Raw genomic sequence first — 72089 nt, 5'->3', positions numbered from 1 at the left:
TCCTAAGGAGACACAATGTGCTCTTTTACCCTAGGTTTCCTAGCCAAGAACGAGGACCCATCCAAGCTCTGGCTTCTTTTCTTCCACTTTGAGTTTAATGGAAATCCTGGGCCCAGAGGAAGCAAACAGGGTCCTTTACCCCGTCAGTGCCCTAAGACATTATCTGTAAAGGACCAAGAAGATCAGAGGGCCATCCAGCAACCTCTGGTGTTCTGTCAAGAATCCTTCTCACCCTCTTTCAAGGAACGCATTGTCGTTCTTCCTAGGGACCTGATTTCCAAGGCACATTCTCCGATTCAGGAAGACAATTTGCTTTTGTTCAAAGTGAAAGTGCATGAAGTCTGAGCAGTTGCTACCTCTCTCGCTCTCAAGCATAATTTGTCCCTTTTTGTCCATTCTTCAGTCAACCTTTTGGAGGTGCAAATCGATCTTGGTGTCTCGCTACTTAAAAGAAGTCGAAACAGTGTTTGAGAATTGCATTATCCTGGGGCCATTATCAGTGACTGGCATGGTATTGGAGTGAGAAGCATGGGAAGCCTTTCTCTCCTCTGTCTCTTAGCCTTGACGTAGAGTCTCAAGTTTTGGGGAGCCTGGGGGTACTTTGTACCTGGAGTGCCCACCAGTCTTAATGGATGGGTAGTGGTTTTTGTCAGTTTAGATGACAGCGTTGTCTGGTTGTTTGTTTTATTGGTACTGCGCCTTGGGCAAGGGCGCTTATTATATATAATATGTCTTGTCAGCGATCAGGCCTACCCTCCGTTGGAAGACTCCCACTTAAGTAGAGGCGACCTTCAGCTCAACTGCCACGCCACTTCAGGTGAAGATGAGCAGCAACCAGAGGCAGTATTCACCTGCAGTAGCTCTCTTACCAGGTAAGGAAACAACAAGCATTGTTTCAATGCTAGCTATCCTTTGTCTGTTTCAAAGTCATTATCACACTTAATGTTTTGGAGTAGAATATGTCCATTCATCCCACCCCCTATCAATGTGGGATTCAGCTATGAAATTACTTGGTAAGGTACTTATATGAAAATGTTTTCATAATAAAATTTTCATATATACTCACCAAGTAATTACAGAATCAGTGCCCTTCCTCCTCCCCTCTAATGGACATAAGGACACAAACAGAATGACGCTACCAGCTAAGTCTTTCGAACACTCCTGTTACGTGAGCCGGGCTTGTCACCTACACTGTCAAAGTGCTACCGCAATTTTTAAATAAAAGGCTGCTACACGAGGTTAAAACTATAGCTATGTAATTACTTGGTAAGTATATATGAAACTTAATTTTATTATGAAAATATTGTAAAAAAAAAAAAAATCTGAAAATTTTTTACCTCTTCAGTTTGAAAATTGAGATAGGAAAGAAATGTATCTATATCATGATCTAAATTAATCCCACTTTTTGTCATGATCTAAAAGCAAATGGCATTTAAGGAAGTTGTCTGAAACTAATTTTGTGTGATGACCTTTAAAGTTCAAGACATAACTTCGATTGGTGTCCGCACACACAGGCTTACAAGGGGAGAGGAAGAGAGATTATTCATAGACAGGCAATGATATTTAACTGACCTTTTCAACCATATGAAATCAAACCTTTCACACATGGAGCATATTGGTAGTAATGCAAACTCATTTGACATGACCCTATGAGATACTTGAATTAGTGATTAACAGTGCTGTGATTTTTTTTGTTTCAGTCAGAACCATTAAAAAAAAAGTATTTACATTGCTAATGATGGCATTGCTGGTCTCCCCAGCTTCAGTTTCGGGCCATTTGGCCCAAATTTCTTTCATTCATTCAGTATGGGGAACAAGTAAGAACCCCTATATGCTGTGTGAGACCGGTATGATATCCAGTCACTCAATCAGTGGCCTCATGGTAGACGTGACATCAACTACTATGCCATGAAGTGCATCCATTGCCTTAGGGCTGCTGCAGTAATGTAACATTTGACTTGACTATCAAAAGTTGCATAATCATTTGATAATTGTCATATACAGTCCAGCATATAATATAATTGATATGAATGTGAAACTCTAGATTTTCATATAAGTAACTTACCAAGTAATTACATAGCTAATGTATTTACCTCGCTCAGCAACTTTTTGAATTTAGCATTAGTGCTTCTTTATTTTTAGCTAGGTGACAGCCCTGCCCACTATCGGAGAACACAGGAACAACCTGGCAGCCATTACTCAATTTGTTTCTGCCAGTTGTGGTGTTAACATTGCACCATTTGCAGCAGCTTTGTCGGATTTTTCCCATTATTATTTCATGTTTGATGAAGGACAATTGTTTTGTTCTGGTGGAGCTCAGGCTTTAGGCCATTTGTTATAAATTTGGATTAGTTTTCAACAGATCATTTAGAATTGTCAGATTCTAGTAGTTCTAGTACTGTATTCTCGATTGCAGCGAGTTAGGCTGCAAGGCTAGGCTAACTAAAGCTTGCTATGATTCTCATACGATCTGTTCTAAATGTAGGGGCAAGAATGTAGTACATATTGATAAAACCTGCAATGAATGTTCAACGGGTGATGATAAACAGTGGAAGGTTCGTAAGTCTTATCTAGACATTTAAACAAGTCAGAGATAGAAAGAGGAAAGCGGCTTCTAGAGCCGAAAAACGTTCTTAGTTTAGAGGCTACACCTAAATCTAGTTTAGAGGTTAGTTGTATTATTCGCTCTTCTACTATTTGTACATTTTCTCCTAATACTGGCCCTCCTCCTGAACATCCCTCTACTCCTGTGCCTGGCTCCCTTGCTTCCAATCCTAATGCCATCGCCATTCTCAAATCTAGGGTTGATAAGAAAATTAATTTAATTGTAAGTACTGTTGCAGATTTTGGAGCTTCCATTGAAGTGATTGTGGAAAAAGTGTTTTCTAAAAAAGTGCAAAGTGATAGTGCAGTGCAAGTGGAGGCAGTGGCTATTCATCCAATTGGTTCTCCTAGACTGAGGTCCCTGTCCTGCTCTCCCAAACCTGGGAAAAGACATACCAAAAGTCCAAGGGAGGCCGATGGGGTTTCCCCACAGGTAGTCGCCCCCTCAGCCACACCCATTGTACAGTCGTAGGTGTTGGCAGACAGCCATTGGAAAGGCTTCTCCAGGGATATCCATAAGTTGTCCTCAAGCTCTTCCAACAATTATGGTATGGACAGGAAGCGCCGCAAACATTACCTGGACTCTTTCTGACCTCTTAAGCGCCCTTCTGAAAACCTTGGTCAGCATCCAGAGCCACTGTCGGCACAAGCAGTCTCTTTACCGTCCCAGACCTTCTTACAGTTACTTATGACCCTTACGTTTCTGCTCCTGTCCATCAGCACCCACCTCTGTCTCCTTTGGACAGTCTGGAGATCTTCTCACCTGAACTCTCGACTTATGACCCTGAGCACCTACGCCTGGCTCCGAAGAGCCCAGCACCTGCTCATAAGCATTCGACGTCCTCTTCCAAGCATTTGGCACTCCATCCTGAGCACCCAGCTCCCACTCATGATCCCCCGGCGCCAGCTCCTGAGGGCCCAGCACCTGCAACTGAGCGCCCAACGACCACTCTTGGGCACCCATCACTCGTTTCGTCCTCTGAGAGGTTGCGGTCTCCTTCAGCTCCTCCAGTTAGACCTCCAGCATCATCTCCTTTGCCTGTGGACCTTTACGAGCCTACTCTGGCTCTTATTACAGTAAACCCCCGTATTCGCGGTCTCACGATTTGCGGACTCACGTATTCACGGATTTTTCTCTGGAATGTATCTACCCATTATTCGCGGAAAATTCGCCCATTTGCAGTATTTTTCACCGAGAAATATTCACTAAATACTGTATTTTCATCTTTTCATGGTTAAATGCACTTTGTGATAAAACTTAAAATACTTGGGTAATGCTCGAGTTACGATAATTCACCTTACAATAATTCGATTTTGCAATGGGGTAAGCAATTAATACCGATACAATATTATTTATAAAATGTTTTTAAATTTCACGTGGGTGTAGGCAGCAGCATAATCAGGCAATGAGAGAGACCAAATTACAATAGACAACTTTTCCTCCATCTCTTTATCCCATCTTCTAGTTAAAAAAGTAAAAGAGAGTGATAAAAGTGTAAGAGCCCGACGCTGTCTCCTCCAAATACACGTGTGTGTTTGTGTGCGTCATCCATCGGAGGGGACAAGATGGAACAGGAGCATCTCGTTTTCTTTCTCTGACGGAACGCGACTTAAACCATACAATATTTCTGTTTGTTTCTCCCTAACCATTGTTGTCTTGATGTATGTACAATCACCACTACTTGCATTGCCATGCAAGCATTCTAATCATGTACTCATAATGTTCCAACGAATCTTCTTTATCAAACTGTGTATGTTTCTGTTTGTGAAGACGACAAACGTCTCGCCATTTCACATATAATAGAGTGGGGTAAAAAAAGTTAGGGGGGTATGTGGGGTAAAAACAGTGACCGCCCAATTTTTTTATCCGAAGACTCAGCACTTTCCCAAAGTATATCATCTTGCACTTTATTATCATAGGAAGGTTGTGTGCAAAAACAGAGGCTATAGGTATAACATAGAATTAATAGTGAATATCTGAAGTCAAAACAAAAAGGTCTCATTACAAAAAAGATTTTGGATATTTTTTTCAAGTGAATGCCATGCTTCATATATAGCTAGGATTCCTTTGAAACTCAGGGATCTTATTAACAAGATGTCAAATTCTTCAATTAATTTAAGTAACTTTTTCAGATTATTATGGCTATGACACAGTGAGGGGGATTTTTTTTACCCCATTTTGTCCCTATGCAATGGGGTAAAAACAGTGCCTCACTTTAATTACCCCACAAGGGCATTTTTTTACCCCACCTACTTTTATGTAGCATTCTCTCTCAGTAAACCCATTTTCTGTACATATATCAATCCTACTTTGTATATCTGCCATGCTTTGTTTACATTCTAGAGAATTCTCTTGCATGTTTTAGTGTAAATCAGTAAGCAGAAATTAGCCAATCCTCGTGTTTACAACCCTACTCCCAAACTTTACACTGATGCAAGCATTACTGCTGCTATTTCAGAAGTTGAACAAGGAGCACATTAAAACTACAGCTAAAAAATACTTCTTGTCCCCAACAATGCTCTCACAGCGTATCAAGACGACTAGAGAAAACATGCCTCTCCAGAAACAAGGAAGAAGTACATGGTTGAATCGTGAGTTAGAAGAAAAGTTTGCAATGTGCCTACGGCATATGTGAGAAATGGGACTAGCACCAACTAAAGATGAACTTATAGGTATCTTTTCACATTATTTAACTGTAAATGAAATGAATGATGTATTCAAGGATAATAAACCTGCAAAGAAAAGTCGAATTAGCATGCATGCCAAAATTATTACACACTGACTTTATGAAGGCAGAAAAAGCTAAGCAGCAGTCTAAAGCCTACCAAAAGGAAAATTATTGAGGACTCTGACTCAGAGCTAGATGAGCCCTATGCAGAGATTTCAAGTTCAGAAACAGAATTTGATGGGTCCAAGCTTGTTGAATCAGAACTTGACGAATCTAATGTGGATACCCTATCACTTACTATGGAGAGGTCACTGATTCATGAAAACCTAGCAGCAAGGCTTCCTCATTATGCAGAAATTCAGCTAGATGAGTTTTATGCAGTTTACTGGGAAAAGACCCACTATTGGGGGAAAGTGCTTGACATTTTGGAGGATGAAAATCCCCCAAATTAAAGTGCAAGTAAAATTCATGTCGTGTAAAGCTGTTTCAAGTGACAATAAACAAGTGAGGTGGGGATGGCCTCCAAAAGAGGACACTGCAATAGTCAGATTGAGGGCTTTGTTTGTCGGACCTGCCACACCAATTCTTGATTTGGATATAAAAGGGAAACGGTGGTATTGATTTGAAGAAGAAAATGAGGCAGTTCAAAGATACAATATAATTAAAAGAAGGATTTCCCTTGCCTAAGAAAATGAGAAATGTATAAAGAGAAGATCAGAGATTATTTGCATTTGCTCTTTCTGATTATAACAAGCTGTGTTTTGTCATTGGTCAAGGATCCATTTTTCTTTTCTTTAGTTCTCTTATTTTTTTGTGATACAGGACTCATATCTATATTTTTTACGCTAAGGAGTGCACTTTTCTTTCCAGAATTTTATGTGAACATTATCTTTCCTTATTCCATGTTTAATAGCTTATTTCTACATGCTTAGGCTATGGATTAGCCTTAAATGAGGACTAATTTTTTTTACCCCATCATCACACTTTTTTTTACCCCACGTGGAGGGAAAAAAAAATTTCTATATTTTTTAAATTTTTGGAAAAACCATAAAATTTATTTCTCTTTTGCATATTGTGAGTCATTGGCTACAGTTTCTATACCACACATCCAATGTTCAAAATATAATTAAATACAATTAATATTTTCAACTTTGTGGAAAATCACCTTTTTTACCCCACTTTATTATATATTATGCTACTGCATTGTATTCATTAATCTGTCTCGAATCTCATGCAATTGGCCATATGTAGAATTTCCTGGCCTTCCCATTGATGTATGTTTTAACACTGTACATTTATTATGTCTATCATTATCGCCATCTGTTTGTCTGCCGACAAACACGTGTGTGAATGTTTTATCTGTTTTGCTCTGTCTGTGTAGACGCTACGTTGCGGTCCGCACTGGCCAATATCATCTCCGCAGATTCTGTACATTTAGACTCGGTAAGGAACTACCAATAAACCAGTAAACACCCAGCCAGTATGTCACTCAGTCTCCAGTCCTTGCAAAAGTATTGTTAGTAACGTTATACTCTTGGCGTAAATGCGTACAGCCATAAACAACCAACTAAGAAACAATTGTTTTGCTTATAACGGAATCGGATAACAACTGCCGTTTATCTGGTATTTCAACCATCGTACAGTAATAGTTACTGTAGGTTATGGCACAAATGACATTAAGAAGAATAAGACTGATATATTTTTACATTATACCCTTATTCAGTATGGATAAAAGATCAAGGAAATATACAGTAAACCCCCCATATTCGCTTTCTCATGATTCGCGGACTCTCGTATTTGTGGATTTCTCTGTGGAACGTATCTACCCATTATTCGCGGAAAATTTGCCCATTCGCGGTTTTTTTTTTCACAGAAATATTCACTAATTACTTTATTTTCATGACTAAATGCACTTTTTGTGATAAAGCTATTAAAATACTCAGGTATAAGCATTTTCAGAAGGCTTTTCTTGTGTTTAAACTATCAAAATAGGCAGTTCTAAGTGTTTTTATAGGGGTTTTAAGTATTCGCGAATTTTAGCTATTCGTGGGGGCTGTGGTACGCATCCCCCGCAAATACGAGGGGTTTACTGTACTGCTAAATTTAAGCTGCAAGTTATAGCTGAAGCTGAGAAAACAGTGTTCAGGCTGCAAATGACTATACTGTAAATTATTGTGCATCGGCAACATGGATGAAACTCGATCGTAATTAAAATGGGAGAGAAAGTATTTTAATCAAAACTACTGGGCATGAAAGAACACATCACTATTTTTGTTAATAAACGATAAATACGTAAAGCTCGTATTATGATGAAATCAAGTGAAAATAGCCAATGGAATCTTGAATTTTTTACACAAAACAAGTGCCCCCAAACAGCCATCGTCATCTACTAACGAAAATAAATTAATTTCACAAAGAGACGTACTTTAGCTATATTTTGACTTCAAAACACTTCGTATAGCAAAAAATAACCTTGCCCCATATAAATAAGGTACCTAGAGATAAATTTATGCTAACTAGAAGCAAGAAAACCGCTCTGAACTGAATTAAATAAGGCAAAATAAACACCGCATAAACGATTTCCAAACCAAAACATTGATCGCTATGACTGCAATTTATAATACAAAAGCAGTACTGTATAAGAATAAATATATATACAATATTATTGGACACAGTGAATTAAGGCATAACATTTTAAAAAATCCATGGAAAAGATGCATATTCGTTATGTGACGGTTCATACAATACGGTATGTGAATATAGAGTACAGTGTAATATAGGCTACGCTACCGTATATGTATACAGTATACCATAGTGTAGGCTAAGCTAATTCTTGTTTGTTGTTCAATTTCTCTTTACACTGAATTATCATGTCATTTTGCATGAACCTCAAGAATTAGCTGATTTTAATAATTACTATACTGTGTATGTATAGAGTATACTTTATAGTGTAGGCTAGGCTACCATGTATACATGGTACTGAATACCCTAGTGTAGGTAGGCTGTGTTCGAGATATGTTTTGGTATTTCTTACGTTTTATCCAACAAACGATGTTTTTTTGTGGGGGGGGGAACTTAACCCCATCGTAAGTAGGATAATACCTGTATAAGCATTTTTAGTTTGTTTTTTGTTTGTTTGAACCATCAAAATAGGCAGTTCTAGAAGGGTTCTAAGTATTCGCTGGTTTTAGCTATTCGCCGGGGGCGTGTGGTATGCATCCCCTGCGAATACGGTGGTTTACTGGAAATGAGTGTAGTTCAAATTATGGACTTAATGAAGAAAATTCCTCCCGCTACTATGCCTGCTCAGGATGACAACCCGTCTTTGATTTCATCATCAGAAGAGATCGACCACGAACCTGCTGCTCCTTCGGCATATACCGCCTTATTACGGTACTTGATGGTGAACTTTCCCTTTTTTTTTTTTTTTTTTTTTTTTTTTTTTTTTTTTTTTTTTCTTAAGAAATCATTTAAGGAGATGGGAGACTGGCTTTCTGCCAAAAGAGAATGGGGTAAGCATCTTTCACTTTTCCCCCTCCTCATATAGCTTGCAGAAGGTACTTATCCTACATAACCGAAGGAGCTCCTCCTTTGGGAGTCGCTGCCTCCTCCCAAGGGGACTTCTCTGGGTTAATCAACTCATCTCGTCACTCTGCTTTCTCATCAGCCAAGATTGTTTTCGTCCGCAGAACTGGATCACCTAGTCAGGGACATGTTTAAAGTTTTTGAAGTGCTAAGTTCCCTTGATTGGGTTGTGGGTGCATTTGCCAAGAAGACTGAGGACCATCAGGATCTTGCTGTGGACATTGCCTTGGACTGGCTTGGGGTTTTGTCCTGTGCAGACAAAGCCATTAGAGATGGCTCTCTAGAGTTTTTTGCCCTCATTACTTTGGGGTACTAAAGAAACAAGACCTCTGGTGCTCTTTTACTTCTAACGGAGTTACCCAGACTCAAAAGTCAGCTTTGATGTTCTCGGCCTTGGACAAAAATCATCTCTTCCCTCAAGACTCAGTGAAGGGAATAGCTTCTGACTTGAAGACGACAACACAAGATTTATTGACCCAGTCTTTTAGGTGCCCCCAAGGACTTGTCTTTTTTCAATCTAGGACCACCTCTCCCCTCCAGCAACAACCCTTTCATGGAGGGAGATATGAACGCCATTTAGGTCCCGTGCAAGTGTCCAGTTTACATCCAGGACCATCAAGAAGAGCTCTTCCAAGCCAGTGCAGAAAAAGTGAGAAGTTCTTCATGAACCTGTAGGAGCCAGACTTCTAGAGTTTTGGGAGAAGTGTTTGATAAGAGGAGTGGAGCCCTGGATCATCAGTGTTTTGAAGGAGGGCTACATCATATTGACAGCATACTCATTAGGCTCCAAGAGACATTCAGCCCTATTGCAGGAAGTTTCCTCCCTCATCCAGAAAAGGGCCAGAGGAGGTTCAGAATGCCAGCACAAAGGGGTTTTACATTAGTCTCTTTGTGGTAACAAAATCATTGGGGGTTTGGAGACCAGTCCTCAATGTAAGCACCCTCAGTCATTTTGTCTAAGACAAAATTCAAAATTGAGACCAGCCAATTAGTCCTTGCTTCCATTCACTAGGGTTACTGGATGGTAACCCCAGATATGCAAGATGCATATTTTCATATCCCAATTCATCCAGTTTCTAGAAAATATCTGAGGTTTGTCTTCCAAGACAGGGTGTACCAGTTTCTGCTTCAGCCTTTCAACAGCCACTCAAGTGCTCACTCAAGTTCTTGCTTCTCTTTCGAAATGGCTCCACTTAGTAGGGATCAACGTCAGTCTTCACCTAGATGACTGGCTTCTTCGATCCCCATCGAAGGACAAGTGCATGGAGGACACACACAAGAGTCTTCTTCTGACCCAGGAGCTGGGCCTTATAAATCTTCAGAAGTCCCAGTTGACCTCTTCACAAGAAATCCTTTATCTGGGGATTATACTGAACTCTTGGGTTTTTTTGGCTTTTCCATCCCCCAAGAGGATATCCAGCTGCCTTCAGACAGTCCAGAATTTTCTATCCCTTTTGTCTTGTTCCACTGAGCAATGGGTGAGCCTACAGTAAACCCCCCGTATTCACTGGGAATGCATACCACACCCCCCCTGTGAATAGCTGAAATCCATTAATACTTAAAACCCCTCTACAAACACTTAGAACTGCCTATTTTGATAGTTCAAACACCAAAAAACCCTCTAAAAATGCTTGTGTTATACCTGAGTGTTTTAATAGTACCTGAAGGCCAACTGGAACAAAAAGAGACAGCCAGACAGTCATGTTTTTCCCATCGCCATGGAGATCAAATTGGACCTGCAGTGGTGGCTGTCAGAAGAAAGGCTGTTAGAAGGGAAGTCCCTTCATTGTCTGAACCCCAACCTAGACTTCTATTCCGGGGCCTCAGACTTAGGCTTGAAAGCTCTGCCAGACAACCAAGAAGTCTCGGGGACATGGACCCCAGATCAACAGGGCTCACATATCAGTGTAAGAGTGCTGAAGGCAGTTCAGCTAGGCCATCAGAGTTTTTCCTCCTTAGTCCACAAGAAGACAGTAGTGGTGCACAGGGACAATACCACGGCCTTAGCCTATATTCGCAAACAAGTAGGTACCCATTCCTTCTCTCATCACCAAGATGCGAGAGGTTTACTGCTGTGGACAGACCGAAATCGAGTGACTCTGGTCATCCACTTAATCCAGGGAAAGCTAATTGTGATGGCAGACGAGCTGAGTGTCAAAAGCAGGTCTTTCTCACTGAGTGGACCCTGGATCCCCTAGTTTGTCTAGATCTGGAAATTGTGGGACAAGCCAATGATAGACCTGGTTGACACCTCCAAGAACCATTGTCTTCCTCTCTTTTGGTCACCAGCCCCAGATCCTCTTGCATGGGCCACGGGCGCCATGCTACAAGATTAGTCGAATCTAGACCTGTACACCTTCCCACCCTGACAGGCTTCAGGCTGTCCATAAGCTGATCAGAGCGAAGGGTTTTTTCAAGGGGAGCTGCAAAGGCTATTGCATGGTGCAGAAGAAAATCTTCAGCCTCGTCTATCAGGCCAAGTGGTCAGTCTTTCGACAGTGGTGCCACAACCGCAATATCTCAGCTTCTGAGACCAATATAATTCAGATTGCGGATTTTCTCCTTTTTCTGAGAAATACCAGGAACTTTTCCTCTAGCATTAAAGGTTACCGGGCTATGCTTAGCTCAGTCTTGAAGCATAGAGGCCTGGATCTCTCTAAGAACTCCAATATTAAGGACCTGTTAAAGTCTTTTGATATGGCAAAACAGAAAAAGGACAATTCTTTGGTCTCATGTAATCGGGATGTGGTCGTGAAATAGCTGACAGGCCCATCTTTTGAGCCCGTTCTGTATGCTGCTTCTCTTTGGAATCTGACATACAAGACACTTCCTCTTTGCTTTAGCTTCAGCTAAATGCATCTGTGAACTGCCAGCCATTGACAAGAGAGAGGTTTCTCTCAAGAAGATGCAGTTTACTCCTTCGGTCTGCTTCTCTTTGGAATCTGACATACAAGACACTCTTCCTCTTTGCTTTAGCTACAGCTAAACGCATCGGTGAACTACCAGCCATTGACAAGAGAGTGGGTTTCTCTCAAGAAGATGCAGTTTACTCCTTCACCCTAGACTTTCTGGCAAAGAACGAGGATCCGTCCAACCCCTGGCCTCGTTCATTTATGGTTAAGAACTTAATGGATATTCTCAGTCACAAGGAAGAAGAGTGTGTTCTATATCCAGTCAGAGCTCTTGAGATACTGCCTGAATAGAACAGGAAAGGTCAGGGGTACATGTAGTAACCTTTGGTGTTCAGTAAAGAACCCATATTGTCCTATGTCAAAGATTGCCTTGTTCTTACTGAGAGGTTTGATTAGAGTGTCACACTCCCAGATCCAGGAGGACATTGTACCAAATTTTAAAGTGAGAGTGCACGACACCAGAGCAGTGTCTGCTTCATTAGCGTTTAGACATAACATGTCCTTGTCATCCATTATCCAGTCAACCTACTGGAAGTGCAGGTTCATTTTCATCTCTTACTACTTGAAGGAAGTAGAAACAGTGTTCGATGATTGCAGTACTTTGGGGCTGTTATCGGTGGCTGGCATGGTATTGGGTGAAGAATTATAGGAAGCACACTTTTTTTCCTATCTTTCCTCTTGATGTAGGGCTTTTGAGTTCTGGGGAGCCTTGGGGTACAAGTTACCTGGAGTATCCACCAGTCTTAGCGAATAGGTTGTGATTTTTTATTAAGTGTTTTCAGAGTAGGTGACAGCGTTCTCTGGTTTTTTAATATTGGTACTGCTCCCAAGGCAAGGGCACCGTATTGTATGCTTTGCTAGCCATCAGACATATCCTTCGCTACAAAGCTCCCACTAAAGTAGAGGCGCTCCATGGCTCAACAGCCACGCCACTACGGGTTAAGATGAGCACCAACCAGAGGCAGTATTCACCTTCAGTAGCTCTTACCAGGTAAGGAAACAACAAACATTGCATTCAATGCCGGCAGATTTTTTGTTTCAAAATCATCATCATGCTTTAATGTTTTGGAGTAGAATACTGTATAGTACAGTATGTCCATGTATCCTACCTCTATTCAGTGTGGGATTCAGCTGTGTAATTACTTGGTAAGTTACTTGTATGATAATGACATTTGCATAAAAAATGTTCATGTATACTGTACTTAACAAATAATTACAGAATGAATGCCTGCCCTCCTCCCCTCTCATGGACGTGGGGGCACAAACAAATTAAGTAATGGTTGCTAGGTTGTTCCTGTGTTCCCCTGACAGTGGGTGGGGCTGTCACCTAGGTAAAAACAAAAAAGTGCTACCGCTAAATTCAAAAGTTGCTGCGCGAGATAGATACATTATCTATGTAATTACTTAGTAAGTATATTTGAAACTTTCATGAAAATGTCATACTTACCATGTCTAAAGGTATTCATGAACATGAAACAAGAATTCTCATTTAGTACAGTAAATATTACAGGCAGTCCGCAGTTATCGGTGGGGGGTTCTATTCTGGGGGTGTGATGATAACCGAAAATTGGCGATTTTCGGAGCTCGGCGCTGATAAGCGGAACTCGCCGATTTTCAGCGCTAGACAGGTGCCGTAAAACCAGATCTCCGTTAACCAGGGACTGCCTATAATTATGTCTGCAGGATGAAGCAGGAGTATAAAAGGCGTTAGGAATTGTGCTAAAGTAATGTTTAGTGTATTAATAGGATTTAAAAAGGATAGAAAAGTACATTTGTATTGGGAAAGCAAAGGATGAATGTCTTAATCTTTCACTAAATTTGAAATGGGTTAATTTCTGCAGTTTTTTTCTTATTGCACGATGCAGAATAATATTTAATAAACTATTAAGTGTAGGTCTTTAGATGTCCCCTTTTTCCACATTTTCTGAGTCTTCCTCTGCTACTTTTATATACAGTATACTGGTTTCTTGACCAACAGGTCCTCATTCATTCTCATCACTAGTACAAGCTGTTGTCTTGGACTGTTTTCTCAGCCTCTTGACAAATTGTGTAAATGAAGTTTATCATAATTGCCTTTTGGTTCTCAATTCTAAAAATACAAGGTTGATAGGGCTATGCTGCTGTTTCTTGAAATTGGCTGAAGTTGGTACCCATTCACATCTGGCAAAACATAGGCAGAGCAAACAGAGTACTATACAGGCAGTCTCCAGTTTACGATGGTGGCTCTATTCCTACGCCGCATCATAAGCCGGGACATCGTCGAAAATCGTAAGAAAACCTTGGATAACCTTACTTTTAAGCCTTTGGGGGTCTTGAAAACGATGTAACCTGCATTTTTATAGAGTTTCATAAAAAAATACCTCCAAATTTTTATTATTCTGCCGTTTTGGAGCCATATTTCTTCCGTTGGATTGGCATCGTAAGCGTTGTAACCTTGGAACGTGTCATGAACCGGGAATTAATTTCTGATGGATATATTTGAAAAGTGTCGTAAGCTCGGAATGTTGTAAGCTGAACCCATCGTAACCCAGGGACTGCTTGTACTTCAACTTATTATAACAGCTCAGCTATTTGCCACTGAGCCAAATCGATTAAATTTGTAAGTGCTATAACGTGCATATATCATATACTGTATTGTACTGTATCTGTTAAGTACAGGAGAGTTTTTCTCATTATTAATAAGTCTTACTGTGTTCCAGCTTCCAGAACAAAACCCTTCATTCAAACTTTGCTCCAGCTTCCAGATCATAAACCTATCATTAAATCAGAGTAAAAGTCAAAAGCAAAACTTCTCATGTCTTGCTCAGCTAAGAAAATCTGGTCTGCAGGCAATGTCGTTGCTGAATGTAGATTTTGTCCCACCAATGGAATTGTGCAGTTCAGGCTCCAACTGTAAGTGTTATTAATCCACCATCTCTTATTTCAGGTGAGATTGAATTATTTGTTTAACATGAAAATTTCATTATGTAAATATTCAAGTGTTTGGCCTTTGGCCTAAATTTTATATTCTGTTCTATTGTAAAAGGCAGCTCTGATAAGGTTTCCTTATATAAGGAACAAGATTTGGTATGGAAAAGTGGGTCTAAAACATCGAATGTGTAAGATTTATGATTCGTAGTTGATGCAAATGGTAGGTAACAACCATCACCACTTGGAATTTGACACTTAATAGACAGGTTAGACATCCAGTGTGTCAAAGTAAGGAGCCATCTAAGACAATTCATGAAATTAATATCTAACAATGCACTTCCCAGATAAAATCCAAAATTATTACTGGACTTGTCTGCTGTGACAAATATACATTTATCTTAACATTCAGCAAAATAGCCAGCAGAAATATTTAAAAAAAATGCTTGTATTAATGTTCTGAATCGCCAAGTAAAATTTTAATGATTCTACTGTAGTTACAGGTATTACAATACTTAGTAATAATATGCCTAAATTTATTTTGCACTGTTGTCATATATGCAAAGGTATTCATCCAGATTTTTTGTGTACTGTACAGTATATGACTCCTCTTTTACTCCAGCCTAATTATAGTTAAATTCTGGTTTTTAAAATTTATATCCAGTCAGAGCGGTTAGCATAACACATTAAATTTCAGCCGAAAGCCCTTCTGGATATTCAACAGATTATAAACCCATGAGGGCTTGAAGGAAATCAGCCTGCAGAGAGAAACGGTTGTAGTTAAAGGGGATAATTAAAGAAATATGAAGGAATAAAAAGTAAAAGATATAACTGAATGCAGGAGACATTGGCAGAATGCAGGAATGAATTTGAATTTGCTCCTTCCTTGAACATTTGTAAATCAGATTCCACAACTGCACGAGGTAAACTCTTCCACATTTTAGTTGTAGCCAGGGTAAAGCTCTTATCAAACTGAGTAATATTAAACTTGATACTAAAAATCTGCACACTGCACCATCTCCCTGCCTAGTGTTGAGAGCAGGAACAGCTTGGGCAACATAAGAATTAGCAAGATAAACTTGACTGATGACAGTGGACAACTCACTGTCAACTTTATTATTTAGGATGAATCTTCCCTGCTGTTAAAGTTAGCTTACATCTTTGCACTGTAAGGTGCTATTGGCATTCAAATAAAACAAAAGAATAATGCTTGGCTGACCTGGATGGACTATCAGTAATCACCTGTTTCCCACCAGGTAGTGTTGGAATTCTTCCTGTTGTGTTTTTGAGTGGATGGTATGTATCGGATGTAAAATTTTGATTTTTTGTAGTCTATTTTCTCCTGTGTTATTGGGCTGGCTTTGTTTTTGCATAATACATCTACAGCAAGCAGAGAGAAGCATTAGGCTTTGTAGGAATGAGTTTTGCTGTAAACTGAATGTACAGCATGTATCTGGTTGTGCACGGTCTCATGGTGTGTGTTATCTGAAGGGGTAACGAATATGTGTTTTCTTTGTGAAGAATGTAACGAATGGTCAGATTAGAGGATGAATAATTTTGTGAAGTATTGGAAGCTGCAAAAGGTGATAGATTCCGTAGACAATTTGTTAGATCCAGCCATAAGCCTACTCAATCTTTTCCTTTTTCTGGTGTTGCTTGTCCTCCTCCTCCTCCATTGTCCTGATTGGTTTGATTCCTCTCACTTCCTCTTATGCTCCCTGTATGGCTCAGGAGAAAAGGATAGGTAAAATTCAGGAAGATATTACTGTACTGTAGTTTACTTCTTTTGTCAGTTAGGCATTTGACACTACTACTATATTGTGTCAAGATTGCGGGTCCCCCCCAATAGCGATCAATCTTCTTTGGTACCCCCCAACAAGAGAAGTGGTGGTGTTGGAGTCTTTGCCTGTTTGTAGCTTGACATCTTGACTGTCCTGCATCGGTAGGTCATCTCTTCTGCCAGGGAACCAACCATCTTCAGTCTCAAATTCGATGCATTCTCGGGAGGATTTACAGTACAGGGTACATGTATTAGGTATGAGTTAAGCACTTGCATCAACTGGCTAACATGTTATCCTCTTCTGGTGAGAGTGACAGGGATGTGTGACGCAGTTGAATTATCCAGGGATAATAGATATGGTATTCAAGTTACAAGTAGTTTGAGCTGTTCATCAGCAGTACTTGTTTAGTTGTATACTCGCCCTGCATCATGATTTATGCCCTTTGTTTCTGACGTTAACCTACCCCCCTATCGCCTCCGTATTTGTAACCTGTTGACAACTGTACCAGTTGAACTAGCAGCTCTTCCTCTTCCACTGCTTCTAGTGTTGTGCAGGTGGCTTTAGCTGTTGTCTCATTTCTGCCATAATTTCATGCAAGAACCTTCTACCTTTTCCTATTGTACTGTGCTGTACAACCGTCTGGTACTTGCCACTGGTATCCTAGCGTTTATTGTCTCATTGTCTCAGTCCACGGGTTTATCAGTTTTTACCGTCTGTTTTCCTTTTAGAGTTTTATTCGAATTATCCTACTAATTTCCTTTAAAACCTTTTGCAAGAGGTTGTTAATGCAGCTCATGGAAGTGTAACTCTGTATTTGTTTTGCAGTACATTATTGGCAAGATGCTGTAGTGCTTTAAGATTTTCTCATGAACCAGAGAGTAATCTGCCTCTCCAAATCTTTGATTGTGCTTGTTAGGAAATCCTGGTGTTGAGTTTAGAGAGCAGGAAGATACACATTGGTGTATAGAAGCATAGTCATATTTGAAATTAGTTATAGCAAATCCACAGCTCTTCGCAGCTAAGCCCCACCCACTGCATGCCAGTGATTGGCTAGCTCTACAAAGGGGAATGACATCAAACTAATTAACAGTCCATATGATTACCAGAATGGATTTGAGTCCATTCAATCATGTTGAGCTTCATGAATGAATGATGACATCATAGATATGAGTTCCGGAGTTGTGACGTTCGAAGTTGATAAATGCAATAAAAGGTATATTAAGTTTACAATAACATTATGAAGATCTTGGGTCATTTGGTATGTGCATTTTTATTCTTTTGGTCGTGCGCAGCTGAGATACACAAGCATCTTTTTTTTTTTTTTTTTTTTTTTTGCTTGCTTGCTTGCTTGCTTGCCTACACCCTCGCTTATTCATGGATCAGCATTCGTGGCTTCAGTTATTCGCAGATCTTTCTGTGGAACATATATCTACATTATTTGCGGAAAATTCACAGATTCACGGATTTTTTCATAGAAAAATTACAGTCAGTGCTTGAGTTAAGTTAATTTGCCATGCGATAATTCGATTTTGCAGTGGGGTTAGCAACTAATACTATAGCCGATTCACTTAAGGTAGATTCTTGGGCCTATGAGACGTTTGTTTGGCGGCCTCTGATTGGCTGGTACAGGGAGGTATGCTACTCGTTCACTGTTTCATTTTAATGTCTGTAGCTCAGAAACTTGAAATATGTTTATATTTCTTCATTTATCTCACGTTTTACACAAGAATAGGAAAGTTCTGATCATACCATAGGATTCGATATTAATTGTACAACTAAACTGTGATTTCCTGAAATCAGTAAGATAAAACACAAAGGAATTACAACGAGTAAAAGTGAAGAGAGAAGCATTTCATTCTTTATACCTGTTTTTACATATCGTCGGATTTTGCATCATTCATACGATCAAGATAAAATAGAACTTGTGTTTTCATACAATAAATTCACCCTGAATACGCTGGTGCTTTCAGATTTTAGATGCGTGTGATATGTGAAGAGAAAATGAAGAATATGACGTATTATGATTGCATCCGTTCTTGACTCCGTTTGAATAGTGCCGAGAGACGGTGGTCTGCAGACTGCGAGACACCCTTGGACGTTGTTGGTCTTCTCAGCAAGAGCGTCCAGGTGCCGTTGACAGTTGCCAATTAGCGATATGAGAAGTTTGCAGTTTCAACAATATTTACCCCACACATTATTATGTCATTATGCATTTTCTGTAAATAAATGCATAGAATTCCCATTATGAATGTCGAATACTTTCACTCCAATATCATATATGTCCGTATGATTGGACTATGGACATATCTGATAAGGAAAAATGAAAAATCAAATGGATGCATCTGTATAATTTTTCCATTCTTTTTGTTTCAATAGGTAACGACATGACTATATGTATGATTTTCCATTAAATTTTTTAAAATAATGGCAATGACGTAACAGAATATGTAAGCCTACTGTATATGATTTTATTTTTTTTATGACATAATACATCAGTATGAATTTCCATTCTTTTGTTTAAATATATAAAGCTATAAAAGTCTTCTGATTCGTCTCATTATCCTACATGCGCTATATAGTGATGCAGGGGTGTGGGAACATTTACGGGAATTACACTTACTCAGATATGTTCAGACACACGGACATATATGATATTGGAGTGAGAGTGTTCGACAGTCATAATGGGAATTCTGTGCATTTATTTACAGAAAATTTAATGACATAATAATACGGTAAATACTGTCGAAACTGCAAACTTCTCACATCACTAACTGGCAACTGTCAACGGTGCCTCAAAGATCTCGCTGTTTGCAGATCACCGTCTCTCGGCACTATTCAAACCGAGTCAAGAACGGATGCAATATAATACGACATATTCTTCATTTTCTCTTCACATATCATACGCATCTAAAATCTGAAAGCACCAGCGTATTCAGGGTGAATTTATTGTATGAAAACACAAGTTTTATTTTATCTTGATCGTATGAATGATGCAAAATCCGACGATATGTAAAAACAGGTATAAAGAATAAAATGCTTCTCTCTTCACTTTTACTCGTTGTAATTCCTTTGTTTTATCTTACTGATTTCAGGAAATCACGGTTTAGTTGTACAATTAATACCGAATCTTATGGTATGACCGAAACTTTCCTATCTTGTGTAAAACGTGAGATAAATGAAGAAATATAAAATTATTTCAAGTTTTCTGAGCTACAGACATTAAAATGAAAGTGAGCGAGCTGCATACCTCCCAGTACCAGCCAATCAGAGGCTGCCAAACAAACGTCTCATAGGCTCAAGAATCTACCTTAGTGAATCGGCTATAGTACGACAATAATTTGAAAATATTTAAAAATTTTGCTCACGAAGAGCACGGGCAGCAGCGTACAATCAGGCAGCAAGAGAGACCAAATTACAATAGACTCAATTCTTTTTGTCCATCTCTCTATCCCATCTTCTAGATAAGTTAAAAAAGTAAAAGAATGATAAGAGTATTGTTAGTAATGTTATACTCGTTGCATAAATGTGTACAGCCGTAAGCAACCGAACAAGAAGCAGATGTTGTGCTATGAACAAGCAAATCAGATAACAGCTGTTCTGCTTGCATTTCAACCATTGAATGATAGTAAATTACCATAGTTATGATGCAAATGATGTTAAGTAGAATAGGGCTGATAAGTAAAGATTGTATTATGATGAAATCAAGTGAAAATAGCGAACAGAATCTGCTGATTTTTTTACACAAAAAACATGCCTCCAACGCTATCTATTAACAAAAAAAGTTAGTTCACAACGAGATGTCATATTTCAACTTAAAAACACTTTGTATAATGAAAAATAACCTTGTCCCATATAACTAAAATATCTAGAGATTCTTTTATGCTAACTAGAAGCAAGAAAATCGCTCTGAATTGAGTTAAATATGGCGAAATAAACATACCGCGTAATCGCCCTTAGCTGATTTCCAAAACATAGATCGCTATGTTCGTATTTTATAATACGAGGGTAACATTAGAATAAATACAATATTATTGGATACAGTGAAGTAAAGCATAACTTTTTAAAAGATCCATGGAAAAGATGCATATTCGTTATGTTTGTATTTTATATGATACTTGTTTGTGAATATGACAGAAGCTAATTTTATATCGTGTGTGATGCAACCATCTTAAAATTAACTTCAAAATTGGGTCTTCAAAAGTTGCATGATACACGAGTATATATGGTAAACTCTTTAAAACTCAAATTTGCTGCTTTATCTTCCTCCCCCTCTTACTATTTCACTGGGTGACACAGGTCGAGCCCAGAAAAGGGATTTTGACAAAGGAAAAATCTATTTCTGGGGGAAGACCTGTGTCACCCAGTGACCCATCCCTGCACTTCTTTCCCACCCGGGTGATATACCAAGCTTGGTGGGTGCTAATTTTGGGATGACGCTTAGTGGGTGAGCGGGCGTTATAACGGCACATCCAATTTGGGACTTTGAGAATAGAGAGATCTGTTGGGCGAAGGCCTGTGATGGTGGTGTAAGCTCACCCGTAGTGTATATCGACATCGATTAGATGATCGCTCCGGGGGTGGTAACCCCGGCATTCTAGATAGCTTTTTCTCTGGTATATGTAGCAATTCTTATACCTAGAAATGTGCTAAATGGAACCATTTCACTGGGTGACACAGGTCGAGCCCAGAAATAGATTTTTCCTTTGTCAAAATCCCTTTTTTTTAGTTATATATAGACATCAACAGCCTGACACCGTTGAAGTACTATGCCAGCGACTTACTGAAATACCTTTACAGGTACACATTTGATTCGTGTTTATTAAACTTATTTTTGTACTGAGTTGTTACAGTATAAGTCAATCTGCATGAACCTCCAGAATTAGCTGATATTAATAATTACTACAGTATACTGTATATGTATAGAGCATACTGTATAGTGTAGATTAAGCTACCATATAGATGGTACTGAATACCCTAGTGTAGACTAGGCTAAATTTGGGATATGTTTTTTTGGAACCTAACCCCACTGTAAATAGGATGATACCTGTTCTGTATTTTCATATTTTCATGGCTAAATGTTTTAGGATGATAGTTTAAGGTATCTTTGGTGTTAGAACAATTAATATAGGCAGTTATAAGCATTTTAGAGGGGGTCTTTGGTGTTTGAACTATTAAAATAGGCAGTTGTAAGTGTTTGGAGGGGGTTTCGGTATTCACGGATGGGTGTGGTACGCATTCCCCGCAAATACCATGGGGCTACTTTAATTGAATTGAAGCATAGACATATGCAGCCAGTCCCGATATTAGGGAATTAATTCATCATAAATCCTGCATGTCAAATACTAATATCATTGATAATAGGCCTACACATCAAATTCTTATATTTTGAGGCAATGACAGGGTATAGGCCTACAAAAGTTTCTTATATTTTGAGGCAATGGCAGGGCATAGGCCTACACAAGTTTCTTATATTTTGAGGCAATGGCAGGGCATAGGCCTACACATCACTGCACAGTAACAGAGATGTCTGGGTATCTCATACAGTCATCTGCTGCAGTATACTAGGGAAAATGGTCCTTCTTCTGTGGTTGATGTTGTAGAAGGGGGGTCTCCCCAGTTGGAGCCACTATTCAGCAGGTAGCAGACTTCCTCGTATTCCTTTGCCAAGAGAAACTTCTCTCCGTTTCAGCTGTGAAAGGCTATAGGGCTGCCCTGGGGCTAGTTCTATGCCTGAAAGGAGTAGACATCTCCTCACTGGAGATTTCTCTGCTGATGAAAAGCTTTGAAAGGTCTTGCCCATCCAGGGACCTCAGGCTCCCTGAGTAGGGTTGACTCATTTTGAGGAGCCTGACTTGTGCACCGTATGAGCCTATACAAGAGTCATCAGACAGGGATCTGACCCTCAAGACCGTTTTCCTGCTAGTCCTGGAATCGGCGAAGAGAGTGTGCGAACTTCATGGTCTTTCCTTCAACGTTAAACACTTGAGGGGGTGGGGATCAGTTATGCTCAATTTCATCCTGGAATTCGTAGTGAAGACTTGGAATCCATCGGTCCTTGACTCCAGATTCAAGTCCTTCACAATCCCCTCCCTAGAGGACTTTGTTGCTAATTATCCAGATGAGATACTACTAAGTCCTATTAGAGTGCTGCGGTGCCATCTGAAAAGGACTCGACATCTCCGGCCTGAGTGTCAACAACTTTGTTACTACTGGCTCGTTCAAGAACACAATCTCTTTCTGGCTTTGTGAGACGATCAAGAGTGTACTCTGCTGCTAGCAAAGATGACACCAGTACATTCTGTCCAAGAGCTCACGAAGTCATTGGTCCATCCCTCGCGTTCCAGAAGAATCTGTCAGTTCCTCAGGTACTGAAGGTGGGGGTGAGGTCATGCCAGACATGTTTTATCTTCGGGACATTGCCCACAAGTCCTTGGACACCCTTTCCTCGGGTCTTGTGGTGGCTGCTCAGTAAGTGGTGTACCTAACCAGGCTCCCCTAAGAGGACAGGTTGCATCTCACCTAAGGTATTCGGTTGTGGAAGGAAAAGTGTGTGTGAGTGACTCCCTTCATCATCCCTCTCTCTTTCTACAGGCAGAGAGAAGGATAACGAGCCCTCACTTGCTGGAACTGGCGACTGATGCAGGTGTCACATCAAGCACCCGTTCTGTTCTCTGTGTTGAGACTTCTAAGAAGCAATCCCACCCCTTTCTCTAGCAAGGGGCAAAAGGGGGCCTGACAATAATACAAACCCAATAATTATTTTTGTCTCCAACTGAAGATTCTTATCAGCCCTTTCTTGAATTATGTGTTTTTCCCACTCATTTGAAAAGGCCCAGAAGTCTGACAATTGAACATGCAGTTCTCACACACTGTTCAACATGTCAGAGGTACGGAACTCTTGCACTCTGTTCGACCAGGAAGAGAATCCAGGTGTGGCTTACTCCAGTCAGTTCAGAGGCTCGCTCAGATTCCTCCCTCCAAGAAGTAAGTCGTCTTAATGTAAAGGATTGACGGTTTGTATATTGTGTAGGGGGGAAGTAGATGGATAGAAAATGGATATTCACAGAAAAGTGTGCTTTCATTCTTTTTTGCAATCTGTTGAGCTCCCGCTGGCGTGGAAGTAAAAGCTGTATAATGGAGAGGTAAGGTTCATTTCAGATATGATCCTTAAAGACAAATACTTTGACAAATATTGATTTGTAAATGTTGTTACTAATACTATAGTCAGTTGCCTTCATTATAGATACTGCTATATTTGCAGTTAGGTTTTATGAATTAAGCAATGGCGATACGAGCAATCTTAACAATGCTTAGTTTTTAAACCCACAAGTCCAAAGGTTCTAGATGCCCCTTGTACAGTCCACAGAATAAAAGACGTCATTTGGAAATCTGGTATTTATTTCAAAATACTCCAGGTGCTGAGTGACACTTAAACTTCCTGTCAATTTGCATAAACAATTTACATCCTCATGTAAAATAAAAAATATTGTACACACATACAAAAACAAAAAATTAAAGAAAGAAATATTGATGACCGTGATGTTCCTGGGACCATAAAATTGTCAGTTTCATGCCATTTATGCATATGATAGTGTTTATTGACTATGGAACTCACAAGATCATACAGATCACTTAATTTACATTACAGTGTCTCCATTCTCATAAGTTGCACTTATTATAGTAAAGAACTGGAAATAACTAATACAGGTTGTGAGTCATGGTGCTTTCAATAACCAACTTTTTGAAAACATATATTATGGAAGCAAAAAGCTGATCATCTTTTGGGACTTTTGGTGCTGCATGCCATGGAAAAGGTTCATTGGTGCCTTCAGGTACACATTCTTCAAAGTCCATTTTTTCCTCTTTCAACTTGTCTTCTGTGATAACAGGCTTCTCCATAAAGGCTGAAAAAAGAGAAATGTCATATAACAATTCTAAAAAGCAAACCTTTTAATTTTTATGTAAAATTGCAGAGACCAATGGCAAAAGATGAAACAAAGGCAAGAGTTTGTTAAACTTTAAACTGAAGACTGAAAAATGTTAATGGAATTTCTCAAAACATAGGCTCAAAGGATGTTAAGTACAATAGATTGTGAACAATTTAAATGGCAAAACATGGGCTCCAAAGAGTGTGAACTTAAAATATTACATTAAATACCATTTTGGAAACTAACATTCAAGTTGCTATCAGATTCAGTACTCGAACAAGACTGCCATTTCTTAGTGCTATATCTTCAGTGGTAGTACATTATAGGCTACAGATAATTAGTTTAACAAGACCACCGAGTCATTCTACAATGCCACAGGGCACAACTAAAGCATTTAAGAAGTTGGACAACTAGGTGGGAAAAGACCAAAAAGAATGGATGAAAAGTAAAAGGCAGAAACCAGTGTAACTGGGGCCAAACAGAACCTGCCCCAAGAACTTTTTTATATAATCTACAATGTGCTTACACTGCAATGGCCACCCAAGGGGTTACCCGCTCTATATGAATCATGCACTCCAAGGGCTGTCTGTGGGAAAATAAAATTTATCAGAAACAATACATTAAAAAAATGGTGGCCATGTGAGAACGATTGTAAACAGAACTCTCCTCACCAATTGATCTTGGAGCTGGGGCAGCTGATAATGCAGACTGTGCAGCAGCAACTCTCCCATACATCACTAGCAGGTGCAGGAGATCATCAGTAAGAGCAGGGAATGCACGCCCTATGTTAATCAGTGAAGGTAATGATGCCTCCATAATATGGAGCCTCTCCTTTTCTCCCAGAACTGCGAACAAATGAATAAGAACTTTAAAAACCCACCATAAAACACAATCCTGCAATAATGGCAAAATGTTCAAATTTTGATTTAATAATATGGAATAATACTATGAGTTACTGTACATAATTATACTACTGTATGAAAATAATCCCAGATGTGGCACAGCACTAAATCTGTGGAAAAAGAATTTACTCTAGGATGAGGTGGGAGTTTATATGAATGGGAAAAGTCCATATATGGAAAGAAAGCCATATACATGGCACAAAGAGCTTTTTAAGATGCAAAGTAGATACTATAATCCCCTTTGGTTAAAATCAAACTTCATATAAGTATATGAAATATTTTTCATTCAAGATGGTTGGAGAAATATACAAGCCAAAGCCAGCCCATGTACTGTAAGTTTTCTGCAATCAGTTTTCTCAGATCATGGGCTGTTAGCCAAAAAAGTGGCATTATAATGGAGTGGGAACTACACACACATTTCCAACTGTTTAGGCAGTCTGCCACAGTTCTTAATTTTAATTTTCTGGTTGTTAAAAACTGAAAAAAGAGCTGCTGACTGCACATAGTTAAAGCGAGCATTCATAAATACCTTAACCCACCCCCAGGTCTGCATATATTCATGTTAAATTTGACAGCTTTACCACCTTTGTAATTTTGTGCCCCTTGCCACCTTTGTATAAAGATTTTGCTTTTGAAATATTCTTTATTTTCTGTTGTCCTTTCATCTTTGTGACATGTATTTCAACTAAAAAACAGAACACTAAAAACAAAACAAGAGTTCAGTAAACTTTCATTTGTACACATTTTCAAAATCAGCACCTCTTAGGAGATATGCATGATTTGCAAGGCATTTGTTCAAAGTGAACAATATTCTCTCAAATTGCAGGTAAAAATTAAGAGCAACCTTCGACCTTTCAACATGCAGCATCAAAGTTTAATATGTGATATTGTGTGCTGTTGCAGGATCAATATTAAAATTACTCTTCATTGTATGACAGCTATTAAGACTATTACAAAGCACCAAGCTTTGCTTGAGGGAAATGAGACATCTTTGCTTAACTTCCTTGGATGCAAGGGAAGACTTGGTAAAATCACAGCACTCGCTCTAAGCACTACCTGTAATGTGTGAGTAGCAGCTGAGGGTGATCAGCTGTTAGAAGCATCTAGTTGAGCTTTTTTTTTTTTTTTTTTTCCAACAGAGGTAAGATTGTGAGGTCCAGAGCTGTTGCCAAGACCCTCAGGGCATCCTCCCTTCAAAACAAAGACCTACATGATGCACCAAGACTCCCAGGAAACACCGATCCAGCAATCCTGATTCAAATGCTCTTTTATGCATTTTTCAGAAGATACTTTATGTCCTCGTCAGAACTGTAATTACTTATGTATGTAAGGCATTGCAATATTTCTAACCATATGTATTCGAAATCTCTTCCTAATTTGTAAATAGAATTGTTAACCATTCTTCCTAATGTCAAATGCTACTTTTCCTGCTTGCAAGAGTTCTTGACCTGTCAGATTTTGTCAGTAAATTAGAATACCTTGGACCTGCCTCTTACTCGCCAGATCGTTATACTGGTGACCCTTAAGATGACTGACGCTGCCACTGTCAGCACCAGCCTATCCAGCGACAACGCTGCAGCAGCAAGCATCTGCCTACTGCCCTGCACAACCCACAACCCAGAGGCCTGGTTCTTCAGAGCAGTGACTATCTTCAGGTAAGATCATCTCTTCATCCTGCAAAGCCGATGCCATCCTCAAGTTCCTGCCAGATGACATCTTAAGCAGATCGCAGAATGTCTTGCCAACCAGAAGACAACCATCACCTACAAAACTCTGAAGGCCCAACTAAGGTCATCCTTCATCATGCCGCCAGCCCTCAGAGCTAGGAAATTCCTAGACAGTGTACGGGCAGCAATAGGAAACCAGTGGCCATCACATGTCTACACGCAACTGCGGCGTTTAGTTAAGATCCCCGCCACAGACAGCCGCCTAGAGACTATGCTGGACCCTGTGAGAGAGGTCCTTCTCACAAAATTACCCTGCCAAACAGTCATGGCCATACCCAATGCATCAACCAAGGGCCTCGACGATTTCCTGAAGACAGTCAATGCCATCCACCTGGCCCACAAGTTGACAGCCTACACAACCTACCGTTCTGCGTCGTCTATGTCGACGATATACTGATATTCAGCCCCATCATAAAACAAAACACGAGAGAGTACAATCACAAATACTTAAAGGAAACAGATTTATACAGTAGTCCGAAAAGACTAATGCCAATTGGCAAAACCAGTGGGGAAATTCGTAGGCCACCAAATAAGCCCAACGGAGTCAAGCCCCTCCCAACGTAGGTCCAAGCAGTCATTGACTTCCAAAAACCAACAACAATCAAAGCAGTCCAAGAATTCACAGGAATGATTAATTATTACCATCATTTCATACCCAACCTTGCTGAAATAATGGCCCCAAAATACAACTGTTTACAAGGAAAACCTAAAAAACGATGTTGGTACGAAAAACAAGATAAAGCCTTCACACTAGCTAAAAAAAGCAATTACCTCTGCTGCCACTTCAGTCTTTCCTTTACCACATAGGTCCCTCACCCTAATGATGGACACGAGTAGCACAGTGATGGATGAGGTACTCGAACAAGACACAGACAATGGTTGTCACCCGCTGGCATTCTTCAGCAAGAAGTTATCACCAGCAGAACAAAAGTACTCAATGTTCGACTGAGAGTTACTAGCAGTCCACAGAGCCATACATCACTTCCGACACATGCTAGGACACCAATTCATGGTGCAGACAGACCACCAACTGCTGGTACATGCCTTCACCAAAAGCAGAGATGGGTGGTCAGCAAGACATCAGCATCACCTATCATCAATAGCAGAATACTCCTGCACCATCAGATACTTAAAGGGCTCTTCCAACAACGTGGCAGATGCCCTTTCCCCAAACACCATCCAGATCGGGACATCATATCTCAAAATGGTATTGGCTCAGAAGGATGACATGGACCTACAGCGACTTATGGGGGAGAACCCTGCCCTTATGTGGAGCGACCTATCCATCAACGATGGAGAGACGACCATAGCCTGTGAGATGAGTACTAGATGCTCTCGCCCATACCTACTGTTAGGGTTGAGAAAGAAAGCCTTCAACCTCAATCACAACCTGTCCCACCCATTGAGCAGATCCACCGCCCGAACCCTGTCAGAGCAGTACATCTGGTGGGGTACGAAAGCGGACACCAAAAAGTGGGCAAGAGAATGACTCCCATGCCAAACATCAAAAATAATGAGGCGCACACAGACGGGGATAGGAGAATTCCAGACAATACAGCAATGACTGGCCTACATACATGTCGACATTGGGACCCCCCCCCTCAAGGGATGCAGGTATCTCTTCACAATCATTAACAGGAACACGATGGCCAGAAGCAATACCTGTAAGGCTGCAGACAGCAGAGGGTCAGCAGGCATGGAGTACCACAGTACATAAGCGACAGAGGGGCTAACTTCACCTTCACCTTAAGGAGCTCCCTCACCGCAAATGGTATGCTGGAGCGGCTGCACCACTCCCTCAAGTCAGCACTCACTGCCAGATTTCAAGGCAGGAGCTGGAGAAAGGAACTTCTGTGGGTCTTGCTGGGATTAAGAACAGCCCCGCACGCAGCATTCAACGCATTGTCAGCTGAAGCACTCTATAGCCAAGCGTTGACAATACTGGCAGACGTTTTTCAAGACACGACAGAGCCCATGACTCTTCCAGACGTCCACAGAGAATTGGAAAACATCTTGCCAGCCAAGACAACATATGACATAGCAAGAAAAGAATATGTCCCTGAAGACCTTAAAACAGCAGTGTGCGCGTTCATAAGAACAGATGCATACAAGCACCCCCTCTTCTCTCCAGCCTACTACAACACAGAAAGCATATCAGCTGATGGTGGACGGGAAAATCACCTGGGTCTCCACCGACAGATTAAAAACAGCCTATATACCAGACTGCGACCCACTCCCCTAGATTTACTTTTGGAGGGGGGGGGGTTACTGTGAGGTCCGGAGCTGTCGCCGAGACCCTCGGCATCCTCCCTTCAAAACAAAAATCTACATGACACACCGAGACTCAGAAAACACAGATCCAGCACTCCTGATTCAAATGATCTTTTATGCATTTTTCAGAAGATAAAGTCTTTGTCCTTGTCAGAACTGTAATTACTAAAGTATGTCAGGCATTGCAAGCCTTCTAACCTAATTACTAAAGTATGTCAGGCATTGCAAGCCTTCTAACCATATGTATTTGAAAAATCCCTTCCTAATTTGTATATTGAATTGTTAACCATTCTTCAAGTGTGAGAAAACAATCTGACTGTATATAGATGTCCTTGTTTTTCCCTAATGTCAAATGGTACTTAGCTCACAAGAGTTCTTGACCTGTCGGAAATTTTGTGTCAATAAATCAAGAATACCTTGAGCCTGCCTCTTACTTGCTGCATTGTTATAAGATCACAAAAGGGCTACTGTGTACTCCTTAGGTTAATTAGGATGAATGTTTTTATGGTCAGTTTTTATCAAAACTGCAGCACCATGCAAGTACATTGGGAGGAGGCAGATAAGTAGCACACTATATGACAAAATTCAGAAGAGAAGAATAATAATCTTACATCCTGTGACTTCAGATACGGTGCAATCATCACAAATTGGATTTTGGCTTAAGTCATTACAAAATTGGATTTCAGCTAAGTGACAAATCTTGAGAAGACAACTTTTGAATACCAAGCAAAATAAAATTCAAATTTGAAAACTCCAGAAGATAAAATAACATACCAGAAAGTAATGTTGCAAGGGTGTTGATTGCAAGCCTAGATATGCTTAAAGTAGATGGCATTGCATTTTGTAGAGCCAGATGAGATGTAAGATCAATAGCAAACAGCTGCTTCTCTAAATCAGGCAACTGCAACAGTTCTGGAATCCAGTTGAGCCCAATTGCTATATGCATGGAAGGCACACCTCGAACTACTGGCCCTATCAGCTCACCATCATAACCCTGCAAATACATATAATTTTTATTTTTCATACAGATGCTAACTGTAAAAACGTCAATAGCAACTCCACATCATCATCGTCAATAGCAACTCCACATCATCATCGTCCCAGTAGCTTTTATGTCTTTTGCCTTCAAGGGGTTAGACATGCAATCATTTCCCTCTTATTCTTCTGCCTGAACATAATACTGTATGTAAAACATTTGACAAGTTCATCTACTGTCCATGCTATTTGGGTGCTAATTCATGTCTTCTATAATACTTACGCTTATGATGATAAAGCTGGAGTAAAATAAAAATCAACTTGCCTGAAAATGAACAAGCTTTGCCAATGTTGTATCTTTAAGGAAAGCTTGATGGATATAAGAGCATACAATGCTTCTGATTTCTTGAAGAGCTAAAGCTCCTCCATTTTCCTGAAAAACAAAATAAAAGTTATCTATTTAACCTAATATTCATTCTTACACCAGAATCTACAGGTAGGTTTGTTTCCAGATGTTTTAAGGCTTTCAACTTTGTCATATATATATATATATATATATATGACTCTAATCTGTGCTTTGCACTTGCTTTATTCTGTAATGACCAGACTATTCATCTTCTCAAAATAATTCTTGCATGCATGCTCCAATGACTTCCATGCCGTATATCTACATAGTTATTTATTTTGAAAATGTTATTAAACATACCGTATCTTCCTCCTTCTTCAGACATGCTTCTAAAAGGATCTGTACAGCTGCACTCTCCTGAGTGAGTATGAGTGCACCTTTGAGTTTTTCACGTTCTTCATCTATGGCTTGTGGTGCCATATTGTTATTCCCACTACCAGAGCTATGTGGTGTGTTTACTAGGGGGGTGTTTTGCATTTGCTGAGATAGGAAAGTTCGAGATGATAATAAGTATACTTGAAGCATGTATATTACAAGCTGAAGAAGTGGCGCTGATCTGCAAAGTTGAATACCATTTGAAAAGTCCCATTAGATATGCTGCATTTAATTTTATCACAAAAATGCTTCAAAAACTGATCTTTGCATGTAAAGTAACATACCATTCTACTGTCTTTACAACACTGGTGAAAAAAACACATTACAACACTGGTGAAAAAAACACACAGAGTTGTTGGCAGATCTACTTCTGGCAGTTTTGTTAAAACAGTAGTATATAGATGACAACATTAGTGCATCACTATCAACAGAATCATACCTGAAAACTCTTTCATCACATCGAAGAACATACAGAGGATCAAGAATAATATCATCTTCAGAAAGCACTTTCCTCAACTTGCTTCCAATTTCTTTGGGTCTTAAACCTTCCACTGTCATCGCCCACAGTCGACGTGGAAACAGTGAATTAAGTCGCATCCATACTTGACGATAAGTATCTGGTAAAAGAATTTTGATTATTTCCAACTACTGTGCAAACAATTTTAAATAAAAACAAACTGCAACACAAGATTATTAAAATGTTAAGGTACACTATCAACATGCAATTGTAAAATACAAGAAAATATATAACTTTGGGTTTAGACTATTCAATAAAAAAAAACCACTCCAGTCTATGAATAACCGCATTCAATACAATTTATATAATCTCTTGGGTGAGAATCTCAAATTTGTATTTTCTTTAAAAGAACTTAAAACAAATGACTCTTCAAACTATAAACTATATATTGTAAAAATTTAAGATAAATATCAGCAAAAAAAATTAAGATGAATATCAGCAAAATACTTTACACTGTAAATACATGACAAACATTAGGAAGAAACATCACAGATCACTTACATCTATCAAATGAGCATCTTTGATTAATAATTTGATGTTTAACAATACAGGATGAAAGAAAACAAATTCTAAATATTACATCTAAAATTACTTGCATAAAAATACATACCTAAAACCTTGCGAGGGACACCTGGTTGCAATAAACATTTGATGGAAGCTGTGAGTGAGGCAGCTAGTGGCCAAAGGTGATATGGTGGCATGCATCGCAAACTATCCAATACCACTAACAGACGACCTGGTTTGTCTGCAGCGTCTTCCATAGCTAAAATGATAATTTACATTGAGAAAAAACACTCAAATTCCTATGATACAAAAATTGGAAACAAAATAATGACAGAATACTAATCAGTCTCACTAATTACGGCTCATGATATTTTCAAGAAAATTCCATTGCATATATTCAATTTCAAAAAATGTCATTAAAGATTATACTCACCTTTGGTGACTGACTGAGAGTCCAACTGAACTTTTGGTGGCAGTATACCCAGATGAGAGTCTGCTGATGTACTCTGGTACAGCCAGTCTTCAACTAAGCAAAGCTGAGGATAGTGACTTACCAATAACTTGACTAACGAAGAAAATAATCCTGTTGATGCCATGAATAAGTTATTAAGACCAGTTCAAACTTCAACACTGAAGCTAAGAGTATTATAGTTACTGTATACAACTACTGAAAAACTACACCTGCAAAGCACTAAGCACTGCACTTACATCCCTAAAATACAAAATATAAGCCATTACATTTCTTAATGCCATTCGTATCATTGTGCAAGATCACAAACGATAAAAATAGATATCCAACAGAGAACTCAAAAATAGTGTCCACCATGTAACAATTCAGCTGTGAGCACTTGAAAATTTTCCTTGCAGGTACAAATTACAAATGACTAGCCATTGCTGGCCAAATTAAAAAGCAATTTAGCTGTACAGTATTATTGTTATGGCTATTACCCAAGCTGTCAAGGGCTTCAATATGGAAAACGAACTACCACTTAAAAACACAAAAAAGTAAAGAATAAAGGCACAAAAATAATAAACACTTGAATTATGCATAATTTAACATGATGCTACCTTGAAGATGAAACAAAAGTACATTACAGGCTAACCTGCATATAATCTTTGCTCTCTCTGAGCATGAGAAAGTAAGTATCTGATGGGAAGCTGAGCAAAGAGGTGAGGTGAATATGAATGGACACGTCGATTACTGGTCAAAAGTTGGTGAGTGTTGTTCAAACGAACATCTTCATATAGCAACAAGTAGTAAAGTAAAAGTAGCTGAGAAGTCATCACAGACGCAATGGGCAAGCTGAAAAAATAAATAAAATATAGACATTTAGTAATCTTCATAAAACAAAAGAAATGTCTTTACATACTAAAATCTACAAAAGAAAGATCTTACATACTACAATCTACAGATGTTAAAATTAAGATGGACCAAAAATTATAACTGTACAAAAATATGATGGACTGATAAGATTACATAAAGTCCTGGCACTGAATAATATCACATAAAACAACAATTCAGTGCTTAGTAACATTAAAACACCAGTTTCACATCAGGCATAAAAATAGTTTATAATGCAAGAATAAAGTGGCATCATAAGAGCAAAGGTCATTCCTGCTGAAAACCAAAAGAATGAGGAAAAGTAAAAATATCCATACTACAGTATTCTAAAGAAAAATTAGACATACGCTAAACAATACTGTATCAATGTTCCTTGGTATCTCCTGACATCCTAATTTCATTAATGTGAGCACCTAAGACACCCATAAATACATCTGAGAACAAAGGTCACTTCTAGTGGTTCAGCCAGTGGGCTGTCCATATCTTTCAACCAAGTCAGATCCTGCAGACACCCCTTTGGCACCCCAAGTTCTTCCTATACTATCTGCCCCCTACTACCACTCAATTCCTAACTAATTAAGGCAGTACTGACCACATCTAGTATTTTCCTCCAGGTACTACTTTCTCCAGCAAAGGCAAACAAATCAAGTTGCCACAATACAGCCCATACCCTCAAAATAATTCTGAATTTTCTGAGAAAGTTCTTACAACAACATTTTCCATTCATTGTCCCAGTTAATACTTTCTATAACATTACAATAACAGACCAGCCCACAAACTTATCACATGCCAACCATTCTGGACAAAGACAATACATTACAGATATATAACTAGTATCCTGCCTGACTGCCTTGTCCAAAAAATGCAAAGCAAAGCAGAAAAATATATAATACAATGAACACCATGAAAATGCAGGGCTTTAATGTTCTTGTATAAACCAATTCACTGGTGACACTTTAGTAATAGGTTTCTGAATCATATGATTACTTTACAATACATTTTCACACTGGAAGTCACACATAAAATTCATCTACCAAGCAATGCATGACATGGGTACTTACCCTGAAGCTGTGGATGTGTGTGGACCTATCTGTGACGAAGTTATAGATGGGGCTGGCATTAAATGACCTGATACTGCATCAACACTTGTGGTCCTCTCACGCATCATGGCTTTACTCTTCAAACGAAGTTTTCGAAATACTACTTGAGGGTTTGATAAGCTGGAATGTTGCTGAAATGAAATGAAATTAAAAGAAAATTGCTTCTATACTATTTCCCGTAATTCAACAAAAATTAAATTACCATAGATTTCAACAAAGTTGGACATATCATTCCATGCCTCTTCCACTAACAACCTATTCCTGGAATTCAGAATGTCAATTCTCCAAGTAGTCAGCTTGTTACTGGAATCATGGTCCTTTACAGGCTTTCCCTTCTCTATGCCTTGGACCACTGAAATACTGACTTCCTCACCTCACACTTGAAGACTGATACAACAAAGAAAATCTGTTGTTAAAGCATTTGCAATTGTTGTCATGCCATGTCTGTGGTTCACAGGACATATTCTCCTCCTCTCCTTTCAGTAAGATCTCCAATGGATCTTCCTCCAAGCCTGAATCTGTTCTTTCCCTTGAGCTTGGTATATATGTCAGATGATGTAGAGGACTACCTCAGACTTCTTGGTTTAACCCTTATCTGCTTATTGCATGATTTTCTCTTTTCCTGGCTATAGATGAGAAGCTACTTCTAAGTTAGAAAATATTTTCTATCACCATAGTTTGTCCTGATTTAGTAACTGGACCTCAGAGACTTGTTCATTTCTGTGGTGACCACGACCCTGTACTACCTAAACTGAACAACTGGGTACATCATGACCTGGTCTGTAGTAGTCAATTTGCTCCTGGCTGGATCCTTACTGGTGCTTTTCTCCTGACTGGTTTCAAATTGACTAGACTTTGAATAGATTTGTACTTACAAAATCTCTCCTGACTAACCATATTTGAGGTGCCCAGTAACACTACTTTAATATCTCCTGTTACTTAGCCCACTGCTCATCACTTTGTGAACAACCTATTCCACCTCTCTAAGGCGTGTAACTATTCGTTATGTTATCTCCCTTGGATTATGAGGTTAAAAGCAAGATACTGTCCATGGCTTCCTGTTACACCTTGATAATCACATTTCCTCCAAAGCTGACTAGACAAAACACGATTATTGTAAACCCAATTAAATTAACCATTGCTAATGTTATCAATCTCAGTCACCTTTTCTATATTGAAGGCATTAGGGATCACTTATCGCATGCAAGAGGGGACCAACTGGTTCAACACGTGAGATTAGAAAGTAAAAAAAATAATTTTTTGAGACACCAGGGTTTTCTCACAATTAATCCTGTCTACAAAAATAAAAGCGTGGGCAGCAAACATGGAAGGAAATGCTACAAGAAAAGAAATATTTTTTTATTTCTTGAAGCACTTCCTTCCATGTTTGGTGCCCACGCTGTTATTATTGTAGACATGATTAATTGTAAGAAAATCCTGGTGTGTCTCCAAAAATTATTTTTTACTTTCATTGCATTTTGATAAAAGCATGTTTAAATTTTTTTAATATATTTTTCTGTTTAAGTATACTTTTTAGTTTTGACAGGAATTGTAACTGATTTATGATTGTAGCTAATGAAAATTGAACATGATATCATGTCTATCCAACGAAGGTTTGAAAAATCCGTAGTTATTAACTTGTAGGGTACCACACGGACCTTCACAATCGTCCATTAACCCTATGGGCACCTGCCCCTCACAACAAGCATCTCCTAACATAAATGCCAAGCACAAGCACATAAGAAACACAGCCGACACCGTACATCCTTTTCATGTAATAGTGTCATTCATAATAATGTCATGCCAAATGTATCATTCATGATAGAGGCAATACAATGTCAGCCTTCCAGATATATTTATCAGAAATCTGTTCGCAACTTGTATATAGAATTATGTACCATTCTCCATTCTCAAACAAGCACAGTTGACTGTGTAATACAGTAAACCCCCTGTATTCGTGTTCTCACGATTGACGGATTTCTCTGTGGAACATATATACACATTATTCGCAGAAAATTTGCCCATTTGCGGTATTCTTCACCGAGAAATATTCACTAATTACTGTATTTTCATATTTTCATGACTATATGCACTTTTTGTGACAAAATTATTAAAACACTCAGGTATAAGCATTTTTTGAGGGTTTTTTGTGTTTGAACTATCAAAATCGGGAGTTCTAAGTGTTTTTAGAGGGGTTTTAAGTATTCACGGATTTTAGCTATTCGCAGGGGGGGTATGCATCCCCTGCGAACACGGGGTTTTAGTAATCTCTATTTTGTTCGCCTCGTGTCAGGCACTACATTTCCACTTGCAAGAACCCTTGACCTTTCTGTTATTGTTTTGAATAAATGAGTACATTTGTAAACGCTGCCTCTTACTCACACCTTCACTACACCGGTGACCACAGAGATGACCAGCCAAGCCAGCCCCAACGATGCCAGCCTCTCCAGCGACAGCATCGCCGCCGCCTCCATACATCTGGCCCCCTTCACGCTCCACAACCCAGAGGCTTGGTTCTTCAGGGCAGAGACAATCTTCCAGTCGAAGAAAATCACCTCCTCAGCATGCAAAGCAGGCAGACGCTATCCTCGATTTCCTGCCAGATGATGTTTTTGAGCAAGTCGCAGAATGGCTCACAGAACTTAAAACCCATCACCTAAGAATCACTGAAGGACCACCTGAAATCATCCTTCAGCATGCCACCCTCCCTAAGAGCCAAGAAGTTCCTGGAAAACGTGGGGGCACCCATATGAGATGAGCGGCCATCACAAATCTACAAGCAATTGTGACAGCTGGTAACATTACCCGCTGTAAACGGCCAACCCGAGTCAACCCTGGACCTTGTGAGAGAGGTCCCCCTCACAAAACTGTCCTGCCAAACAGTGGTGGCCATGCCCAGTGCTTCCACCATGCCCATCAAAGAATTCCTAAGTTTGGTCGACGCTGTAACCATGGCCCACAAAACAGCAGAGCCCACCCAGCCACCCAGGCAGTAGCAGCATGACGGTCCCAGCAGTCAACCGACACAGAATCCAACAGCGACCTAGAGGAACTGTCCACCCCATCCAAAAAAGGAGCTTCCCCAAACACTTCAACAACAGAAAGACCAGGCAGAAGAAAAACAAACTACCAGAGGGAATATGCTTCTTCCATTGGAATGTGACAAAGGCTATTTGTCCTTAAAAAACATGTAAAAGGGTTGCATCAGCGACCCAAACAATTAAACGTCAGCAGTGAGCAGAGCAGACCGGCTGCCTCATAAGAGAAGCTGCGCCTGCTTTCCGCTGTCTTTCTTCCAGGTACGAACGCAAAGGCTCAACGCGCTTCTTCATAAGAGACAAGAGGTCGAACACAGAATTCCTCGTTGACACCAAGGCATGCAAATCATTCGTGCCAGCCAGCCCACACGAACGACTCAACCCTGCCCCACCCACCAACATCAACGTATCCACTGCTAGCGGAGCACCACTCAAAATATATGGGAGGTGGACCATGAAACTGTCATTCAACAGGAAAGGCTACAGCTGGACGTTCATCACGTCAAACATCATAATAGCGCTTTTAGGAGCAGACTTCCTTAAAGAACACAACCTGCTGGTGGGTGTAGCATCAAAACTGATCCTGAAAACCTCTCCCACATCATCACCGCAACAACTAATAGAGCAACCCACCGTCACGATGACAGCAGATATGAAAAACCGTACCCCTCGCCACCCCACTGCCAGAAATACATCACCTCCTACAGGAATTCCCAGAGGTCTTCGAAGACCTGCAGCACGACTTAACCAAACCAGCAAAGCACAACATTCAGCACCACATAGAAACAAAAGGTCCCCCAGTCCACACCTGCTTCAGACGTTTGGCCCAGAAAAACTTGCCTACACCAAACAAGTACAGTATTCAGGGAAATGGAGAAGGCAGGAATATGCCAGAAAGCCCCTAGCCCATGGGCATCCTTCCTCCACACGGTACAAAACCTGACGGAACACGGCAGCCATGCAGAGACTATCAGTGGCTAAACGTAAAACGAAGCCCGACAGATACCCATTGCTGAGCATGCAAACATCACCAACTAAATGAGGGGCGCCAAAGTCTTCACAAAAATAGACCTGCTGAATGGATGCTTCCAAGCTCCAGTAGCGAAGGAAGACACAGAGAAGACAGCAATTATCACCCCCTTCAGCAGCTACACGTTCAATTACAGCTGCTTCGGCCTTCAGAACGCGGTGGCAACCTTCCAAAGACTAATGGACGAGCTTCTTGGTGATCTTCCCTTCTGCACTGTCTACGTCGATGACATCCTCGTATTTAGCCCCAACCTCAAGCAACACATAAAAGACGTCAAAAGGGTTTTACAAATACTCAAAGAAAATGGACCTGTAGTTAGGGAAGACAAATGCGAGTGGGAAAAAACAATGGTGGAATTTCAGAAGTGGTCCCCCCTTCCCCAGACTACTCAGGACCATACCAGATCATCCAAAGAAGAGACAAGGCCTACCAGATGACAGTTGATGGCAGGACTATCTGGGCCTCCATCAATTGCTTCAAACCAGCATACCTCCTAGACACCAACCTACAACCGTAGGCCTCTCTAAGGGGGGGAGTCCTGTAGGGTCCCACACGGACCTACACAATTGTTCATCTTACCTAGCCATCCGAACTCATACCCTACGGGCATCCACTCCTCACAACAAGCATCTCCTGATGTACATGCCAAGCACACACATTTAAGAAACACAGTTGACACCATACATCCTTTTTATGTAATACTGTCGTTCATAATAATGTCACGTCAAATGTATCATTCCTAATAGAGGCAATACAGTACAATGTTGGCTTTCCAGATATATTTATCAGATTTCTGTTTGCAACTTGTATATAGAATTACGTACCATTCTCCATTCACATACAAACACAATTGACTGTGTACTAATCTCTTTTTGTTTACCTTGTGTCAGGCTCTACATTTCCGCTCGCAAGAGCCTTGACCTTTCTGTTGTTGTTTTGAATAAATCAGTAAGTTTGTAGATGCTGCCTCTTACTCACGCCTTCACTACAAACTTATTCTAACAAGTCACACCTAAGATTTTCATACAAATCCTGAGATACTGAAAGAGGTCACTGTAGGGGCACTAGAGTCACTGCTGACCTACTGATCATGTAAGGTTATATTGTCACCGGGATTGAGTAACCATGCAAAATTTCAAGTCCATCGGATGAAGGGAACAGGCGAAAATTGAGTTACATGTTTTGATCCAAACAGACGCAGAAGTCAAGTTAAATAAAAAGCATGTAAAAACAGTCATACTCGAACATCCAAGTTTACCAATGAAATTATGAAGTATTTCTATTAACTAAACTTTTATACTCCCACTCTTACTGGTTTAAAAACCAGGTCAACAGTAAAAAATAACGGCAAGATAATCTCCTAACACATTCACAGCAAAACTTTCCCAATTAAGGCTTACACTGTGAAAGTAACTACAATAAAGGGGCAAAATATTGTCTACAAACTTAACTCAATTTTTTTGACTGTCAATAACTTTGCTGAAGTTAAGTGACCTACTTGGCTCAAGTTAAGTGACCTCTTGGACTAATTATTTTGCTATGAGTGTAAACTATTTGCACACCTTCAGTTAGTGTACATTCAAGTCAATTATGTTGGTACATAGTAAATACTATAATTACATACTAATTGTTGTTAAGTTCTACAAGTCATTAAACAATATCTACCAGGATGAGAGAGAAAATCTGGTCCCTTTTATAATTTTCAAGAATGCTACTTAACTGGGAATCTTGAACATTTCAGACCTCTGCATCAAAACACTCAGATTATTTATGAATCCTCACTTTTGTCAAAACTTTGAAGTCTACTTGCTGTAATTAAACAAACTACCTTTGTATTAATCAATAAGTAGATGAACCTTGTATTAGTTGCTAATTTAGATTACCAATGCCTTACCTTTCGTGAAGATTTTTCTGTGAATATAGACTGGGAGAAAACTGCCATTATCTCCTCTTCTGATATTGGTTCATTGAAGGTATCTGTTGGTCCCCCTTTACTGGCAGGTAATATGATAGAGTTTACATATACATCTATCAACTGCGGCATTACTGGGTGTAAAGGTGTTGTTGATGCACAGATCTGACTGGGAAGAAATGTTTAATAGTCAAATCTGTATCACCAGTTTTAATTTTTCCTTAAAAATACTTTCACTACAAAGCCAGCAATCATATATTGCCCATATTTTTAGGCTTCAAATGTCCTCAACATCCTTGATTTAACAAAAATAAGAAAAGTGGAAGCAGCTCTGTGCATGCATCGCATGAAGCCTCATATATTCAAGTTACCAGCCTCAATGATTACAGCTTGCAGAAGTCACCCGGTTTTGGATTCTTCATTACTGCCTAATAACTTATACTTCCACTTCATCTTTCAAACATTTAACCATTTAACTCTCTTTCAATTCTTTCTTCTTTAGTAATTTTACAAGCAATAGGTTCTTTCATAATAACTTCTTGATAAGTGAGTGTCCTTTCCACAACTAGACCTTTCCAGGTCTTCCACAATCTTGGTTTTTTGTACTGAATCTTCAACTTCACTGTTACTGTGACCTGGAAGCTGTTCAATATGTCATTTATATATTTGAAATTTTTGTAAATGACTGTAAGTTCTCCAGCAATTATATTCAAGTAATTTCCACTAGCCACTCATTTTCTTTTGGTTGTCTGAATGAGGAACAGTAGCAAATGGAAAATAACATATACACACTACAAAACAGCACTCTTAAATTATTCAATGAACACAAAAATCACCAAAAATACTTACTTATATATCCAGTCTTTAATAGGTACTTTGTGCTTAGTAAACATTCTACTTTTCAACTGATGATAAACACAATGAACTGGAAGAAAACCTGGTATATTGGCATTCAGACATGATGTGACAGGAACTTTAACAGCATGAGCAGTTACAACCTAATGAAAAAAATTAATAACATGTAGTAGTTTATTCATTATAAATATCTTCTCATATCTTTCTGATAACAATAATTCCCAAGTTTTGAAGAACTACATCAAAATGATAAACAGTTCTACAGCGTTGTTCATTCAAATCAGCATAAACAAATCTGTGTAAAAACAACTTTGAGAATTCAGCATAAAGTATCAGAATCACTCAACCCAGTATTAATAAAATAAGATTTCATTAATATTATGAATCACCATTGTTTTTATTCTACAATTAACCAACTGTATTTTTGTTACCTTTCTATTACACAAACTATTTTTTCTGTTCTTGGGAATAAATACTGATATAGTATTTTATTCACAAGAAAATCTACAAATAGAAAAAATATGCAGGTATATTGACTTAATTAAATAGTTAGAAAAAATATGCATGTATACTGACTTAATTAAATAGTTAGCTACTTCAAGCTATTGTTAAAAAGTTACATAAAATGTACTGTATATGCAAGTTTGGAACTGCATCATTTGCCTACCTGTTCTGTAAAGACATCATGAGTGAAAATGTACTTGATTCGAGCAAGATTATTAGCCCGAGTGATAATTTTCATCCCAAGAGCTGCACTCACTAATTCAATGATGGCACTGAGTTGCTGGACATGGAAATGAATGGCCATGAGCAACAGCATTGCGCCAAAGGATGATGATACACCACTGGCCCTAAAAATGTGAACAACATAAGAACCAGACAATAATGGGACAGGACGTACTAATAAGTTGTTTTTAAATGGGGAACGTGAACTGGAGCAAGAAAATTTGAAACTATATGGACAGATGAATGGGAAGAGAATGAAAAGTGAAAAGCAAGTCAGTGTCAGTATCTTTCATGAACATCCTTAGTTTTAAAAACATGATCATATATGCAAAGTACTGTAAACTCACCCAGCAAAATATGCTTCTTCTTTTACCAACCACTTGATCCACTCTGATGCCCTTCGTTCATTTTCTTGCAAGGAAATGAGTGATGGACAAGCAATCAACATACAAAGGCCTGTACTAACAAATCGTACTCCTGCAGCTGAAGGTGGTGGATGACAAGTCACTAATTGTAACAAAAGGCCAATTTCCTTTTCTTCACTGAATCTGTTGAAGAGTACAACCAATTATGAACTTGTTCCAAAACAATCTTCAGCTCAAATGAATAAATTATAGAAAATCTATTTCAAAACAATCTTTCTTCTAAGCTTAAATTAATAAATCATAGAAATTCTATTAAGTTCCGACATAACTACAAAAATTACACAAATTTCAAGTCCCAGAAACATAGTCCTATCTATCACTGAAACACCCAGTTAGGAGTTAATATCTTAAGAGCTGGAAAGCTTCTAAAACTAGACAAGTGTTGGTTAATAAGATGCCATGATTGTACTATAGAAAGCACACCATCTCAACAATTAAATGCTCTCATGCCTCAGTTATCAATGCAGACCAAAAATATTTCACCAATAAGGAGAATTAAGAGTCTGGTAAGTTCAATAGAAATTATAGATTCATAACTAAGACAACTACGTTAAATTTTGCCTATGTCCATTTGCACTGCAAGCTCTTATTTTATTTTTTCCAAATGGCTACTCAAGAGTATGGCAACTGACTCCTGACCTCTTCAACTAACATTTTAACCATTAATGAAAATGATTAATGAATTAATAATCGGTACCAAGACCATTATTCTCTTATTCCACACAGAGGAGACACATCATTCTTCCCCTTGAAGAAGTGAACATTCAAGTGGAAGATGGTATGATGCTATAATAAAACGATGAGTTTAACTACTTGAGATCAATAACAGCAGAGGAAGGAGGTACTGAGAAAGCAGTGAGAATAGAGTGAAAGAAGCAAGGCAAAAATGGAGAAAAATAACTGGAGTTGTTTTAGACAAGAAATGCCATTAAGGCTCAAAATGAAAATTTATTAGACAGTTATCAGGCCCATGCTATTATATGGGGCAGAAATTTGGGCACTTAAGACGAAAGAGGGGGGACTGTTGGAAAGAACCGAGATGAAGATGGTGAGATGGATTGCTGGAATATCGCTACTGGAAAGGAGGGAGAGTCAAGATATAAGGAGAATGTGTGATAGATGTAATATAAAGGAGGAGGCTAGGGAAGCTCGTCTCTGATACTATGGCCATGTAATAAGAAGAGAGGAGGTAGAACCAATCAAGAGAGCTAAGAACATGCCAGTGATGGGGAGGAGGAGTGTGGGGCTTCAGAGGACCAGATGGATGGATGTGGTGAGGAGGGACTGGGTGAGGTGGGGCTGGAGGAAGAAGATGCACGGAAGAGAAATAGATGGAGAAAGTTGACTTGAGCAGCTGACTAATAAGGTCAAAAGAAGACGATGACGACGACTCCCCTTGAAAGGCATCAGAGAACCTGGGCCTTCACATTAAAGTCCTTAAGAAAGAAAAATCCTACTGAAGACCAGTCTCTAGTATGAGATACTACAGTCTAGAATCAAGTGAAAAATACCAACTTGAACATCATTAAAGATGAATACAAAATCATGAACAGATGAAATGCTACCAGAAGGGCTCTAGACGCACTAGCCGTTCTAGGACAGTTAAGGAAAGAGAGAATTTAACATGTTAAGCACATGGTTTCATTGTCCTTGATCATGCATCCAGAATAGTTTTGTATGAATACAGCTGTTAATGTGGGAACAAAAATTTTCATAATCTACTTATATAATGAATATCTATCTAGTTAAACATGAATAAAGCATCTAGTAAAGCATTAAAAGTTTCACAAAAACACTTACAACAAAATAGCACTAGTCACTATCAGTAGAAAAAAATAGCACAAGTCACTATCAGTGGAAATGGGTAAAGGGACAGAACAGCTCTACAAATAGGAGCAAATTATGAATTAAGGAAAAGAATGAAACAAATAAAGTTATATCTTACTTCAAATTAGCTAGACTTTTGAGAGCACAATACAGTCTTAATAAAGCTGTGGCATATATCACTTGAGAGTCTGGTAATGTATCGTTGCTATTGAAGAGAAGAAGATTTCGCAGCCTCCCACTGAGGTATGTTCTGAGAGCAGTTAGTGCTGAAGCTTGGTGCTCATATTTTCTCTGAAAGAGGAAGATAACACAACTGTACATAAAACAGAAAACATAAAATACTTTCAGCTACAAAATATATGCTGTACAAGTCTATTTTCATATATACACTACTATTGCGCTAAAACCCTATCAAGGGGATGCTGATTACAAAGAGCCATGTACAGTAAACTGTAAGTCTCATTAAAAGTTCTTTGCAGAATTCCTTTAGCATCAGATATATTGCTTCCTACCTTGTACTTTTCATCCATTCCCACTGATCTCTTTCCACTAACCTAGCTACGTTTCCAATTCTAATGTATGAAAGTCTTCTAGCAAGCCCTATTAATCTAGCAATATGACTCAGTGGTCTCTAAAAAACTCTTTTATAATAATAATACAGTAATAATAATAATAATAATAATATAATAATAATAATACTATACTAACCACCCATGAACAGAAAACAATCTGGAACACTAAAATGGGCATGTCAACTTTCTCTGATTGCAAGACCTAGCACTCTTCTTAATACTGAAACACTGTGATTTTACTCTGCAAAAAGTAAGCTGATCAGCTACGCTCTTTAAAGTGCAACTTCCATCCAAAAATCTAACAAGTCTCACCAGTTCTGAGCAGCAGGGGCCAAAGAACATTTTGCAAGATCTGCTTCTTTCGAGTTACAAGCAAATATCTTGAACTGTGGTGATAACTAGTGTCCTTACTGATACCTAGTGATGACATCACACATTCATGATGCCCAGAATAGATAGATATCACGATATGTATATACAGTAGTTATACGTAATCAAAGCAAATACTTCCTGAAAAACAAGTGTTTTCAATAAATATGACATTTTTATGATAAAATAAACTTTTATATACACTTATCAAGTAATTACAAAGCTATTAGTTTCAACTCGCATGGCAGCTACAATTTTGAAATTCCCGGTAGCACTACTTTCGATTTGGGTTTATAGCTAGCCCCACCCACTTTCGGGGAAAGAGAGGAACACCTCAGCAATGAGCTTCAGTTTGTTTGTGCCCTTCTGTCCATGCGAGGGGAGGAGGGAGGGCTCTCATCATGTAATTACTTGGTAAGTATATATACAGCACTGTAAAACTTTATCATAAAAATGTCATTTTTATATAAGTAACTTACCAAGTAATTACATAACTGCATCTCACATTGACAGGAGGTGGGATGCGTGGACACATCTACTCCAGAACATTAGTAATGGTAATGAATTTGAGAACAGGAAAAATTGACAGCATTGGTACAATGCCTGTTGTTCCTTACCTGGTAAGAGAGCTACTGCAGGAAGACTGCCTCTGGATGGTGCTCATCTCATCCTGCAGTGGCATGGCAGCATAGCCGTGAAGCGCCTACTACTTCAGTGGGAACTTTGCAGTGAAGGACATTTCCAATGGCTAGCAAAGTAGCCAATGTTGCCCCAGCCTGGGCGCAGTACCACAAATAAAACAATCAGAGAAAACAACGCTGTCACCTACAGCACATAATAAAAACCACCACCCATCCGCTAAAAAACTGGTGGACACTCCAGGTACAGAGTACCCCCCGGCTCCCCTAGAACTTGACACCCTATGTCAAGGGGAAGAGAAAAAAGGATGGAAGGGATGCTTCCTACGCTTCTTCCCCAACACTATGCCTGCCACTGACAATGGACCCAGGGTAATGCAATTTTCATACATCGTTTCCACTCCCCGCAAATAATGGATTGCAAAAATCGACCTGCACCTCTCTCTCTCTCAGGAAGAGATACTGTTTATGTGTGTGTGTGTGTTCAGAGTGTTTTAAAAATGCATAGCAAAGGTATTACATCTTTACATCTTTGGGAGACAAAAAACATACATATAAATTTTTTTGTTGTCAAAGATTAAAGAGATAAACTCTCTCCTCTCTCTCTCTTTCTTTCTTTTGCTCCAGCCAGCCTTGCTGAATATAAGTCGAAGTGGTAACTCTCTCTCTCTCTGCTTTGGCTGGAAGGCTTAGAAGTACGTATGTATATATTTTTAAGGGTACTAACATTTAAGATGACTTTGAAATTATATTAATAATAATATAATTTCAAAGATTAACACAGTAATAGGATAATAATTAAAGGTATATTTGAAATAGGATGATACTTTAAGTACACATTTGGTATTTGAAATTTCAATATAGGCAGTTATAAGCATTTTTAGAGGGGGAGTAGCATGTATTTGCGGATATTAACCATTCGCAGGGGATCTGGAAAGCATCCCCCGCAAATATGGGGGGTTTACTGTAGAACCCCTGAGAACTGGCATTTTCGACCGCCTCTACTGCCCTCTTCCTGAGGAAGGATGAAACTTCTTGGGAGAGGGCTGAAAACCTCTCCGAGCCTACTGAATAGGCAGTCAATGAGATGGGCGCATTGACTAAGGGTGGTTTCTCCCTGAACAGGATGGAATAGCCCTCCTTCAGGATTTCCACAACCCAACGTTCTGCTCCCTTTGCTTCCTACCCTTCCCAAAACTGAAGGAGTCTGGCTCCTACTGGAGTACAGAGGACAGAGTCTTCACTTCTGTGAGACAGGCTTGGAGGAGGACCTCTAATGGCACGAGACGAGATATGGACATTCGAGCGAGGTCATGAGTAAGCCCTTTATCTGCTACTATGAAAGGGCTGCGGCTGGAGAGGAGATGCTGTCTTGGTGCCGACAGCAGTCATCTCCTTAGGGCGTCTAACTGAATGGGCCAAAAGGTCCTGCACTGACTTTTTTGAAGGTTTGACGGGATCCCTTGAACTGCAGATTGGGAAACAGGTGTCGACAGCCTAGAAGGAGCTCAGGAGCTGCTAGGCGCTTGGGCACGACTGGCCACTCAAACGATGACAGATTCTTAGACGAAGAGGAGTGTTTATGAGAGTAGGAAGCAGAAAGCTTGGGAGCCAAATATTGGCTCTCTACTTCTGGGCGCTCCAAAGAAAAATGCTCTGGGCTGTCCCAGTAACTGCTGGAAGGACGAGGGCTGCGAGCAGGTTCTCTGAACCTCTTGCAGCAGGGCACTGGAGGAGAGCCTTTTCACGCCTTTCCAGTGGCCGTGATTCGCCCTTGAAATGCCACTGGTGCCTGGGACTGGACTCCTAAGAACCAGAAGGAAGATGACGCACTTCCGTAGAGACGCCTTTCCAATGGCTCTCTATTGTAACCTGGGACGCAACAACAGGTTCGACTGAGGGGGCGGCTACCCATGGGAAGACTCCACTGACCTCCCTTGGGCTACCAGTATGACTCCTCCCAGGTTTAGGGGAGTATGACAGTGACTTTTGCCTAAGAGAATTGGCAGGACGAGCAGCCACCTCCTCCATTACCACTTCACTTGCGCTTTTCTCTCTTATCTTGTCCATTAGGACTCTCACTGAAGACCCTAACTGGGCCACAGTACTAACTATCAAATTAAATTTCTGATCAAATCTTGACTAGAGGCAGGCAATGTAATCGGGTTCGGAAGCGTAGGAGCCAGGTAAAGGAGAGAGTAGTAGTGTCTGAGGACTGGGAATGGGAGACATGATAGACATAGGCTCAGAAACAGGAAGAACAATAATATCATCTGAAGACTTCGTAGAACCCTGCTAGCTAAGGTTTTATTATCGGTTTTAGCAGCTGCCTTCCTCTTCCTGTCTCCCTCCAGTTTAGCTAAATGTGACTTTACATTCTTCCACTTTTTGCCATCCCAGTCTTTACATTTTTCACATGTCAAATCCACTGAACATGCCTGTGCCCTACAATCTGTTATGCGGGTCGTAAGAAGCCTTTGTCAATCTTGTATTGCAGCCTTTGCTGCAATACCTGATGCTAGATGAACTTGAGTTGGACACAGTACACAAGTCAACTATCAAAAATGGGCTAAATCGTGAAAAAATTGTCTCCAATAGTGAAAATAGGTAAAAAATCGGTAAGTTGGTCATAAAGAACCTAACACTGACTAAATGTGCCAAAAAGGCTACCAAATACAAGAATACTTCACCAATTGGGCGAAAAACATCAACTGGAAAAATAGAGAATACCAAAATGAGCTGCTGCATACAACTGGTTTACAGTCATAAGCCGGCAGAAACAAACTGAAGCTCTTTGCTGAGTTGTTCCTCTCTTTCCCCAAAAGTGGTCGGGGATAGTCACCTACCCAAATTGAAAATAGCGCTACCGCGAATTTCAAAATTTTAGCTGCCACGCAAGTTGAAACTGATAGCTATATAATTACTTGGTAAGTTACTTATATAAAAAGTAGAGATAAGGTTTATAACCTCTTACCCTCTGACCACTCTTGACAAACTGTGCAAACCATGTGCGTTGCTGATGATTATGGGAAAGGAGAAGACCTGTAATAAAACTAACTACATCTCCACTCTCTCCTCCATAAACTGTGCCAATTCCCCCGACACTCCCTGAAGAACAAACATTGCTTACTCCAGCATCCAAAGTCAAGTACACTGCCAGACCTGGCATACGACACTGTTCCACCTGTTAAGACATGAACCAAAGTTAGGCACAGATTACCTACTGAAGTGACATGTGTATACATTACCCCCTTTAATAACCTCACTAACTGGGTCAAGTTGTGCTTTGTTGCAGCCATTTAGCCTTTTTCACAAAGACTGTATAAAATGTTTGTTACTAAGAGATAAGTGTCTTTTTACAAAATCAAGGCTAAATAAAAAACAAATGGTACAGGCTATCCTCTGGTGATTACAAAAGGAATTCTTGGGTCACCTTTACTTTTAGCTGTTTAGGTATGGATGTTTAATTAAGAATTTTTATATACAGTATGCCCATAAATTTTTCATGGCATTTGTTTCACTAACAACATACAGTACTGCAGATTTAAAAAACAAAGTGCATATTTCTGTAATGTATTTTCCTGGTAAACAAGGACTACATACTATAAATTTGAAAAATATTTAACCATGCAGAAATATTATTACAGTATTAGTAGTAATTACCTACGGTCAAGTATACTTACACAAAGAGCTCTAACATTAAGTGCTTGGCTTGGGTTCATCTGACATAATGTTCTAACAGCTTGGAGACGTAACAAACCACTCGGACTATCTTCATCTTGCTTGTCACCAGCCATGACTAATCCTGTTACAACTACGAACAGAATCAAAATGAACAAATACGGTACTGTATTCTCTTGCAACACCAAAAATTCATTATTTTTCATTCGCTTAGCTATTTGTTGACTTATCTTTATTTAATGTATTTAATTTTCAACTTAATGTATCACGTATACTTTATTTCTACAAATACTACTTTTTCTCTTACCATATCCAAGATAGCCACAGTCTAGTTAGAAAGATCTTGCTTGGAGAGCTAATAATAATAATTGTACAAGAATTCAATGCCCACTTGTATTCATCAAAGAAAAATGGATAAGAATAAGAAACCCATGCACATGGAACTGCATGACAAATAATGTAAATACTCTACCCATCCAGAAAAATAAATGAGATTTGTTAACTACCACAATTCTTACAAAGTACACAAAAGAGCCTCTACCTTCTCTGAAACAGTCAGGCTGGTTAGCTACCATACGAGCAATAAGAGTGGGCCCATTAGTAACATGAAGGAGCGCCTCTGCTACTTCCGCTGGCTGTAGCAATGCTGGAAGTTCAGCTAATGCAATACACAGGACATCACTCACTTCTTCCAAATAACAGGGATTGTCAAACAATTCTGAGGCCTTGTGATAAAAATCCTGGCGTGGTTCACGTATCTGAAATCACATGAAATCTACCATTAATGATGAATTACCATAGTGCACTTACTTACACACCCAGGGTACTATAGATTTTCATTACTATGCTTGGACAACTAAATCCACAGTTATGTATGGATACATGTATTTAAATACACATCTCCACAGAGAGCGTTAGGGAATTTGTTCGATTCTACTTTTCAATCTCAAGACTCATGCTACTGTGAGTAGTTTTTAATTACTATGCTTATTCACAAACAATTGTACAGCATATAAAATTCCAATGATAATTAGCAGCAACTGAACATATTCTTATTTTCAATGGTTTCTGACATACAGTATAATTTTCCTAAATTATTGTTAAGAATAAAAAGTCTAAAATATTTTTATTGTATGCCATAAAAAAAAAAGTAAAAAACAGATAAATGTAATCCAAAAGGCCTTTCTGAGAATGAAAACTGCATACAGATAAGGTTGCCTTCTGACATACTATGCATAAGAAGGCCAAATACTAAGTCAAGTATTAACAATTCAAAAAACTTGCCTGAGCCATCACAAGCAGTAACTCTGATAACAAGAGTCGCAACCTGCGAGTGGGATCTGAGCACTCAAACTCCAAAGCCAGTCCATCTGTTAAATTTTGCACAAGGACACTCTCACTCTGACTGCTTCCACCAAGTTTCTGCCTGTGATTTGGAATGAAATAAATCTTTTAGCATACTTAACTATAATATACATTCATAAAACTAAAAACCTGTTGCTACAGAATTACTTGGCAAATACAGGGGCACCATGACACAGCATGTAATAAATATGGTTTAAAAATGTGAATAAAAACACTACTTGGTTTACTTCTCAGGCTGAAGGAAAATCAGTTGAGTGCAAAATAAATTAGACAAATGCATAAAACATGATATCGATTACTACTCCTTGACCCATTGCTAGAGTCCAGAAGGAAACCTCACCAACAGGATTAGGTTGGCCCAGAAACATCACCTCCTCCTGACACGTCAGGCAAGACTAGACATCCTATATTAGGTTAGCTTTCATGTGGACATGATACTGTCATCAGTCACTCACCCAGTTTGTTCTCCTGCCATTATAAAACTATGGTCCCTAGCCTACTGGAGTTCCCCCCCTGAATGTTAGCTAGATAGAGGGATAGAATATAGGATTTAGGCCAAAGGCCAAGCACTGGGACCTGTGAGGTCAATGAGTGCTGAAATGGAAATTGACAGTAAAAAGGTTTGAGACTAAAATGGTGTGATGATATGGATTAAACAAGCAATCAGACCACAATGAACATAAAACATGCTCTTTTGGTAAAACTACAGGATAACTCCACACAGACTATTACCTTGGAAATTGATTTGTCTTATACAGTATTTTTAGTGTTGCTGATGAAGGAGGTGGTGTTGTTTATTGTCAGTCGATTATTATTAACCTCATATCTACCTAACATGGTTGGGGACCCTTTGAAAATGCGGGGTATAGGGTGGGGAAATCGTTGGAAGAAAAATTGGGCTGCCATGTCATTGATATGGAATGGTTCCGCATATGCGCAAGTCGTTAGGAAGCCATATGTTTAAGAAGAGTTGGCTATGGAAGCTTATTATAAAAGGAGGAACTATACTAACCTAACATATCCCTACCTAACCTAACCTAGCGGGCCATGTTACTTAGCCAGGGGGCTCCGAGGTCCCTGGGCCCCCTAGTGAAGGAAATTCCACTTTATACCAAAAGCTCCCCTATAAAACTGCGTATGCGCGACAGCATTCCAGGATGGCCAGTATACAACTTTTGGTTAATTACAGTCGACAGACAAAAAATAAATATAAATTCTTGATAACACAATCAAAATACTACAGGAAAAATCAATTTCCAAAATAATACGCCATGCGGAGCTGTTGCTTAGTTCTACCCACAAACATATCACTTCTGATGTTAATTACAGGTTAATTACTGTCGACCGACAAAAAATAACGGTAAATTGTTAATAAGCAACCACAATATTGTTGAAAATGTCAATTTTCAAGGTAATACCCGATGCGTAGCACCCCCATAGTTCTACGGCTTTTTTTTTATGGTTAGAATACGGCAAAACACACCTTAGGGTAACCTAACCTATCTCACTGCCTAACCTAACCTACCGAAGGGTTCACTCCTACCTCAGTTGCTGCTCCTTTTTGACATCCACTTCAAGTGCCGGGAAGTCGATAGAAAGAAGAGCCACCAGGGAGTTGACCACTTCTATCCCCGACAGTATTCTCAGTATGACCTTACGTCCCGCAATGCATTCCTCGGAGTGATCCAGGGGCGCGATCAGGCTCATCCGAACGAGACATGGCAGGATGGGACGGATCTCTTCCTCCCTGCAGAAGGCTAAGGTGTGGATGTCGGACTTCTCGATGGCCTTAAACACTCGAGGCGACACTGGAACCGTTATTGGAGGCATGACGCTCGAGGTAGTTGGAGCGTAATTGTCCAATTTAATCACATTTTACGTCCAAAACGGGGCAAAGCGACAGAGTTCGCAAGCGTACGGATATACGTTTAACTACTACAAGCCAGCCCAGCAGACTGACGTCCCAGCAAATGATGCCGAGTCTGAACTTTGATAACTTTCGCTTCTTCTTCTTCCATTCCTTATTCTTTTTTTATATTTTGGGATAGGGACTCCTTTAGTCGGTCCCTTTATTATTATTATTATTATTATTATTATTATTATTATTATTATTATTATTATTATTGTAAAAAATTAGTTTGACGCTGGTGTAGCTAAGCGACCCTCACAGGTCGCCAATCTTTATCTGGAAAATTTTGATTTAAATCCATGAGATTACTTCGTTCACTTGGAAAAAAAAGGAAGGAAGCCGACTCTGTTACGTTAATACCTGTAATTGCAAAAAGAAGAAAGGGAGATATACCGTGGCCACGGATATACGCATTCCACTATGTTGCTGAATGCCAACTGGTAGATCATGTTTGCTGTTACTGTTTCTTCCTTTTTCTAAGATCCCACTCCGCCGAAGGCTTCTAATAATTGCCGGTGCACTTTTCAAAGCTAGATGGAAATATCCGCCGATTGCCAAACACGGTATTAAATTGTAACTTATATCTAATTTATGTAAGGATGTAACACTGCAACAATATCCTTTAGCAAATCCTCAGGGAAGAAAAAATGCTAACACCTTGATTAGGAAACAAATGCATAAAAATACAAGTTATCCTTAAGGAGACAGATGACAACAAGCAATAAGCTCAGTCCCACGAAACTTAATGCTAAGTGGTCGGATATCATTTCTTCGTCTGCACCAATTCTCGGAGGAGTTCTCCCGGTGCAGGTCGCTAAAGTTGACGACGGGTGACAGAGAGGGGGCACGGAGCCCCCAGATGAGTGAGTCCCTGGGAGGCTGGGATCACTGCTTGATCCCAATGCTAGGATGACCCTCGCCTGCAAATTTTAATACAAGGCTCCCATATGACACAAATTTTGAGGGGACTCGTTCAGACAATCATGTCTAATAATGGACGTGAAAAAAAAAACGTTGACCCTATTGTTTGTATTCTGTCCCGGTGTCTTCATCAAATGAGTTATCATTAACAAAACAGAGAAAGAAAGGAGTAAAAGGCGTCGGACTTTAATAGAAGGAAGGTTGGAGACTGAGAGAGGAAAGAGTTTCAACTATGTCTAATGTACGAATTAGGAGAAATAAAAGGAAAGAAAAGTGGGACATTTGTAGCAATCGCACAGATTTCATTAACTTGATTATACTATTGTTAAGGTTATGTTGTTAGGGAAGCGCATTTTTTTTTACTGAATAAACTCGTACCAAATTAAGAGATAACCAAGTCTATAGATAACAGTTTTCAATTTTCTTCCTGCCCACCCCTTGAGTGATAAATGTATTCATCCTAAAACACATAATTTAAAATCATCTTCAGTCACTGGAATCTACATGCTCTGCCACAATATATGCTGGACTTCACTGGATCAGGTATATATATCTTATTTAAAATTTTCGAGCATAAGGGCAAGAATATAGGATTGGCTTAACAGCACATGGTAGGGTTATGGGTAAGGCGAATTTCTGTTGGTCAGCATGTGGGAGTAGCAAGATGCATAATTTTTTTTTTTTTTTTTTTTCGTCGTGCCTTATGGGGGAATCGTGATTTCCGGCCCTTGCTGCCTATCTTGAGTAATGTAAAATAAATCCGGGATTAATACTGCATTCGGGCGCGTTTCTCCTAAAATGATGTTATTTATCTGCCTAGTATAGGGCCATTGATATCGGTGTCTCCTTGTAGAGGGAAGAAGGATTGCTATTGTTGGGGGCTAAGTAGAATGTGTGCTATTTGTAGACTATGGATACAGGATCCCAGTGGTGCTATTTTGGATATTTCTCAAGTTGCATCCGAAGAATTGGCGTTTGGGCATGGTCATAGGTGTCCACATAGTGCTGGGAGATGATGCCACGTTATGATGGGCTTGCAAATGCCACATAGGATTGTTGTGGTTTACCTTAATAGCTGCAGAGGGCTTCAAACACACACACACACACACACACACACACACACACACACACACACACACACACACACATATATATATATATATATATATATATATATATATATATATATATATATATATGTGTGTGTGTGTGTGTGTGTGTGTGTGTGTATATATATATATATATATATATATATATATATATATATATATATATATATATATATATATATATATATATATATATATATGTGTGTGTGTGTGTGTGTGTGTGTGTGTGTGTGTGTGCGTACATGAACAAATAAAATTTAGGGAACGCGTTATTAGGCAAATGTAGACACCTATATCATGATTTTTTCTCCCACGACTAGAAAGAAAATTCTGTCATTATTCAAGTTTAAACTTGCAATCTCTAGAAAAATAATAGGCATAAAATGCATTTAATAGGACAAAAGGAGAAACAAGGAAAATATGTACTTTAAAGTGTACAGTTTTTAATTTATCATAATTTCAACATTAGTAATCAGATCATGCCAGGCAACGTCTAGGAAGGGCTGTTACATAGGAAAGAGTTTTCGTCGTCTTGCGGTGTAAACATGCACAAACGCGTGGTTGCTCTTTAGTGATGTTCATCCTTCTGCTGTTTTTACTTGCGTACTAGTTATAATTTTAAATTTTCGACCTTGTCAGTGATTTCATCTAGAGTGTGTGTGAAGATAAATTGTTGGAAATTAGTAATACCAACGATGAAGCCCGTATCAGATGACATCACATTGGTCCCCAACTACCATGGCATAGCCTAATTCCTCGTTGTAAATTTTTGACGTGAAATAGGTGAGCAGTAGCACGACAAATTAGTATATTTCTAAAAACATGAATAATATTATTTATTTTCCGGCAATTGCCGCTTAGCAAATCGAACATACCCTATCTGGACTGGGATGAATCTTAAGCTAGACTATGTTAGGCTGCCGTGCCCTGTATTGGTCAGAGGGTCTTTGGCGTCCCCATTCCCAAATGCGATATCGTGAATAGAATAATGATGTGTGTGCCCCCCGGCCAGGTCAGGGCATGGTGCCCCAAGTTAAATTAGGAAGGTAAGGTCTGGTTAGGTCAGGACACAGCATTCTGGGAAAGGTTAGGAATTCTCAAGCCTACCCTCTGTTGGAAGGTTAGTGCCCCGTCGTCATTATGTAAGGTTCTTTGCAGCGTCCCTTTGGCCCCTAGCTGCAGCCCTTTTCATTCCTTCTACTGTACTTCCATACGCACTCTCTTTTTCCATCCTTTCCACCGTAGGCTATCCTAACAATTTATTTGTAGTGCAAGGTTTTCCTCCTGTTACACCTTTCAAACCTCTTCACTGTCACTTTCCATTTCAGTGCTGAATGACCTCATAGGTCCTGTACTTTTAGTGTTGGTGAGGAAGGAGGTGGTGTTCTTTATTGTCAGTCATTTATTATTAACTTAATATCTCGATCCAACATGGTTGGGGACCCTTTGGGTGGGGGAGATCGCTGGGAGAAAGACCGGGCTGTCATGTTATTATGGAATAGTTCCACATGTGCGCAAGTCATTAGGGAGACATATGTTCAAGAAAGGATTGGCTAAGGAAACCTATTATAAAAGGAACTATACTAACCTAATGTACCCTAACCTAACCTAACCTACTATGCTATGCATAACACTGCACACGTGTGATAGCATTTCAGGATTGCCAGCATACAGTTCTGAGATTAATTACAGTCAGCCGCCAAAAAATAACAGTAAATCCTTGATAAACAACCAAAATAAGAAAAAGTCAGTTTCCAAGGTGATACCCCCTGTGGAGCTGTTCTATAGTTCTACCTTCCATTCATTCTCACGCCTACCGGTCTCCTTACTCTGCATCCGCTCCTGTTATTTCTTTCTTTACTCACTGCTTTTTTGAGACCTTCCATGGAGCGGTTAGTTGACCATGCACAGATAGGCTAACAGCGAGTTGGTAAGGGCACCCCATGTGCATACAGTGCTGCATTTGAGCCTACTTGGTCACTAGGGTTTGTCTTCAAATTCTCCTCTAATTTTACCCCAATTTTATGCCTCTAGTGCATATAGGGATACCCTGATGCAACTTAACGTAGGGTGCCTTGTCCTACCTTACTTGTGACAGCATTCAGAAGTTAAGAGGGGTGTAGGCTACCCATTTTGGGGTAAAAAATTTGTATTTTAAAAGACAGCAAGAATTCTTCCTACAGCATTCAAGAATATATTATGACACAGCAAACGCTGCAGATCAGTGTGCCGACTGTTGGGGCCCCTAGGGGCACAGAATGTGTAAGGTGCAACTGGCCTGCATGGTGAGGTATGTCCTTATGTACTCAACCATAATGCTCATTTTACCCATTAAAAGTAAGTGATCAAGGTATGGAATCAGAACCTTTGGCAACTTTGGTTGTTTTGGTGATGACTGTAGGAACAGGCAGTTACTCAGTAAATAAGACTTCCAGTTGCTCTTAGTAAGAGGATGGGAAAGCATGTTGCTCCACAATTTCGCTCCATACATTCATGAGTCCCTTAAACTTTACAGGCCAGTATCTCAAAAGCTATTTTTGCAGTCACCATTTTGTAGAAAATCCAATATGTGCTCTATTTTATTGACACTTTGAAATTCTGTTGATATTACTTAGGCAATTGAATGGTCATGTTCAGATATTTACAAATATAAAAAGAGAATGAATATAAATGTGCTGTAACTGAATATTTTTTTATCTCATTCGGACTTGCATTATAACGTGGCCTCACTACATAGCATTTAGATAATTAAGTAAAACTTTTTATGAGGAAGCATTTAGACACTGTCAAACTATTCACAAAGAAATTAATTTATATTGACCAAATATTGAGGCTGCTACAACGAAAATAGTAAATATAACATTATGATGTCATGATTATATACGGTAAACCCCCATATTCACGGGGGATGCATACCACACCCCCTGCGAGTAGCTAAAATCCGCGAATATTTAAAACCCTTCTAAAAACTCTTAGACCTGCCTATTTTGATAGTTCAAACACAAAAAAAAAAACTAAAAATGCTTATAGAGGTATTATCCTACTTATGATGGGGTTAGGTTTCAAAAAACCTATTGTTTGTTGGAAAAAATATATCTCGAATATAGCTTAGCCTACACTAGGGTATTCAGTACCATGTATACATGTATGGTAGCATAGCCTACACTATAAAGTATACTCTATACATATACAGTACAGTAATTATTAATCTCAGCTAATTCTGGAGGTTTGTGCAGATTGACTTATGATAATGCAAAGAGAAATTGAATAACAAAACAAGAATTAGCTTAGCCTACACTATGGCATATCGTATACATATACAGTAGCCTAGCCTACATTATACTGCACTCTATATTCACTTATTAATATCATATTATACAAACATTAACATATAATGAATATGCATCTTTTCCATTAATATCATATACAAACATTAACATATAATGAATATGCATCTTTTCCATGGATCTTTTAAAATGTTATGCGTTGCTTCACTATATCCAATAATATTGTATATATTCTTATATCTCTTTTGTATTACAAATTGCGATCAGTGTTTTGGTTTGGAAATCGATAATGCGGTAAGTTTGTAAGTTTATTTTCCAAACACGTGTGTGTGTATTTAATTCAGTTCAGAGTGCTTTTCTCGCTTCTAGGAAGTTTCAAATGAATATTTCTAGATTTACAGTAAATTCCAGAGTGCTTTTCATGCTTCTAGTTAGTGTAAATGAATCTCTAGATACAGTAAACCCCTCCGTATTCGCAGACTCATGTATTCTTGGATTTCTCTGTGGAATGCATCTAGGCTACCCATTATTCGTGGAAAATTCACCCATTCGCTGTATATGTTACTGAGAAATATTCACTAATTACTGTATTTTCATATAATTTTCATGACTAAATGCACTTTTTGTGATAAAACTATTAAAATACTCAGTTATAAGCCTTTTTAAAGTTTTTTTTTTTGTGTTTAAACTATCAAAATAGGCAGTTCTAAGTGTTTTTGGATGCGGGTTTTAAGTATTCACTGATTCGCGGGGGGTAGGGGGTGCGGTACGCATCCCCCGCGAATACGGAGAGGTTTATTGTACTTATTTTTATGGGGCAAGGTTATTTTTCGTTATAGGGAGTGTTTTTAAGTGAAATTAGCTATTTTTTTCGTTAATGGATGACGTTGGCCATTTGGGGCCATGTTTGTTTTGTGTAAAAAAATCAAGATTCCGTTTGCTACTTTCACTTGATTTCGTCATAATACAAGCTTTACGTGTTTATCTTTTATCAGCATGAAAACAGCAGTAATATGTGTTCTTTCATGCCCAGCAGTTTTGATTAAAACACTTTCTCTCCAATTTTATTTACGGTCGAGCTTCATCCACGTTGCTGATGCACGATAATTTACAGTATAGTCATTAGCAGCTTGAACATTGTTTTCTCAGCTTCAGCTACAACTTGCAGCTTAAATTTAGCAGTATATTTCCTTGCCAGTCTTTTATCCATAGCGAATAAGAGTATAATGTAAAAATATATCAGTCCTATTCTACTTAATGTCATTTGTAACATAACTACGGTAATTTTTTCTACCGTACGATGGTTGAAATACAAGCAAATCAGCTGTTGTTATCCAATTTGGTTATAAGCAAAACAACAGTTTCTCGTTTGGTTGTTTATGGCAGTACGCAATTACACAAGAGTATACGTACTGACAATACTTTTATCATTCTCTTCTCTATTACTTTTTTAACTAGAAGATGGGATAAAGAGATGGAGGAAAAGAAGTTGGTACTAATTGCTATTGGTATTAATTGCTTACAACATCGCAAAATCGAATCATTGTAAGGTGAATTATCGTTATTGTAACTCGAGCACTACCAGGCTACCTGAATATTTTAATAGTTTTATCACAAAAAGTGCATTTAGTCATGAAAATGATATGAAAATACAGTAATTAGTGAATATTTCTCAGTGAAAATATACCACAAATAAGCGAATTTTCCACGAATTGTGTATATGTGTTCCATAGAGAAATCTGCGAATCAGTGAGTCTGCGAATGGTGAGAACACGAATACGGGGGGTTTGCTGTATTCATACATAAAAACAACAATAACTTGTATTTATATATGAAGTTTCAACCCTTAATTCACAAAAGTTTTTTTATGATTTTTTTACCCCAGAGTAGCTCTATTCCCCCTTAAAAGATTTACAGTATATTTATATGAAAACTTTAGCCTGTGGGTTACAGGCAATAGCTTTAGCTGTCATAACTTTACAATATCAACTGCAAAAGTATTTCATCATCATTGAATGTAGGTGCCTCTCATTAAATCTCAGTTTCTATTATTTTCTGTGGAAGAAAATTCTGCTTCTATACCAGCTAGTCTAGGGTAAATGGTATTCTCTGTAGAAAAATAAAGGAAAAATGTGTTATATGATTAGTTGCACATTCCACTTTATAATATACTAAAAAGTATCACTTGTTTTGTTGGAAAGATGGGTCAGTGTTCCATAAAGACCTCCATTTTGCCTTGTTTCACCATTATTTAGAGGAAGCAGTTTTGCTATTGCTTTAATAATATCCTTGACATTTTTTAAAAATACAATTTCTTTCACTTGCTGCTAAAAACATTTTTATTATTTTGAAATGACCTCAAAGCACTTTGAAAACTTAGGCAATACAGGTACTGTGAACTGGGAAAATGTAGTAGGCAAGGAGGTGATGGTGACAGTTTGATCTGGGTTACACAAATGATTTGTGAAGTATAGGAGCACCTCACTGAAAACTATTCTAACTTTCCAAGGACAGAAGTTACTTTTCCTGTAATGTCACACTCGTGAACTCTGTCTTTTAAGTGTTTTGATATAATATAAAGCCAGTACCACTAGTTCAGATGGAAATTCATAAAAGATGAGACTAGAAAGTGCTGTGTAGTGTATTTTGATTGTTAGGCTTAATACTGTCATTGGTTGTTGTTTATTTTTAGTGTATAGACTGTATATTTTTCAGCTACAGCCAAGATGAAAGGAAAAGCTGGTCGTCAGTCACACAAAGCCACCAACACCTTTGTGTTTCGTGGTTTTGGTGAAAAAGTGCGAGCATTGCGTGTCAGTGCCAGAAAATACCTGTTGCAACGTCCCCAGAACACTGAAGGTGAAAATACAACTTTTATTTATGAAGCAATATGCAAGGCTAAAGACCTGAATGTTACTCAAGAGTTCAAGGTACGTACCGCTGAGTTTTTTCAATTTCACATGATATTAATACATGGCCAAAAGAGAAGCCTCCTGTTTTAAATGGGTGTTAATTTCTGCTAATTAGTAAAGTAGGGTGTATGTAAATGAAATAATTGATAATTGTTGTTTGGGCAGAGAACCACCATATGACAATGGACTGTATGGGCTCACGTTACTGGTACTATGGTCAGGCTTTTAGTGGCGGGTTGCTTGTTGGAAACAACTACCATTGTGTAGGATACCATAGTACTTGGGAATTCCATAGTCGTCCAGCTACACTTGGCAATTACTGTGAGGGGTCAGGAGCACAAGATGTTCTTGTTTTATTCTCTTTTTCTCTCATATCCCTGAGATAATCACATGGAATAAATTGATATTCCTGCATGTTTTATATTGGTAGATTGCAGCATCATCTATGCCAGTATAATAGCAGATGTAAGGATAGATGTGTTACAGTTCACGCTGTTGGTGTCAGCCAGTAGCCCATATACCAGTAAGCCTCACCCATCATGAGTATGGTGACTATAGATGTGTATTTGGTCTCATGAGTTGACTTTTATTTGCTCTGGTTCAGAATTGGAGAGAAAAATGTCAAAAAACATATCGTCCTTGAATTTGTTAGGGAGAGAGTAGCAGTTTCTGTTGAGAAAGGAGAAGAAAGGTTCTGAGTCTGTCTGAAGTAATGATTTGTTTTGTTTAGGGACTAATGTAGCAAAGGAAATGTCATTTAGTAGATTAATTTGCAAGCTCCAAGTAGGAATCAAAACAGTAATTAAAGTGTAAGTTTATACAGTATTTATGAAGCAAAAGTTTTGAAAGTTTGTTTTACCTTGTCCCCGGGCTGGACTGCCCAATCTTGGCTAGTTATAGGAAGGGGAGTTGTGGCTAGTTATAGGAAGTGGAGTTGTGGTTTTCACCTTTCTCAAGCATAGGAGTTCATTGCCACACAGTAGAGGTTTCCTACCTTAGTTTTATTAATTTTGAATGGTCTACTTTAGTCTGGGGGTGTATAAAGTGTACATAAATACAGAAGTTATTTTAAAGGTATAATATTGTTCTAAAAGTTTTCAGGTGTTTGGCTTTGCTTTAAAGCTATATTGTTTATTTTCAGACATTTTTGCGTGAGCTGGGAAATGAAATACAGACGACTGGTCAGCTGGTAATTCATGAAAACCACATTGTTAGCTGTATATCAACGCACATTAGTAATCCTGACATGTCAGCTCTTCAGCCTGTGTGTGATGTTTTGGTAGCTTTTGCTAATGACCTTCCTCAAGAGTTTTACAGTAAACATTTCTATAACTTTTTGCCAAAACTCATTGCTCATTTATCTACAAAGGACCCAGAGGTGATTGAAACAGTGTTTTTGTGTATTGTATCCTTATTTGTTGTTTTACAGAAGTATCTTTATGAAGATTTTTACACTTTGTATCATGTGAACAAGTTCTCTCATCTCCTTTCCAAGTCATATCCTTGGTACATTAATGAGCTTGCTGCTCAGAGTCTTGGAGTGTTGGTTCGTAAGATTCCTAAGAAAAACTGGTTCATTTCTATGTCCCTGAGAAAACTCAAGAAAGATGAATCCCAGGTTGAAGGTTTGGGGCGTGTTTTTGCTTCCATGATGAAGTCAGATGTTATCCAACGACTTCATAGCTGTACTCCAAAGATATTAGGCAAATTATTGGAAACTTTAAGTGGCAGTGATGAAGTACCACAAGAACCAGCCTTGGAAACTGTGAAGTTCACCATGTCTTTATTGGCCAAATACATAACAACTCCTCATCCAGATAAGAATGTTGCATGGCAAACTTTGTGGAAGGAAGATAATTCTCTTGTGTGGCCAACTTTTTGGGACTGTATAAAAAGATTGGTTTCTCAGGATGATGCAGATACTCATCGTCATTTGAACTGTGTTTTGCAAGTTCTTCATGTCTTTTTATCCCATAAGCAAGGGGCATTGATAACAGATGTAAATGAGACAATGGTTAATTGTGTAAATGTACTTGAATCCCCCCTACCAGACACTGTCGGATATACAGTGACAGAAATTTTGGCAACCCTGCTAACAATACCTGCGGACAAACTTAATCATTCTGCCTTTAAGAGAATTGTCTCTTCATTTTTGTCCTGTAATTATTCTCTTGCCGTTAAACTGAGTTTTGTGAAGCAAGTTACCAACCTAGAAAGGTTTGATGGAGAAATACTTGATTTAGTTTTACCTTGTCTGGATTGTATGATGGGTAAGAGTGAAGATCAGGATATTGCTAGGAATATTGTAGAGTTAATTGCTGACATAACCATTCAGAAACGACCTCCTTGCACATCTGGGCAGGAACTGAGTACCTGGAATCCTTATCTGTTAAATTTTGCTGTTCCTGGTTTAAATGGAGAGATGCATATTGGCCAGTATATTGAGAAGGAAATAAAGAAAGGTATTTCTGAAAACCTTTCAAACCTTGAGGATTTGTGTGTGTGCTTACTTTGTATGCCTCATATAATGCATGTGAAAAACCAGAGATTTACTTCATATTTGACCAAGATATTGAACAATGCTATGTCTATGTTAAAAGATGAAGCACAGAAAGTAGTTGACACTGTCAAACCTTTAAGCAAGAAAAGGAAGTCTGAAGTATCAGTTCCAGAATTTGCTTTTGATATGAATGTAAAATCTGAAATTCCTTTGTTTGCAAGGCAAGTGTTATTTTTGATCAGTTTGGTGGTTGAAGTTATGTCACATACACTCTCAAAGGAAGATTTTCTTGCAAGTTTATGCCAGGTCAAACTTGAGGAACTGCTTAAGAAAAAACACCACTACAGAGAAAATGTGCATATCTTAAGAGCAGTTGATATTTATTTTACTGTTGCATCATCTGTGAATCATAAGAACATCATAAGTGAAGATTATTTGAAGGAAATTTATACATTTCTGGCTCCAGCCCTGACTTCATCAAACCCCCAGGTTCGTTTTTTAATTCTTCATATATTGTCATTGTTTCCTATAACCTTGGCTCCTTCAGAAAATGCTATTGATGATGTTGAGAGTGTTTTCCAAATTTTGTTGAAAGCCGAGTCTGTACCCATCACACCTTGGGAGTTTAGAGATCGCCTCCGTTTTATTACGATGGTGGACGCTGATCATTTGAAACCACATGTCCCTGTATCAGGAGATTATAATGAGGCTCCATTGTTATTTTTGATTGGGCAGTTATATACAAATTACCAGGACCTTTGGAATCCAGTTTTAAAGGCAATATCAGGCTTTGCTTATTCTATGCCACTTGATGTATTTTGGCCTCTTTGGTTTTCAAAGCTGAAAATAGCTTCTCATGCAACACAAGAAGTTTTACTTAGAAAGCAGGTAGATCCTGACCAAGATCTTCACCTATCTTGTAGCATCCTTGCTGATGTTGATTGCATATTAACACTGCATTCAGGTTATTCAAAATTACCATTAAAACCTAATCATTTGAATTTCCGTGACTTACTTTGGAGAGCAATGGACAAGTTCCCAGATATTTGTGAAAATAAAAACAGAGACTTGGTACCATTATTCTTCGATTTCTTGGAGAAAGAATTTTTTCCTGTAGATTTTACTGTGGCACCAACACAAGATATTACTTTTGAACGAGGGCAGCAAGAGTTTGTAAGTAGTGGAAATGATGATGTATCACAGCAACATGAGGAAAGGACAGAAATAGGTAAAGATCTAGGAAACTTGGAGGAAGATGAAGGCACTGCTGAGTATCCTAGAAGAGCATCAGTCAAGTCACTCAGTGAACAACTTACACTTTTCTCCAGATTTCATAACCCAAGGATGCTTGCTCAGTCAAAAAAGCTGGAATCTATGTACCTAGAACTGTTAACGCACCCTTCACCTTCACTTCAAAAGCTATCCTTTGACTGCTTGTTAGGTTATAATCATGCTTTTTTAACTCCATACAAAGATCATATGTACAAATTACTAGATGACAAGTCTTTCAAGAATGCTTTAACACTATTTTCAATTGATGGGTCAGAGAAGACATTAGATGATGAACACAGAAAAGATTTCATGCCATATCTGATGAGAGTACTGTATGGAAAAATGCACTTCAAAACTGGCTCTAATAGTGCAGGAAAAGGTAGGATTAATGTTCGCAAAGCTGTAATTCTACGATTTTTAGCTGGTGCTAGTGAGGAAGAGTTTCAGACATTTCTTGACTTGGCATATGATGTCATACTTGGTCATCTTAATGGATCAGCTTTAGATATTGTTAACAGAAGTAGAGATGGTCTGGACCTCAAGAATGTTGTGCCACTTAATAGACTGCAAGGAGCACTCTCCACTATGGAAAATATTATTGAAAGAATTGCAAACAGAATGACTCTAAAAAGATCTTTACTTCTGAAAGTAATTATATTCATAGCAAATTTATCATCTCTGATCCTTGAACGACGTTCTGAAATAAAGAAACGCCATGTTTCTTATTTGAAGCATATCAGACAACAGGCTCAAAAACAGATTGTGAGTTTCTTTTCACTTATTGAAGATTATGAGTGGCACCCCAATGAAATTGATGCTGTGTTTGAAACAATGGTTTGGCCTAATTTGAGACGTTTACCAGATGAAGGCCTGTCATCTCCTGTTCCACTTTTGAATTTGCTTGAGTGTTGGGCTGAAAATCCAAGGTTTTTCCCATTACTAGCCAAGGTTCATGTGGATGATGTTACGCTGACGCCACTGACTTATGTTGTAAAGCTTGTTTCTAATGAGAAGTGCAGTAGTAAGGTAAGAGCTGTTGTTTTCAGCATGGTAGAAAAGCTTCTTACTCTGAAAGATCACGAGGAAACCACATTAAATGAAAATGATGAAGCCCTTCCTTTAGTTGTTTGTCCTCCTTTAGTGGAGGTGAAGAGATTAATGTCACAAGATGGCCTCACACAACAGAATTATGGTTCTGCCCTCCTTGTGCCTCACTTGGAAGGGCTGTTGCAGAGCATGAAAATACTAATAACAAATCTTAGCAAAGGCATTGTAGTTACACAGAGGGACTTGACAATTCTTAGCAGTTTAACAGAATGGTTTACTGACAAAGGCGTAAGTGAAGAACTTTTGACACTAATAATTCCTCTTATTGTAAATAAGCATGTTAAGAAAGCTGAGGTCATTGCACAACTGCTTACAACATGCTCTTATTTGCTTCCTGTTATTGATGACAGTAAGCAGTTTGTGCGTCCCTTAATCTCCCAGTTTGGTTGCTTAGTGGACCGAGCATCCCGTGATGCATTGTGCAAAGCTTTAACTGCCATAGCTTCTAAGAATCCTGAATATAAGGATATTGCAGACTTAGCAGCCAACCTCAATTCTTGGAATCCAAAGTTCGTTGATGACGTTGATTATGATCGTAGATTAGATGGCTATAGACAGATGAATGAGTATTGTAAAGGTACAGAAAATATATCCATTGATTATTGCCAATTTTTAGTGTATAGCTGCATGTATGTCATATCTCATATTAATGACACATCATTGCGAGATGTGTCACGCCTTTGCTTGGATCAGTTTATTGATATGTGTGTGAGGTTGCAACCAGTTTACCCATCTGAAGTGAAGCAAGTTTTGATTGACAGATTATTATCCTTGGTGAAGAGTGGACTGAAAAACCCCAAAGATGAAGTAAGAACTGACATTTTTTTCGTTCTTCAGAAAATCGTTCATAAATGTCACTCATTGTATGATAAACTAGAAGACCTTTACAAACTTGCCAGTGAGGCAGATGATGATGCTGACTTTTTCAGTAACATGATGCACATTCAGAGGCACAGGCGTTCACGGGCAATGATGAGGCTTTCAGATAAGTTGAAGAATGGCTCTCTCAGTCTTTCAGTAGACACCATCACTGAATACCTCTTGCCTGCTTTCAGAGTTTACTTATTCAATGATGCTTATGCAAAGGATGATCATTTAGTACAAGCAGCAGTTCGCTGCATTGGTGCTTTTGCTCTACATTTACCTTGGCATGCTTACATGAGGCTGTTGAAAACATACTTGGATATGTTCAAGAAGATAAATTTGAAATATCTCAAGGTTTTAGTTAAAATTCTCGAGTTATTGATTGATGGTTTCCATGAAGAGGTAGAGGAAGTTATAATATTGGAGCAAAAAGAAGGAAAAAATCTCAAGGAAAACACGGGGGTGAAAGGAAATGACAAATTGGTGATAAAGGAGTCTACTGTAACTAAGAATAAAGAGTTATTCAAGAAAGATACAAATGAAACTTTGTGTGTGGAGGAAGGGAGTGAGAAGGTGATTGAAGGAAAAACAGAATATAAAGAGGTTGAGACTGCTGATCTTCCTTTGATGCTTGATGGAGAGTTACTTAACAGACCCCAGAAAATTTACCTTGCTCTTGTGAATAATATCATCCCACAACTGAAGAAAACTTTGGTTGTGAGAACTAGATCTGATGCAAAACACAAAGTGAACAAAAGTAAATTTCCTGAAGATGATGACATTAAACGTATTCCATTAGCATATGCTCTCATTAAGCTCATGAAAAAGCTTCCATCAAAGGTTCTTGATTCTAATGTAAGTAGTGTGCTCATGAAAATGTTGACTTTCTTGAAGAGCCAGTCTCAAGCTATACGAGATGAAGCTCGCAACATGCTAGTGAAAATCATGACGGAATTGGGCGGAAAATACTTACCATGGCTTGTCAGTGACTTACGAAGCATTCTAACAAAAGGGTTCCAAACCCATGTTCTTGTATTTACCCTTCATTCTGTATTGTCACACATTCGGCCAGAATTAAGAGGATCTGACATAGATACATGTCTGTTAGACATGATAGAAATTTGTAAAGATGATATCTTAGGTCTACAAGCTGAAGAGAAAAAAGTAGCAAAGATAACAACAAAAGTGAAAGAAGCAAGGAATGACAAGAGTTATGCAATTCTGAGTTTTACAGCAGAATTTGTTTCAGCACAAGCTCTTGCTGATCTTTTCTTACCTTTGAAAGAAGTTCTTGCCTCAACTCAGGATAGGAAAGTAGTCAATAAGATAATTAAATGCATGGATGAAATAGCATCTGGTATAGAAAAAAATGAAAACATTACCCTTACACAGAAATCTGTTTTCATTTATGGAATCTTAAATGAAAAGTTAGTTCTCCTTACTGGCAAAGGAAAAAAGACAAGTAGTGAAGGAAAAGGGGAGAAGATTCAGCCCTCTGATTGTTATTTGCTTGAGCCTGAGCCCAAAAAAGCAAGACTTGTCCCAAAAACAACATTTGAAACTACATCTTTTGTGTTTGTTGAATTTGCTCTTAAACTTCTTGCAAGTTTGCTGCGAAGAGAAAAGTTTAATCCACAGGAAGAAAACCATACAAAATTACTTGATCCATATTTAGAAGTCATGGAAAATTGTCTCAGATCTGAGCATCCTGATATTAGTATGCTTGCACTGAAGTGCATCACTCTTCTTGTCAAGTACCCACTTCCATCTTTAAAGAAGCAGCTTGTTAATGTTTGTAGTGAGATGTTTGTTATTTTGCACAAATTTTCTTCCTCAGAACTAGCAAAAGGAAAAGTTTATGAACTTTTACAGCTGACATTCAGGACTTTGGCATTCATCCTCAAAACTGTTGAAAGTTATTCCTTGACCTCTGAGCAAGTGCGTGTATTGCTACAGTATGTCCAAGAATCCCTGGATGACAGCAGTCATCAGACAATAGTTTTTGCTGTCCTACAAGCTGTTTTAGCAAGGAAGATAGATGCTCCAGAGCTTCACGAACTCATGGAGTCTGTGAAGAAAATGAGCATTTTATGTACACGACAGTATGCTCTTAACCAAGCCAGAGTAACTTATTACTCGTACTTGTTAACATATCCAATGAAAAAGAAGAAAATAATAACTGAAATCCATTATTATTTAGGCAATTTATCATATTCTATTGAAGAAGGTCGACTTTCTGCCCAGTTGTTCATTAATGGAGTTATTACTAATTTCCCTGTAAAATTGTTCACCAAGGAGCTGGAGACGAACTTTTGGTTGAAGATATCAGAGCAAATTGTCAAAGAGCAGTGCAAAGAAAACAGATCTTTGCTTCAAAAGTCAATGAAGATATTATTTGAAAGATCAGAGAGGAAGTCATATTTGATTGAGCTGTGTATGAAATTGCTGGGTAAAGATGATGAAGACATAGAATCATGTGCTGTGGCCATACAGTTAAGCTGTAAATCCTTAAGTGCATTTCTTGATGTGTCAATAAAGAAATTACCCAAAAACATGGTAACAGAGGTTGCTCCCAAAATAGTTTCTCTTTTAAACCCATCAAGATTCAATGCTCAGATGAAGGGAAGCACTCTTCAGGATGATGGTTCTTGTGATGGGCCTGCAGTCAGTCAGTTGCAAGAGGTTGACAATGCGTTGGTGATGTTGCTGGAAGTGTTGACCAAACTTGTATCACTGTATTTAACAAGTTCAGAATGGAGTGAAAATATTGATGACAGCATGTGGATATATATTCAGTCCTTATTATTCTATCCACATATTCAAATACGTTTGAGTTCAGCAAGTCTGATTGGACAGTTATTGGCTGCTAATCCTGTGGATGGTTCAAAAATTCCAGTTGTTTGCTCCACTACAGATAAAGCACGTTCACTTGTGCTTGATTTATGTGAAGTTCTACAAACTCAGGCAGGAATGGATTTAGCTGCAATGATGCAGTTATCATTGGCTGTTGTAAGAAATCTGATTTATTTGGTACGAAATTCTTGTCGAGTGTTGCTTAGAAGACCTAAAGTTGCTGATGAATGTGGAAATGAAGAAGATTTAGAAAACAGACTAGAGGAAACTAAAGATGTTAGAGAAAATATTGAGGAAAATAAAGATGATCCTGTTGTTACCAGTGCTCTGTGGGTGATCCGTCATGTTGGAAATATAGCTTACAAAGAGCTACAACTAAGTGGCAAAACTTACACTGTCGTGCGTGAAGCTCTGTTGAACTTGATAGCAGGAGTAATTGTTGTTGTGGGGGAAAAACTTGTGTTTCCAGACCTTCTTTCTTATATCATTAAACATCTTGCTAGGGAACTTTCAGATGATAGAACTTCAGAAAAGCTTGCTCAGTGCACTCAAGATGTAGCAAATTTAGTAAAAGATCACATTGGTGTGGAACTGTACACACGTCACTTTACTGCAGCTCAAGTTAAACTCTCAAAGAAGAGACATGAACGAAAGGCTCATGAACAACAGCAACGCCTTGTTGATCCACACCGCTTTAATAAAAAGAGAAAGAAGAAGCGCTTAGCAAGATCTGTGTCCAAGAAAGTTGCTCTTGCAGAGAAGAAAGGAAAAGTGATGAGCAAGAACAAGATAGCAAAGCTGAGAGCAAGTGCATTTGTTACAGAGTGATGTGACTGGTGTTATTTAAATACATACTGTACACCAAAATGTGCAAATTTATTAATGAATGACTAGAGGAGTTCCTTGACCAATGTTTAATTTGTCAGGTAACCTGTATTTTATACACAGGCCTGTATAGTTTAAATTTTGCATTATGTATAAATGGTTTATATATTCTTAATAAATCTATAAAGTGTACTGTATTTCAGTATTTATTTTTGTATCCATGGTTTAATTTTGGAAGAATTATCTTTTGATAGTAATCACAAGGAAAGGCAACTGTTTTGAGATATATCATTTCACCACAACCAACCAGATATGTACTCACATTCATGGTCTCAAATATCACCGATCTTCCTGTTTAATAGACTGAAGTATGATGGTGGGTATCTTTGCATCGGTAACCTACTTCATACTTGATAAGTTTAGAGTGCTATCCAGATTTATTTGGAAGATTGCATTACTTAGCATTACTGTAGCCATTTTTACATTAGTCATTTGTTATTCATCATTCTTTCAACATTTAAAACTCAAAAGTAGGTTTCCTGTGAACCAGTCGCCTGAATTCTACAGTGCGCTGTGAATGAAGGTTAAGGTGACTGTCTTTAATTACATACTGTATTTTTGATAGTGTAGCCACTGCTTGTCCTCAAGGGAGTTACTCTCATTGTCCATTAGAGCCTCTGTAAGATGGACTATCTAATATCAAAGAATTCTCTTTTAGTCAGTCTCAGCCAGTATTAGTGCATGTTGATACTTGATTGAGTAAAGGACCCAAGATAAGAGGGCTCTTTCTCTTATCTACAGCGATTACCTCGGTTCTCAGTTCCTATTGTTAACCTGCAAGAAGTAGCTGAATGGCTTTAGTTGCCCCAGTGCTTGGCATGTATGCCTAAAATCTATAAATCGATCAATTAATTGCCATTTTAGACCTGGCACCACAAATAGCACTTTGTACGTCGGCCATCACTGTGTCAACGACATACCATGTGAGACCTATCTTACCCGTTACTTTCATAGTCTCTGCAGCATCAACACGTCCATCGTCAAACGGTCATCGTAGAATAACCAAAACTCAGTAGCAAACTAAGTGCTTAGTATTAAGTCCCAGTGAAAAGTTTTAGAAACTGTTTAGCTGGTAGATTATTTCGTGAAGTAAAAAACTGGCTTCTCTCATGAATACCACAGTAATTATCTAGGCCATGTCCTATTTACGCTACAACATGGGGGAAAAAAATATTCGCTATTGTCAGCTGTAGCTGACTACTATTTATTGCCCAAATCTTGAATTAAATGAAATCAATTGTTTGGTGTAATATTTAATTGCCATACTGAAAGAATTTTGTGAAAATGTTCCCCAATTATTATTAATATCAGGGAACTTGTATCAAATTATACAAAGTTTTTCCCTTCACGCAATTACTTTGCCGATAGCGGCCTTCTACAGAAATTGTTTAGCCGACAAACAGTGCTGTTCTTGAAGGTCATTAATATATGCCATTCTTACCTTAGTAATTATCATAGGTTACTTAATAGATAGGCTGGGCTACTTCATTTAGATTAGTTGACTAGTAGGCTAGCTGACCGTTCGTA

General features: G+C 38.7%; 2 protein-coding genes across 2 annotated transcripts; one reads left to right on the top strand and one right to left on the bottom strand.

Moving 5' to 3' along the window:
- Positions 1-23838: 23838 nt before the first annotated feature.
- On the bottom strand, positions 23839-52955 carry IntS2 (integrator complex subunit 2). Its single transcript, XM_067105735.1, has 20 exons — positions 52487-52955; positions 50863-51004; positions 50120-50336; positions 49581-49711; positions 48872-49081; positions 44437-44609; positions 42414-42614; positions 42008-42191; positions 41335-41483; positions 40468-40654; positions 34467-34636; positions 33167-33366; positions 32497-32646; positions 32170-32322; positions 31482-31659; positions 30968-31223; positions 30587-30694; positions 30061-30280; positions 25058-25231; positions 23839-24362 (listed from the first exon to the last, which is right to left on the bottom strand). The coding sequence occupies exons 1-20, from the start codon at positions 52771-52773 to the stop codon at positions 24157-24159; spliced, it is 3696 nt and encodes a 1231-aa protein (XP_066961836.1). The 5' UTR covers positions 52774-52955; the 3' UTR covers positions 23839-24156.
- Positions 52956-55394: 2439 nt separating this feature from the next.
- On the top strand, positions 55395-70699 carry LOC136839518 (small subunit processome component 20 homolog). The gene is made up of 3 exons (XM_067105698.1): positions 55395-55665; positions 60885-61099; positions 62223-70699. Exons 2-3 carry the CDS (start codon positions 60896-60898, stop codon positions 70503-70505), a joined length of 8487 nt encoding a protein of 2828 aa, XP_066961799.1. The 5' UTR covers positions 55395-55665; positions 60885-60895; the 3' UTR covers positions 70506-70699.
- Positions 70700-72089: the final 1390 nt, after the last annotated feature.

This window comes from Macrobrachium rosenbergii, chromosome 6 (genome assembly GCF_040412425.1).
Source record: "Macrobrachium rosenbergii isolate ZJJX-2024 chromosome 6, ASM4041242v1, whole genome shotgun sequence".
NCBI classification, from domain to species: domain Eukaryota; kingdom Metazoa; phylum Arthropoda; class Malacostraca; order Decapoda; family Palaemonidae; genus Macrobrachium; species Macrobrachium rosenbergii.
Note: the sequence above shows the minus strand (reverse complement) of the source record. Positions and strands in the feature narration are given on the sequence as shown.

Excerpts from the sequence above, each read along its gene's own strand:
- LOC136839518 (XM_067105698.1), top strand. The coding sequence starts at position 60,896 with ATGAAAGGAAAAGCTGGTCGTCAGTCACACAAAGCCACCAACACCTTT. Across the intron at positions 61,100-62,222 it reads ATGTTACTCAAGAGTTCAAG|ACATTTTTGCGTGAGCTGGG; the intron begins GTACGTACCGCT and ends GTTTATTTTCAG.
- IntS2 (XM_067105735.1), bottom strand. The coding sequence starts at position 52,773 with ATGCCTCCAATAACGGTTCCAGTGTCGCCTCGAGTGTTTAAGGCCATC. Across the intron at positions 51,005-52,486 it reads AAAAAGGAGCAGCAACTGAG|GCAGAAACTTGGTGGAAGCA; the intron begins GTAGGAGTGAAC and ends TCCAAATCACAG. Across the intron at positions 41,484-42,007 it reads ATGATGTCTTTACAGAACAG|GTTGTAACTGCTCATGCTGT; the intron begins GTAGGCAAATGA and ends TTTTTTCATTAG.